The following is a 72,089-nucleotide window of genomic DNA, read 5'->3' on the forward strand; positions in this document are numbered from 1 at the left end:
TGAAGGTTTTATCGATCCAAAGGATGCTAACAAAGTGTGCAAGCTCCAGCAATCCATTTATGGACTGGTGCAAGTATCTCGGAGTTGGAATAAACGTTTTGATAGTGTGATCAAAGCATATGGTTTTATACAGACTTTTGGAGAAGGCTGTATTTACAAGAAAGTGAGTGGGAGCTCTGTAGCATTTCTAATATTATATGTGGATGACATATTGTTGATTGCAAATGATATAGAATTTCTGGATAGCATAAAAGGATACTTGAATAAGAGTTTTTCAATGAAAGACCTCGGTGAAGCTGCTTATATATTGGGCATCAAGACCTATAGAGATAGATCAAGACGCTTAATTGGACTTTCACAAAGCACATACCTTGATAAAGTTTTGAAGAAGTTCAAAATGGATCAAGCAAAGAAAGGGTTCTTGCCTGTGTTACAAGGTGTGAAGTTGAGTCGGACTCAATGCCCGACCACTGCAGAAGATAGAGAGAAAATGAAAGGTGTTCCCTATGCTTCAGCCATAGGCTCTATCATGTATGCAATGCTGTGTACCAGACCTGATGTGTGCCTTGCTATTAGTTTAGCAGGGAGGTACCAAAGTAATCCAGGGGTGGATCACTGGACAGCGGTCAAGAACATCCTGAAATACCTGAAAAGGACTAAGGATATGTTTCTCGTTTATGGAGGTGACAAAGAGCTCGTCGTAAATGGTTACGCCGATGCAAGCTTTGACACTGATCCGGATGACTCTAAGTCACAAACCCGATACGTGTTTATATTGAATGGTGGAGCTGTCAGTTGGTGCAGTTCTAAGCAAAGTGTCGTGGTGGGATCTACATGTGAAGCGGAGTACATAGCTGCTTCAGAAGCAGCAAATGAAGGAGTCTGGATGAAGGAGTTCATATCCGATCTAGGTGTCATACCTAGTGCATCGGGTCCAATGAAAATCTTTTGTGATAATACTGGTGCAATTGCCTGGCAAAGGAATCCAGATTTCACAAGAGAACCAAGCACATCAAGAGACGCTTCAATTCCATCCGCGATCAAGTCAAGGAGGGAGACATAGAGATTTGCAAGATACATACGGATCTGAAAGTTGCACACCCGTTAACTAAGCCTCTCTCACGAGCAAAACATGATCAACACCAAGACTCCATGGGTGTTAGAATCATTACTGTGTAATCTAGATTATTGACTCTAGTGCAAGTGGGAGACTGAAGGGAATATGCCCTAGAGGCAATAATAAAGTTGTTATTTATATTTCCTTATATCATGATAAATGTTTATTATTCATGCTAGAATTGTATTAACCAGAAACTTAGTACATGTGTGAATACATAGACAAACAGAGTGTCACTAGTATGCCTCTACTTGACTAGCTCGTTGAATCAAAGATGGTTATGTTTCCTAGCCATAGACATGAGTTGTCATTTGATTAACTGGATCACATCATTAGAAAATGATGTGATTGACTTGACCCATTCCGTTAGCTTAGCACTTGATCGTTTAGTATATTGCTATTGCTTTCTTCATGACTTATACATGTTCCTATAACTATGAGATTATGCAACTCCCGAATACCGGAGGAACACTTTGTGTGCTAGCAAACGTCACAACGTAACTGGGTGATTATAAGGGTGCTCTACAGGTGCCTCCGATGGTACTTGTTGAGTTGACATAGATCAAGATTAGGATTTGTCACTCCGATTGTCGGAGAGGTATCTCTGGGCCCTCTCGGTAATGCACATCACTATAAGCCTTGCAAGCAATGTAACTAATGAGTTAGTTACGGGATGATGCATTATAGAACGAGTAAAGAGACTTGCCGGTAATGAGATTGAACTAGGTATTGAGATACCGACGATCGGATCTTGGGCAAGTAACATACCGATGACAAAGGGAACAACGTATGTTGTTGTGCGGTTTGACTGATAAAGATCTTCGAAGAATATGTGGGAGCCAATATGAACATCCAGGTTCCGCTATTGGTTATTGACCGGAGACATGTCTCGGACATGTCTACATAGTTCCCGAACCCGTAGGGTCCGCACGCTTAAAGTTCGGTGACGATCGGTATTATGAGTTTATGTGTTTTGATGTACCAAAGATTGTTCGCAGTTCCGGATGTGATCACGGACATGACGAGGAGTCTCGAAATGGTCGAGACATAAAGATTGATATATTGGACGACTATATTCGGACACCGGAAGTGTTCCGAGGGTCACCGGATAATTATCGGAGTGCCGGGGGGTTATCGGAACCCCCGGGGGGACTATTTGGCCTACATGGGCCATAGGGAAGAGGGGAGGCAGCCCACGAGGGGCAGCCGCGCCCCCTCCCTATAGGGAGTCCGAATTGGACTAGGGAAGGGGCGCCCCCCTCCTTTCCCTTCTCCTCTCTCCCTCTCCTTCCTTCCCCCTTCCTCCTCGTAGTTGGACTAGGAAAGGGGGAGTCCTATTCCTACTAGGAGGAGGACTCCTCCCTCTCCTTGGCGCGGCCCAAGGCCGGGCGGCCTCCCCTTTGCTCCTTTATATACGGGGGCAGGGGGCACCCTAGAACACACAAGTTGATTGTTTCCAGCCGTGTGCGGTGCCCCCCTCCACCATAATCCACCTCAGTCATATCGTTGAAGTGTCTAGACGAAGCCATGCACCAGTAGCTTCATCATCACCGTCATCACACCGTCGTGCTGACGAAGCTCTTCCCCGACACTCTGCTGGATCGTGAGTTCGTGGGACGTCACCGAGCCGAACGTGTGCAGATCGCGGAGGTGCCGTACCTTCGGTGCTAGGATCGGTCGATCGTGAAGACGTACGACTACATCAACCGCGTTGTCATAACGCTTCCGCTTACGGTCTACGAGGGTACGTAGACAACACTCTCCCCTCTCGTTGCTATGCATCACTATGATCTTGCGTGTGCGTAGGAATTTTTTTGAAATTACTACGTTCCCCAACAGGACCCAAGCCTGAAAGTGAGTGCTTCTACAGCAAAGGGACTGGTCACTGGAAGCGGAACTGCCCCAAGTATTTGGCGGATAAGAAGGATGGCAAAGTGAACAAAGGTATATTTGATATACATGTTATTGATGTGTACCTTACTAATGCTTGTAGTAGCGCCTGGGTATTTGATACTGGTTCGGTTGCTCATACTTGTAACTCGAAACAGGAGCTACAGATTAAACGAAGGATTAGCTAAGGATGAGGTGACGATGGGCGTCGGGAATGGTTCCAAGGTCGATGTGATTGCCGCCGGCATGCTACCTCTACATCTACCTTCGGGGTTAGCTTTAGACCTGAATAATTGTTATTTGGTGCCAGCGTTGAGCATGAGAATTATATCTGGATCTTGTTTAGTGCCAGACGGTTATTCATTTAAATGAGAGAACAATGGTTGTTCTATTTATATGAGTAATATCTTCTATGGTCATGCACCCTTGAAGAGTGGTCTATTCTTGTTGAATCTCGGTAGTAGTGATACACATATTCATAGTATTGATGCCAAAAGATGCAAAGTTGATAATGATAATGCAACATATTTGTGGCACTGCATTTAGGTCATATTGGTGTAAAGCGCATGAAGAAATTCCATGCAGATGCGCTTTTTGAATCACTTTATTATGAATCATTTGATACTTGCGAACCATGCCTCATGGGCAAGATGACTAAAACTCTGTTTTCTGGAACAATGGAGCGAGCCAATAACTTATTGGAAATAATACATACCGATGTATGCGGTCCGATGAGTGTTGAGGCACGCGGCGGGTATCGTTATTTTCTGACCTTCACAGATGATTTGAGCAGATATGGGTATATCTACTTAATGAAACACAAGTCTGAAACATTTGAAAAGTTCAAAGAAATTCATAGTGAAGTGGAGAATCATTGTACCAAGAAAATAAAGTTTCTACGATCTGATCGCAGAGGCGAATATTTGAGCTACGAGTTTGGCCTTCATTTAAAACAATGTGGAATAGTTACACAACTCACACCACCTGGAACACCACAGCGTAATGGTGTGTCCAAACATCGTAACTGTACTTTATTAGATATGGTGCGATCTATGATGTCTCTTACCGACTTACCACTATCGCTTTGGGGTTATGCATTAGAGACAACTGCATTCACATTAAATACGGCATCGTCTAAATCCGTTGAGACGGCACCGTATGAATTGTGGTTTGGCAAGAAACCTAACCTGTCGTTTCTTAAAGTTTGGGGTTGCGACACTTATGTCAAAAGGCTTCAGCCTGATAAGCTCGAAGCCAAATCAGAGAAGTGTGTCTTCATAGGATACCCTAAGGAAACAATTGGGTACACCTTCTACCATAGATCCGGAGGCAAGATCTTTGTTGCCAAGAATGGAACATTTCTAGAGAAGGAATTTCTCTCGAAAGAAGTGAGTGGGAGGAAAGTAGAACTTGATGAGGTAATTGTACCTTCTCTCAATTTGGAAAGTAGCACATCAGAGAAATCCATTCCCGTGATGCCTACACCAACTAGGGAGGAAGCTAATGATGATGATCATGAAACTTTATATCAAGTAAATACTGGACCTCGTAGGTCGAACAGAGCACGTTCCACACCAGAGTGGTACAGTAATCATGTCCTGGAAATCATGTTACTGAAGGAAATATGCCCTAGAGGCAATAATAAAGTTGTTATTTTATATTTCTTTATTCATGATAAAGGTTTATTATTCATGCTAGAATTGTATTGATCGGAAACCTAAATACATGTGTGAATACATAAACAAACACCGTGTCCCTAGCGAGCCTCTACTTGACTAGCTCGTTGATCAAAGATGGTTAAGATTTCCTAACCATGGACATGAGTTGTCATTTGATAACGGGATCACATCATTAGGAGAATGATGTGATGGACAAGACCCATCCGTTAGCTTAGCATAATGATCGTTCAGTTTTATTGCTATTGCTTTCTTCATGTCAAATACATATTCCTTCGACTATGAGATTATGCAACTCCTGGATACGGGAGGAATGCCTTGTGTGCTATCAAACGTCACAACGTAACTGGGTGATTATAAAGATGCTCTACAGGTATCTCCGAAGGTGTTTGTTGAGTTGGCATAGATCGAGATTAGGATTTGTCACTCCGAGTATTGGAGAGGTATCTCTGGGCCCTCTTGGTAATACACATCATAAGCTTGCAAGCAAACGACTAAGGAGTTAGTCACGAGGTGATGTATTACGGAACGAGTAAAGAGACTTGCAAGTAACGAGATTGAACTAGGTATGAGGATATCGACGATCGAATCTCAGGAAAGTAACATACCGATGAACAAAGAGAATTACGTATGTTGTCATAATGGTTCGACCAATAAAGATCTTTGTAGAATATGTAGGAGCCAATATGGGCATCCAGGTTCCGCTATTGGTTATTGTCTGGAGAGGTATCTCGGTCATGTCTACATAGTTCTCGAACCCGTAGGGTCCACACGCTTAACGTTCGATGACGATATAGTATTATATGAGTTATGTGATTTGGTGACTGAATGTTGTTGGGAGTCCCAGATGAGATCACACACATGACGGGGAGTCTCAAAATGGTCGAGAGGTAAAGATTGATATATAGGACGAGGGTATTCAGACACTGGAAGTGTTTCGGGGGGTACCGGGTACTTATCGGGTCACCGGAAGGGGTTCCGGGCACCCCCAGCAAGATATGGGCCTTAAGGGCCAAGAGGGGAAAGGCACCAGCCACAAGGGGCTGGTGCGCCCCCCATATGGGCCGGCCTAAGGAGGGGAAGGAAAGGGGAGAAGGGAAAGGAAAGTGTGGATTAGGATTCCCACTTCCTTCCCTCCCCCCCCCTCTTTCCTTCTACCTCGGTTAAATATGGCAGGGGGCACCACTTGGGGAGGACCCCAAGTAGGATTCGGCCTACTTGGGGCGCCTCCTGTCAGCCTCCCCTTTCCCTCTCACCCATATATATGTGGGGCGGGGGGGCGTCATCGAGCTGAACGTGTGCAGAACGCGGAGGTGCCGTGCGTTCGGTACTTGATCGGTTGATGTGAGAAGAAGTTTGACTACATCAACCGCGTTGTGAAACGCTTCCGCTTACGGTCTACGAGGAGACACACTCTCCCCCTCGTTGCTATGCATCTCCATGGATAGATCATTGTGTGTGTGTAGAATTTTTTTTATTTTCCATGCAATGATTCCCAGCAGTACTAACATGGAAAAACAATCTAACACGCGGACACAGCAGAACAGAACGAGCATCAGGTGTAGACTGCCTGACCCCGTGCAATGGATAGAATGCTCATTATGTTTATATTGACGAAAAAGGGTAAATTATAAAGCAACCACCACCAAGTTGATAAGTACATCACACTGTTGTAACTTGTAAGTCACTCAGTCACTATACAATGGAGTTGACAAGTCTATAGAATGCAAATGTACTTTAGTTCCACTGGAAGAAAAGAAAGGACACATGTCCTAAGAATCTGCGGACAGCATATCCATATAATAGAGTGCCTCCTGTAATCCCCTTGCCATTGGTATGCCTAATCAGCATTTTCTTGCTCTTCCTCGGGGTGCTGGTAATGATAAAAATTCCTGCAGCGACTGAAAAGAGCCAAACTTGCATCTTCATGGGCATGAACATCTGAAAGGAGTACTCAATTAAACAATATTGCCACATGCTGTCATTGTTGAGTATTTTAGAGTATCAAGTATAAGTGTTTACCTGGACTATCATGACTGTGAGAACCGTGGGGATTGTTGAGACTAAAAACAGGGCCACGTAGGTGAAAGCATAGCCTTTACCAACAGAAAAATATCTGTAAACCCAGTGGCGGAGCTTGAGAAAAATTTAAGAGGGGGCCATGACTAAAGGGGAACAAATTAGTAGGCCGGGATGGGCTAATCACTCGTTGAAATACTAATTAGGCCTAAAAGCTAGCATGCTATTCAATGAATGCCAAAACTAGGGGGGCATGGCCCCCTTGGTTTGCGCTAAGCTTTGCCAGTGTGTAAACGGTCAGGCAAACGAACATCACAGAGAGTTCAATGGAGGAACCCAATAGAGTGTCTCCTGTAAGTTTCAGGCACAAAGAACGCATCAAAACCAAAAACTTTCATCAGAGATATGATAACCAATGAAAGAAAACCCTACCAAAGTCAGTCCAGGTGAAAATCGCGATAAGCAATGAAGTTGAGCCTGCTTGAAGTAGCAGGAGAAAAAGGCTGAAGTTTCTTTCGCTGCGGAACTTCATCAAGAGGCAATACATTGCAATAATCATAATCATATAGTGAACACGATTTAAACAATTTAAAGAGGAAGTATCTTAGTAGGAGCAGTGGAAGTATCTCGCTTTTAACAGGTCATGCCTTTCTAGTGACGGACACATGGGATGATCAGTATGCCAGTACATGATATAAAATACACAGTGTTTCTTACTGAAATAATACGCTGTTGAGTTTGAATATTCAAGCAGTATAGTGTTAAATGATAAGATAACTTCTAGCTATTCCAACAATCCTTGGTTAACAAAATCTTGTTGTATTTGGATGTGTTGCTTTTGCTATCATCTCTTGTTGATTGATCCTGGGACAGAGAAGACAGTGGGGTGGGCGAGAGGCCACCCCACTGTTGCCACCGTTTTGTGATCACTCCCATAAGTGCATTGCATGTGAAAATCATACCAACGACCGCGTAAGCAGTGCGGAGAAACACCCATACTTCCTTCGGCTTGCTGACGATCATAGGTAGCCGGATCCATCACCGGTTAGTTGGCGAGGGCGTGCAAACTCCAACAGGGGACGTTATGCCGTGCATTGACCCCTGGAGGATCTTATGCCGTGCACTGACCCCCAATAAACTTACTCCGTCACCTGACCCCCCCCCCCCCCCCAATTTGTGCCTAGTTGATAGGCGTCCAATTTGCACGTTGCCATGCCGCCTACTAAGGCGCCTTTGACCGGTCACAGTCCACGGTCGTCGGTCATGCTGTCAGCGTGCCACCGGTGTGAAGCGCCGGATGAAACAGCGTGTTTTCTGTTTTCCTGTTATGTCATATAGTTAGACATTTTGCAAAGATGTCAGCCTTTTTTCTAGACGTTTATATTTATGATGCCGGAGAGTCTGACTTTTAATCTGAATGCCTCCATAGTCCCGCTGACCCGCTAGACCGGCTAACGCGTCTTATTTGCCAGAGCGTCTGACTTATTGGACACAAGGCAGACCATCTGATAATTTGTGTAAAGTTGTCGTTTACTAAGGTAGTCTCGCTGTTTGGCGTGTCACGCTCGTCAGATCCTCCAACCTACCTGGTTATTCCCTCGCCAGATTGGTAGGCGCATTTGGTCTCTTTAAATATGTTTCCCTGCATCGACCCATCCCCGTTCGCCTGCAAAACCCCCCATTTCTTCCCGCCTGAGCTTCTTCCCCTCCCAGTCTGCCCGCCTGAGTTTCTTCCTCTACGAATCCAAATCCAACAAGGAAGGATGTCACCATTACCTAGCATCAAGGACGTCGCCAAGCCCTGTGGCCGTAGGAGCTTGTTGCCATCTCCATGGAGGAAGCATGTATTTATCTTCTGTGACGTCGTCAACTCCTTGTGTTACAAGTATCACCGGTGATGGCCACCCTCCGATCTGCCTCAAGGGCAAGTTTTTATTGTGTGATGAGACGAGTCATGAACTCTGTGAGTAGGTACGAGTCCATGGTCTTTATGTTTTAGAATATCTGTTAGGCCCTATTCCAATATGCTACACTGTGAAAGTAAAAACCGAATATTTTTATTAATAGTAATTAATAAAAAGGAAAAACTAGTTGCTCCACATGACTTGTACATAGCTGCACATTTGACATGTTTTGACCAAAAGAGTTGTAGTACAATCTGCAGTGCACCACTACAGGAGTATATGCAGAAGCAACTACTCGTACGTGGACTTGGGTTTACAACCTTTTTACAGACTCTGGTGGCCAAATTCGCTTGACTAGAATTTTAAATCCCCAGGCTTTGCTTGGTTAAAAAAATCCTTGGATTCGAGCAAGGCATCCTGTATCTGAAAAAGATGTTGTGCTGCGTCGTCTGTCGTAGTTGGCACAAAAATGAAAATATATATGCATCCAAGAGGACAGCATCTGCGGTTGATGTGCCGGTATGAGCTGTGAAAACGCTGCCTGAAGCATCCGTGGACGTGCTTCCTCATGCATGGACGTCTCTCTCTCTCTGAAACAAACAACTGGTTTTCGCGAACAGTGGTCCTTGTGCAACAGTGAACAGTGGTCGCACCAGCGTCCGTGTGGCCAGTTGCTTGCTGATGGCACGAGAGGCCCAGCACAGGCAAAACGGCATCAACTGAGGGCGGGCCAGTATTGCACTGTTTTGTGATGGCGTCGTTATGGCAACTGCCAAGGCCAGGACGAAGATGTCGCTCGCGGGAGGCCTACCGCGCGGCCCCTCCAGCCCAATATTCTTGCGCCTTTTTTACCGCAACGGATGCACCGCGGGTAATCCCTATTTGGCGCTGCAGGCGCCGGTTACAGCTGTTTCCGCAAACCGGCGCCTGCAGCGGAGTTAGATGGGCTCGGCCCAACTATCTGTTTGATAGTCAAAAAAGGAGGGCAAAGGAATGTGTGCGTACCCAGGAATCGAACCAGCGATATCTCTGTTGCGAGATCCCTCCACTAACCACTACGCCAGCTTCCCTCTCGCGAATACGAACCTCCTTTCATCCTTCTTATATACATACAGCAAATACCCACTATGTTCTCCATGTTTTTTTCCCTTTCCTTTTTTCTTAAATGCGTGGAATGTTTCGAAATAGACGATATTTTTTTCTAATTCGTGAACTTTTTCTTTAAATCGATGAACTTTTTTTTAATTTCAATGAAATTTTTTCAAGTTTGATGATTTTTTTTCAATTTCAATGAACTTTTTTTTCAAACTTGATTCACTCTCTTTTCAAAATGAATGAACGTTTTAACATTTTGATGAACTTATTTTAAAAATCGATGAACTTTTCTAAATCCGATGAACTTTTTTCAATTCGATGAACTTTTTTTTTCAAATCCAATGAACTATTTTCAATTCGATGAACTTTTTTTCAAATCCAATGAATTATTTTCAATTCAATGAATTTATTTTAAATCTGATGAACTTTTTTCAAATCCGATGAACTTTTTGAAAATTGATGAACTTTTCTTAGATCTGTGAACTTTTTTTTCAAAATCGATGATTTTTTTTCGAAATCCATGAACTTTTTAAATTTTGATGAACTTCTTTGAAAATTGATGAACTTTTTTTCAATTCAATGAACTTTTTTTTCAAAATCCATGCACTTCTTTTTGAAAATTGATGAATTTTTTCGAATTCAATGAACTTTTCTTCGAAAACAGTGAACTTTTTTTCAAATTTGTGAACTTTTTTCAAAATGGATGAAGGTTTTTTCGAAATTGATGATCTTTTTCTATTTTTCACGAACCATTTTTCATATTCGTGGTTTTTTTGTGAATTTCTTTTTCAAATAATTTACTTTGGGTATATAATATATCTGTGGAGGAATGGTCAAATGTACCTCGTTTCTGGTAGTTGACAAGCTTAGCACCTCGGTCTGGTGGTTCGGGCGTTAGGTTGCTATACCTTAGGTGATGGGTTCGAGTTCCAGTTTCTGCATCCTAGTTTTTTGCTGTTTTTTCTCCTCGATTGGGCCGGCCCGCTAGCTCCCGCTGCGAGCGCTGTTTGCGCTAATCGGCGCTTGCAGCGCCGACTAGGAGCTCCCTGCACCGCGTCCGCGAGCATCGTGGTCTGAAAATCCACGAAGCCACAGCCGATCATAGCCACTGCGTGGATTTGATTTTGGTGGCGTGAGCTGGGTCAGTGTCACGGACCCAAGTACCTCTACAGCCCATGACCCTGGAGAAGGCCGGTCCAAGAGGAAGAAGCGGCCCAGCCACAAGTTCGACCCAGCAACCTGGGAACTGGGGGATAAGAGTTGGTGTGCGTTAGGTGGAGAGGCATCGAGAATCATCTGGACTTGTACTCATCTGGACTTGTACTCTCATCCTGATCCCCTTCTTCCTCCTCGAACCCTACCTCCCCTGAACTCCAATTCCTCCTGTACCACTATGAACTAGAGTAAATCGAGTTGAGGGACGTAACATATGGTATCAGATTTGACTGATTATCTCCAGAAGCCCATCTTCTCCACGCGCAATCAACGTCACACCCTCGAAATGGAGCAACGCATCGACGAGCTTGCGGCAACGCTCAAGCGCATCCAGGAGCAGAACGCCTCCATCCAAGAGGCGGTGGTGACATCGACGGCCCTTTTCGAGGAGGTCAAGCCGTCCGTGAAGGGTCTCGCGGAGTGGCGACCGGCGCTCGAGCGCTCGGTCGACGATCTGCGCACCAAGATCGGCAGCGTCCGCCGTGACTTGGACACTGTCATCCGCAACCCCGCCCTCACCCTCAAGCCGACGGATCTGCCACCCTTGATCCCACGATCTGGTGGTGGGACGACTTCGGAGGCGAGCAAGGACACGCACAGGCCCGATGGCAGCCACGACGACAATTCGACTTGGGGGTCTGGATCTGGGGTAGTAACTACCCTCGTTCCGCCTCCGGCCATGGGTACGTACACTCTCGAGGATTCCCGGATTCCCGTTCACGATCGTTAGTCCGTCCTCTCGAGCCGCTACCACTGTCTGGGGAGTTCTCGCGCCAGCGGAATGCCTCCCGTTCGGGCAGCCCACATCGTTTTCGTTCCCCTTCCATTCCCCGTCCCAAACTTGATTTTCCACCATTTTGGGGAGAGAGGCCCCGCAGTTGGAAACGGAATTGCGAGTCCTATTTCCGTGTGTTTCACCTTGATCCGGAGCTTTGGGTAGACACTGCTGCTATGCATTTTTCGGGGCCGGCGATGATTTGGCTCGAAAATGGAGGGTTTACCTTGCGTAACCTGACTTGGGAAGCCTTCTGTTCATTGGTCTGTGACCAATTCGAGCGCAACGAGTTTTCCTCTCTGTTGCGCCAGCTCTTCCACTTACGCCAAACAGATTCAGTTTTAGCTTATGTTACTCAATTTAATGAGCTTATGCACTCCCTTTTGGCACATAGTAGTTCGTGAGATCCAGCCCTTTTTCTCTCTCGCTTCGTAGATGGTCTTAAGGATGAAATTCGTGTTGTTGTTCTTGTGCATAATCCTCACGACCTGGATACTGCTACTTCCTTGGCTTATCTGCAGGAAGAGGCTGGATATTTCTAAATGACGCGAACCGCGTCGCACTGATACTGGATCAGCGGTTCGGTCGCATCTGAGAGGGGCAATGCCATTGCCTCCGCCTCCAGGACGACCACCTCCCGCTCCTGTAGACACAGCTACCGATCGTCGACCAATGCCCAATGCTATGGCGCAACCATCTCCATCAACTGATGAGAGATTGACCACACTGCGTGCTTATCGTCGCGCGCGAGGCCTCTGTTACTTGTGCGGCGAGAAATGGTCTCGAGATCACAAATGTGCCACCGCAGTTCAGTTACACGTTGTCCAGGAATTGTTTGATGTCTTGGGAATTCCAGGTTTGGATGTGCAGTCAGAGCATTCGGATGCAGGCATTGAATGTCATACTATTTCCAGGGCAGCGTTGGACGGTACTGTAACACCGCAAACTGTTCGGCTGCAAGGGCTCATTCAGAATCAGAAGGTGTTGATGTTGATTGATTCAGGGAGTTCTCACAGCTTCATCAGTACCACTTTAGCTGCTCGTTTGACTGGTGTTGTGGCTTCAGGTCACCCTTTGCGAGTGCGCATTGCTGATGGGGGGCATCTCTGTTGTGCCCAGGAAGTGCCTAACTGTGAGTGGTGGGTTCAAGGCAACAAATTTTGCTCTACCCTTAAGGTGTTGCCACTTGGTTGTTATGAAATGATTGTGGGTATGGATTGGTTAGAAGAGCATAGTCCCATGGATATTCATTGGGGACTCAAAAAGCTGCAGTTCTTGTACAATGGCAAGCAAATTTTGTTGGAAGGAGTGCAACCGAGTGTGCAACACTGTTATCAGCTATCATCAGCCCAATTGCATGCTCTGTTTGACTGTAATGATGTGCATCAGGTTATCCAACTCTGTGCTATTGATGTGTCCGAAGGAGAGGACCAGGTTCCTTCGGTGATAGCGACTCTATTGCAAGAATTTGCTCATCTCTTTGATACGCCATCCACTCTACCTCCAGAATGGGATTTTGATCATACCATCCCATTGATACCAGGGGCACGGCCTGTCAACTTGAGGCCTTACCGCTACACTCCAGCTCAAAAAGATGAGATTGAGCGCCAAGTGGCCGAAATGTTCAAACAAGGCATCCTTCAGCATAGTTGTAGTCCATTTGCTGCTCCAGTCCTGTTGGTACAGAAAAAGGACTTGAGTTGGAGATTTTGCATCGATTTCCGCAGGTTAAATGCCATCACAATCAAGAACAGATACCCATTGCCAGTCATTGAGGAGCTGTTGGATGAGCTTGCAGGTTCAGTTTGGTTTACCAGTCTTGATTTGAGAGCGGGTTATCACCAAATCCGGATGAAGGCGGGGGAAGAGTACAAAACTGCTTTCAAGACTCATCACGGGCATTATGAGTTCAAGGTCATGCCCAATGGTGTTACTGGTGGTCCCTCTACCTTTCAAGGCACTATGAACATTGTCTTGTCGCCTCTGTTGCGCAAGGGTGTGCTTGTATTCATTGACGACATCCTGGTACATAGTGCCACCTTGGAGAAACACAAGGAGCTCCTTCGGCAAGTGTTTCAGTTGTTGCGCAAGCATCAGTTCTACCTCAACCAAGCTAAGTGCAAGTTCGCCCAACCACGTCTCACTTATTTGGGCCATGTCATCAGCGCTGATGGAGTCTCAACGGATGACAAGAACATTGCAGCAGTCCGGGATTGGCCAACTCCCACCTCAGCCAGAGAGGTTCGCGGGTTTCTTGGGTTGGCTGGCTACTATAGACGGTTTGTGCGCAATTTTGGTGTGGTCAGTAGAACTCTGACAAACTTGCTTAAAAAGGGGTCAGTCTTTGTTTGGAGTGACGAGGAAGAAGCAGCCTTTTCAGCATCTGAAAAAAGCCCTTATCACTGCGCCGGTGTTGGCTTTGCCACGGTTTGATCGCACCTTTGAAGTGGAAACTGATGCATCTAACACCGGAATTGGCGCGGTGCTAATGCAAGACGGTCACCCGTTGGCCTTCTTCAGTAAAGCTCTCGGACCGCGAAATCAAGGCCTTTCGGCATACGACAAAGAATTCATGGCAGTGTTAATGGCGGTGGATCATTGGCGTCCATATTTGCAGTCAGGAGAGTTCATTATACGTACTGATCAACACAGCCTCGCCCATCTTGATGATCAAAGACTGACAACTCCCTGGCAGCGGCGTGCTCTCACCAAACTCCTTGGATTTCAATACAAGATTGTCTATAAGAAAGGCGTGGAGAACCGAGCGGCAGATGCCTTATCTTGCCGGCATGGAGCGCTATTAGCAATCTCTGTGGCTCTGCCCACTTGGCTGAATGAGATCACAAAAGGGTACCAATCTGACCCCCATGCATGTGAACTGTTGCAGAAATACACCGGGGCAACAGACCCTACGGCTTCGTATACTGTGCATGATGGAGTGATCAAATACAAAGGACGTGTGTGGCTTCGTTCCAACAAAACAGCTCAAGATCTCATGCTGCGTCAGATGCATTCTAGTCCGCCAGGGGGGGGGGCATTCTGGTATCCATGTGACTTATGATCGGCTAAAGAGGCTTTTTGCTTGGCCTGGCATGAAGATGGCCTGGAAGTTCCACCACACCCATGGCACACTGTCACCTTAGACTTTGTGGAAGGGCTGCTAGTCTCGAAGGGCTATTCCTGCATTTTAGTGGTTGTGGACAAGCTGACGAGGTATGCTCATTTCATGCCCTTGGCCCACCCCTTCTCGGCTGTTCAGGTTGCATCTGCTTACATGGCAAATATCTACAAGTGTCATGGTCTCCCTTATGCCTTGGTTTCCGATCGGGATCGTATCTTTACTAGCAAGCTTTGGAGGGAACTTTTCCGGCAAGCGGGCACCGAGTTGCGCATGTCTTCTGCTTATCATCCGCAAACGGATGGCACCACAGAACGAGTCAATCAGTGTTTGGAATCCTACTCGCGTTGCTTTGTTCATGCCTGTCCACACCGTTGGTTTCAATGGCTGCATCAAGCGGAGTTTTGGTACAACACTTCCAAGCATTCAGCACTGGGCACTTCGCCCTTTGAGACGTTATATGGTCATCCTCCGAGGCATTTTGGCATTGTGGATGCCTCAGCCACTGCTCCCTCAGACCTTGTGGATTGGATGCATGAAAGGGCTTTGATGACAACACTACTCAAACAGCAATTGGAACGGGCTCGTCAACGCATGAAGGATTTGGCTGATAAACACATATCTGAACGCTCGTTTGCAGTGGGGGACTGGGTGTTTGTGAAGCTGCAGCCATATGTCCAAGTCTCCGTGGCAAAGCGAGCTAACCATAAGCTTTCTTTCCGTTACTTTGGTCCGTTTCAGGTTTTGGCGCGGGTGGGCGCGGTCGCCTATCGCCTTCAACTGCCTGCATCGAGCAAGATCCACCCCGTCTTCCACGTGTCGCTGCTTCGAGGAGCTCTACCACCGGCTACTGCAGCCGAGCCCGAGCTGCCGAACCCAGCAATGCCACACTCACCGCCAGGGATCCCGGAGCAAGTGCTGGCTAGACGCGTCATCACCAAAGGTGCTGCCAAACTACCGCAAGTGTTGATCAAGTGGACGAACCAGCCGGCGTCGTTAGCGTCGTGGGAGGACTACTTCGAGCTGCGCAGTCGCTTCCCAGCTGCTGCGGCTTGGGGACAAGCCGATTCTGAAGGAGGGGAGAATGTCACGAACCCAAGTACCTCTACAGCCCATGACCCTGGAGAAGGCCGGCCCAAGAGGAAGAAGCGGCCCAGCCACAAGTTCGACCCAGCAACCTGGGAACTGGGGGGATAAGAGTTGGTGTGCGTTAGGTGGAGAGGCATCGAGAATCATCTGGACTTGTACTCTCATCCCGATCCCCTTCTTCCTCCTCGAACCCTACCTCCCCTGAACTCCAATTCCTCCTGTACCACTATGAACTAGAGTAAATCGAGTTGAGGGACGTAACAGTCAGTATGAACGAACACGCCTGCTTGTAGTCTCACAAGAGAGGATAACCAGATGCAGAGTTCATATGTGAAAAAACAACCCAAGGAGTACCAGGAGGATAACTAAAGCTGGTGAGCAGTTGGTGGTTCCACATTAGTGCCTCAGCACCTTACAGTCAAACACATACACGCCAAACCATGCACCAGGTTACACTACAAAGTCAAGCGAAACATCTGCCCCAGCGCTTTGCTTAAACAAATACTGCTACACCTTGATATAACAAAAGTATCCTATCCAATCCAGGGTAGAAGAAGAATGTGCAGGGCCGACAAAAAGGACTCATTAGTCGTGCGTGGCCTTGTCTTGGCCCATGCTGTCATCTTGCGCACCAAAAATGATTCATCCTAGGTTTCATTAATTAATCCTGCTCTTAATCCGTACAGATTGACAAAAGCGATCATGACTGACAGATGCGTATATTCAATCCCTGCCAACATTATATTATATACTTAGGGAGCAGTGCTTTGTTAAGTCAAACACACATGCATGGGTCTTGCAAACTTTTTTCCATTCCTTTAAGGAGAGTTAGAATAATACTGAAACCACATGCCGCTGGAGCTGGTGACAGTAAAATATGCTACTACTGTGACAGTTAAAAAGGAAAAACTAGTTGCCACATGGCTTGTGCAGAGCTGCACAATTGACATGCTTTGACCAAAAGGGCTGTAATACAATCTGTGGTGCGCTACAGGTATATGCAGAAGCAACTACTACGTGCGCTTGGGTTACAAGCTAGTAGTATGAAGATGCTGAAGGTTTCTCTCAGCACAACAAATTTAAGACCACTTCTCCTATGATAACAGCATCACACACAGAGCAGTTGCTTCCTACAGATTTGGCATTGGCATTGCGAGGTCTTGCTGTGGAAAACAAACTGTGAGATCCGCCACGGCTTCTCCGACTAGCTCCACCAACAGACCATCTGCAATCTGTTTTGTGATCTCATCCGCTTCCGACCTCGCTGATTTCATCCAGCCTCCTCCTTCCACCTCCTGGTGCACGATTCTTTCCAGCATCATTGCAGCATCGCCGTACTCGTTTGCCGCCAATCTGTCCACCCCGTAAAGCCAATCCCTCACATGGTTCCATACTTCTTCCCCTAGATCTTGAGACAGTGCCTCGCTCCGTGCTCCGAAGCATGCTTTACCCCACGGGTAGGTTCTTAGCAAGGCTTCCTGGCCAGTCTCAACCAATGCCATGTTTACACAATCGAAGAGAAGCTTTTGGTTCGACCTACGCTCCCTCGATTTAGCAGCCTCCTCCTTGCGGTCCAAGAACTTGTCACACAGTGCAGGATCAAGAGGACAATCAGCTGAATGCCAACCTGTGAAAACCATACTCACTTGTAGGTTGTCTAATCCAGCAGATGATAGTATCTTCTGTACAAGGGCATAACATTCTGATTCATTATCCTCTGCATTTGAGGAATTCAGATGATGCATGTGTAATGGAGAATGTGAGTATGTGTCCTCGCATGATAACGAGCAGGGAACAGACTCAATTGCACGAGATCGTAAGGCAACTCCTGTAACGTAATAAGAACAAATACTTAGTATGTATACCAACAGGAAACGACAGGCTCAACAATTAGAAAAGAAGGAAAAACTTACTCTCATTGCAGGCACTGGTACTTCTTGATGATTCAGGTTCATTAGTGTTGCTAGCTTCAAATGATGCATCCAGAACTGAAGTAGGACTAGGCTGATCGCGCATGCATTTTAGGCCACCGTTTGATGTGGGTTCATCAGTGTATCCACTAGGGCAGTCAGAAGACACAGGTGCTTCCATGGAACCAACATCCACCTGGTACATGTCAACAAGTTAGTAAGCACAACGATAATCTTTGCATCAAAAGCCCCATACTCATGGCCATGGCCGTAGACAACAAGCAAATAGTAAGGCATAAACAAAATAATTTGAGATTAATGCGTACATTTAAAGAACAATTTGTTTGTATGGTGGAATTGTCAGCTTTGTCCTTGCAAAATGCTATTTGCTCATCAAATTGAAGGTCACTATTGGTCTCTGATCGCTTGTCGTCAAGAAAAGTGACTTGAACCTTCTCACCAAAGCTATCAGAAGGAAGGGTGGTTTTCTCTTCTGCCAGCCTTTTACTTCTAGGGAAGAAAAAACTTGATACTTTCCCCTTGAATGATAATTTTCCTTTACCTTGCCTTGTATCCACCTTCGGTGTTTCACAGCCTTCAGAATTTGCAGACACCACCATGTTATCAAACATTGCTGATGACACCGGGAGAGATTTTGATCTCGCTAAATTTCTTGGAGAGCTCTCCTCAGTTTCATCCTCTCTTAATGTAGATACGGAACTAGCTTGCATGGCCAACTCATTTTTTGTGCCACACGACCGGCTACTTGAAGCAGAGTTTATTACAGCATCAGTTTCCTCTCTCTCAGTTTCTCTGATGGAGAGCATGTCACCCAGAGTTCTTGAGGTCCTTGGCAACTTTACTTCTTGACTGATCTCATCACATGCTACCGTTGTCCATCTCTCGGAAAGTCGCCTTTTGGCTTCTTTGATCACAGACGACTCAGCTGAATGTGAATGAGATGCCCTGCTATGAGTTGAAGATGAGTAAGTACTGCTATATCTTTTGATATAATCCCATGAATGCCGCGACACTGGACTGACTACCTCCGAGTCACTTAGGCTACCACCATCTTCATCAATGTTATCACCTTCTGACCTGCTTAAAGAGCTCTCATCTCCATTATACCCATTTGAGTATACAGAAGACAGTAGAGACTCATCCCGCCGCCGCCGATCTTCTGGCAGGTATTGAGCCGAAGCACCCGATACTTCTGTACATCCTAGGGTGGATGTACCATCTTGTAAATCACCAAGAAAGGCTGTCCGCTGAATCAGTTCAAATGGAGATGATCTGGGAGTTAGCCTGGCATGTGCTCTGTTAGGTTTCCCAGGACTTGGCTTTAGGACCACTATCCTGTTTGGCTTCGAGAAGGTATCTTCTGCTGAATGAGATCTCTTGTGTGACTTTCCCATTACAAAGTCATTTTCTTCATCAGCTTGGTGTGTTCTGCTTTCTCTTGCCCCTTTATTCTCAGCAGATTTAAATGGTTTCAAGACAGTAATGCGCTTTGTCTGAGGTGGTGCAGCCATTGTGTGTTGTCCATAGAGCGGGTTCGAGAAAACAGAGCTTGGTTCTTCAAGGAACTTTAGAAACAGATCCTTATTTGAACTTAGAACCTCCAGGGCTTCATGAAACTCCTTTGAATGAAGGAAATTTTCATCTGTGGCGAGGCGTTTTGCTTGTATGAACTTTTGTCGAACAACTTCTATCCTTTCGTCTCTCTTGTTTTGTGAAGACCTCAGTCCTGAAGAAGTTTGGTCCTGAAGATGATGTGTTCTTAATGGTTCTTCGCAGACTGCATACACATCCTTAAATTCTACTGTTTCCTTGGGGCCTGTGTGTTTGCCCCGTGTTGTTTTGCTGTAGAGGTGCTGCTCTTGCTGCTGCAGGGCCCTCTTTGTTGCTGCATACTTATCATGTGAATGACTTCTCCTCAAATTACTTTTGGCAGAATGTAATGCCTGTTCTTGAGCAGGTAGATCATCTTCAAGCCCCATCAACCTGGCAACAACACTTGGTGGTTTCCTCTTTGATTCCACTTCTTTGGCTATCTGGTTTGCTAGTAGCTTCTTCATGGGTGATGCATCTGATTTGCTGCTTAAAGAACTCCTAGTACTTGTCTCCTGCAGGGAAATTTGTATTAGAACAAAGAAGACAGAAAAATCTCACTTGCCAAAAAAAAATAGTAGTTTCTTTGCTGCCGTATATTTACAAGAAATTTTGACCAGGATAAGTTAGGCAGTGCACCTATGACAAACTGAAACATGACATGGCACTCACCAGTTTATCCTCTATACAAACTTTAGCAGGATCAACGGTTCTCTTGATATCTGTCCGGCCTCTACGAACTGGAGAATCTGAAAGGTCAAGCTAAACCAAATAAATAGTTTGACAATGACACAAAAACAACCTACATGCCAGACAAAACAAGCTAACACAAAAAGAACACAGCCAACTTCAATATTTAGACCAGCGTGTTGCGAAGAAATAGAAGCAGCATTCTTTGCTATTTCAAACCTATGGAGCGAAAAACATCCAAAGGAAAAGACAAGCAAAATATGTCATCATCCAAAGGCGAAATGTCTACATTATGCAAAGCAATCATTTTCCATACAATGCCAATGCCATCTAGCGCCCACACAAGAGGGAGACTGGCAACATTTGTGCCAGCAAATGTCCAAAATATTAGAACCTAAGGCAGAAATGTACAAAATGCTACACCGCACCCACCACCAAGTAGTACCACATATATTGTAGAAAAGCAGCATTTATCTCAAGTAAAATGAAGCAGCTGACAACTGAATACGCACTACCGAATAAAAAAACCTTGCAGATCAACAACATTGCAAAAAATAAACATAAAGAGCAATTTACGTACCTTCTCTGTGAGCTCTGTCAGAGAGTGCCTTGGTGCTGGCCATCCCCGTGCTCAGGTCGAACAAGTTGATCATCGCCTTGTTCTGACTAAAACACTACCTCCGAGCACTACAACATCAGCAAAGCTTTGAGATTCCTGGAAAAAAAAAACATAGTTACAGAAAGAAGTTAGGCGAAATGACACAGAGGACATGAAACATCACCAGCCACATGATTGTACCTGAGATCCGCAAGGCCAGCTAATCAATCAAGCTAACTAAATAACAAGAGCGTTTATAAGCCGCCGCCGGTACAAACAGCCAGCAGGGCAGCAATAGCGCAGAGTGGAGCGTCTTGGGAGGCTCTTAAGTAGCATTTGAAGCCTTAAAATTTGAACCTACGGGACATAAAGACTTAAAGAGGAGGCCTGGTGGTGTTACTGTAGCGCGATGCCGTCCTCACAGGAAAACCTGGACACACACATGGCTAAGGCTGGGTTTTTCGCAGGCGTTGGTAGGCCAGACGGGCGCAAGGAGAGCACAGTCGACGGCCCTGTTCTTGTTTAAAACCGAGAGAAGATGGCAAAATGGCGCGTCGAACGAAGCGATGAACGACTGTGCCTGGCGGCAGGAGGGGGCAAGTTGGAAAAGTGGAGATGCAGCAGCAGCCAACAGGGGCAGGGGGTAACATGATGCAGAGTGCATTGGATCGGGTTTAGCAACTCATGGCCATGATTACCATCCAAAGGAATCTTTGCAGGCGGCGAGAGAGGCTTTTTAAGGCTGCGCTTTTGCCGTCGTCAGATGAGAGATGATTTAGCAGGCACGGGCTCACATGAGAGAGAGAAAGGAGATCGGCTTTGCTTGCACACTTCATGGGACGATGAGAAGTTAAAAACTCGAGCTGCTGAGTTCAAAATGTTTCTGATACAAACTGTGGTGGATGAACGAGATGTAACCTTGGCGATGTACTCCAGAAAACTGTGGACCAGAGGAACGAGCCCTGAAGGCACAAAGCAAAAGAAAAAGGGGGAGCTGTCCGAGGAGCGTCTGCACTCTGCAGTCTTCTCCGCGGGGGAGAGGAGGAGAAACACCAAGAACTCGGAGCTTTCCACGCGGAATGCGGCTGAGTTCCCCGGTTTAGTCCGGGAATCGAGAGCTCCGGAGGCCGGGTACGCAGGCGGGGCAGGGAATCTGGCAGAGGCAGGCGCGCGTCGGAGCAATAAATTCTCGGGCGCGGGAGCGGAAAGGGACGGGAGGAACTGGGGGCAAAAGCGGGCGCCTTTACGCCAGCATCGATGGCTAATTTCTGGTCCCGGGGATCATAAATCGAGCTCGGATCTCCACATTCCCTCCCTCCTGCGCACCGGGCCCGAAATTCCCTGGCGAAACCTAATAAAACCGCAAACAAACTCCTCGCCTGAGAAGAACACAACGGCCTGAATCGAATGCCGCCGCGCATCCGGCGCCCCATGGCCGAGTTCCGCGGTGGAGGAAGATGAACCCGAAACCAGATAAGGAGGAAGAAAAAATGCGCTACCAACAGAAAGGCGAGAAATCCTCGGCCAAAAGGATAGAATCCCGCCCATGTCGCGCGTTCCGGGGAAGGGGACGGGGGAGGAGGGAGGGCGCACCTACGGGGGAGCGGCGGCGAGCATTGGCCGGCGGCGGGGGGCGGAACAGCGAGCTGGTGCCACTGCTGCGCAGTGTGCAGTGGGAGCGGCGAATGGGACGGGAGGGAGGTTGGCGGAATTCACCCAGCTCCCTTCTGTCCCGTGAACTGTTGCTTTGTTGTGTTCTTGCTCCTCTCCCTTTCGCGTCTCTCGGATATCCTACCCGCTGCTCGTGTCGTGGGGGTGGATTGCGTGCGTGCGTGCGTGCGTCGCGTGGAATGGAGAAAAGGCGGTGATGATGAGCGAGCGAGGGGCGCGGATCGTGGAGTGGACGTGCAGTGTAGTGACAAGGAACATACGGAGCGTGGCATGGATTCCGGGACTACGCTGCGTGATCCGAATGTGCCGTGCGTAGAAATTTATTATGGTTTCTTGTATCTTCGGCCACCATGGTGGTACGTTGCAATCGTCGTGCCGTAGATGTAGTACGAGTGCATTTACTCGCCGTGGCTGCTGTACTACCTGCATTTCTGTTTGTAGAAGGTGTTGTTTCAACCTTTTGAATTATTAAGGGCATCTCCAACGCTGCCTTCGAAATGGACGCGGTATTCGACCGCGATCGGTCGAGACGAGTCCGCGGACAGTGATGAAAGAATTGGACATCTAATCTTATTATCTTTTTATTAAAAAAGGCTTTCGCCCCGCTTTATAGTTAATAAATTCAACTGCCAGAGCCACACAGGATACAAATGTTCACGCAACACACACACACAGTAACATAAAAGAGCGACAACAAGTACTGAGGTTCTGCTGAGGGCACAGCTCAACAAGCCCAAAAAAGAAGAACACAAAGAGGGAGAGGAGCACGGCACGGCTCCTAATCCGGCTCAGGGGGCGGTGGAGGAACCGGCGGCGATAAGCGGACTGCCATCGAGCAAAGGTCGGCGATGAAGGCAGAGATGGCATCACGGTCCTGGGGGCGGCTAAGCGGCCGCCAAAGCTGCAAGTAACCAGACAGTTTGAAAAGAGCGTCAGCAGCACGTCGAAACGGAATGCGCTGAATCACACGTTTATTGCGGATCGTCCAGAGGGTCCAGGCGAGGACCCCAATCTCCAACCACCTAATGTGGCGAGTATGCAGGGGGAGGCCTGGAGTTCTGCGAACAAGTCGGGGAAATTGGTGTGGCACCAATAGCCGCCAACCACCTCTCTAAAGCAGCTCCAAAAAAATTGGGCGGACACACAGGAGAAGAAAATGTGATTCGAGTCTTCCGAGATGCCACAGAGCGGACAAAGACCGTTACCAGGACCATTGCGCTTTCGGACCTCCACACCGGACGGGGTCCGGCCGCGGATCCATTGCCACATGAAGATCCTAATCTTCAGAGGTAGGCGAATGGACCACACCATCGTAAGAGGAAGGGGGCGGTGGAGACGACAATGGCCCGGTAGAGGGACTTGGTGGAGAATTGGCCCGATGGCTCCAAACGCCACCGAACGTGATCAGGGCCTGCTTCTACATCCGGCTCGTGAAGGGCAATACAGTCAAGCAAATCGTGCTAGGCGACAGTTGAAGGAAATATGCCCTAGAGGCAATAATAAAGTTGTTATATTATATTTCCTTATATCATGATAAATGTTTATTATTCATGATAGAATTGTATTAACCGGAAACTTGATACATGTGTGAATACATAGACAAAACATTGTGTCCCTAGTAAGCCTCTACTAGACTAGCTCGTTAATAAAATAGGTTAAGTTTCCTAACCATAGACATGTGTTGTCATTTGATGAATGGGATCACATCATTAGGAGAATGATGTGATGAACATGACCCATCCGTTAGCTTAGCATATTGATCGTTTAGTTTTATTGCTATAGCTTTCTTCATGTCATATACATATTCCTTTGACTATGAAGATTATGCAACTCCCGGATACCGGAGGAATGCCTTGTGTGCTATCAAACGTCACAACGTAACTGGGTGATTATAAAGATGCTCTACAGGTATCTCTGAATGTGTTTGTTGGGTTGTCATAGATTGAGATTAGGATTTGTCGGAGAGGAATCTCTCGGCCCTCTCGGTAATACACATCATAAGAAGCCTTGCAAGCAAAGTGACTAATGAGTTAGTTGCGGGATGATGTATTACGGAACGAGCAAAGAGAGTTGCCGGTAACGAGATTGAACTAGGTATGAAGATACCGACGATCGAATCTCGGGCAAGTAACATACCGATGACAAAGGGAATAACGTATGTTGTCATTACGGTTTGACCGATAAAGATCTTCGTAGAATATGTAGGAACCATTATGGGCATCCAGGTTCCACTGTTGGTTATTAACCGGAGAGGTGTCTCGGTCATGTCTACATAGTTCTCGAACCCGTAGGGTCCGCACGCTTAACGTTCGATGACGGTTTTGTATTATATGAGTTATATGATTTGGTGACCGAATGTTGTTCGGAGTCCTGGATGAGATCACGGACACGACGAGGAGTCTCGAAATGGCTGAGAGGTAAAGATTCATATATAGGACGATAGTATTCAGACACCGGAAGTGTTTCGGGGATATCGGGTACGTATCGGGTCACCGGAAGGGGTTCCGGGCAACCCCCGACAAACTATATGGGCCTAATGGGACAAGAGAGGGACAGACCAGCCCCTAAGGGGCTGGTGTGCCCCCTATAGGCCGAAATAAGGGGGAAGGGAAAGGAGGGAAGGGAGAAGGAAAGGGGAGGATTCGGCCTCCCCCTTCCTTCTCTCCTCCCTCCTCCTTCCTTCCCCCTCCGGATGAATATGGAAGGGGGAGGCCGAATTGGGAGGCGCCCAAGTAGGATTCCTCCTACTTGGGGCGCCTCCTTGGCTGCCTCTCCTCCCCTCCAACCTATATATATGAGGGGGGCACCACTAGAACACACAACATTGATTCCTAGCCGTGTGCGGCATCCCCCTCCACAGTTTACGCCTCCGATCATATTCACGTAGTGCTTAGGCGAAGCCCTGCGCGGATTACTTCACCATCACCGTCACCACACCGTCCTGCTGACGGAACTCTCCCTCGACACTTTGCTGGACCAAGAGTTCGAGGGACGTTATCGAGCTGAACGTGTGCAGAACTCGGAGGTGCCGTACGTTTGATGCTTGATCGGCCGGAACAAGAAGAAGTTCGACTACATCAACCGCGTTGTCAAACGTTTCCGCTTTCGGTCTACGAGGGTACGTGGACACACTCTTCCCCTCTCGTTGCTATGCACCTATAGATAGATCTTGCATGAGCGTAGGAATATTTTTGAAATTGCATGTTACGTTTCCCATCAAACCCCACATAGGGTGAGGAAGTAGGGTCTGATCTCCCTATTAATGTTAACGGCAGTTCGACCGCAGGACACCATCTGCATCACGCGGGTGACCCAACGGTCATCGAAGCCTTTTCGGAGCAAAACTTCCCAAAGGAATGACCAGCTGATTGTATCGTAGGCCTTATGGAAATCAATCTTCAGGAAGACCGCCTTGAGGTGTTTCGCGCGGATCTCGTGGAGGACTTCATGAAGGACTAGAACCCCGTCCAGGATATAATGGCCTTGGATGAAGGCCGATTGATTGGGGTGGGTAATGCAATCCACAAGCAGGGTCACCCTATTGGCGTACCCTTTCGCCAGAATACGGAAGATCACGTTGATCACCGTGATCGGTCGAAACTGTCGAATGTCGGACGCCCCAGGCACTTTCGGAATCGGCGAGATAATCCCGAAATTGAGGCAGCCGAGGTCAATGGATCCCACATAGAATTCATCGAAGATGGCCATGATCTCGGGTTTGATCACATTCCAAATAGTCTGGAAAATTTTCACCGGAAGGCCGTCGGGCCCGGGGCCGATGTTGGGTTCATGCCTCTAATGGCCCCCCAGACCTCGCCCTCGGAAAAGGGAGCGGTCAGGGCAGCGTTCTCCGCAGGGGAGACTCGTCTTTTTGTAAGTCTGCAAGCTCAAAATAACAACATATTAAACCGTAGATGATTGAAAACATTCGACGACAGTAGTTCTAATTTAAATACTACTCCCTCCGTCCCAAAAATAAGTGTCTTGACCTTACTATAAATTAACACTAGGTTAGTATAAAATTAAGACACTTATTTTGGAATGCAGGGAGTATTACAATCCAATTAAGTTGCCTAGAAAGCCGGTCCAGTTGTGTCTGCACGACGGTGGAAGGCTTCAACTTCCCATTGGTCAGGTAAGCGACTTTCTCCTTCGTCGGCTCCGCGGCGAGGGCCTTGCCGGCGTTTGACAGCTGGTTGGCCTCCTCGGGCGGCGATTTTCGGCCATGGATCTTGCGGTGGTCGAGCTCAACGGTGTGCAACGGAGGAGTGCAAGGGGCGCTTGGTAGCTGAAGCGCGGAGAATAAGTGTTAAAAATCCTAAGAAAAATTGTAAACATTGTTGGATGTTTCATCTGAAGGAAATATGCCCTAGAGGCAATAATAAAGTTGTTATTTATATTTCCTTATATCATGATAAATGTTTATTATTCATGCTACTAGATTGTATTAACCGGAAACTTAGTACATGTGTGAATACATAGACAAACAGAGTGTCACTAGTATGCCTCTACTTGACTAGCTCGTTAATCAAAGATGGTTAAGTTTCCTAGCCATAGACATGAGTTGTCATTTGATGAACGGGATCACATCATTAGAGAATGATGTGATTGACTTGACCCATCCGTTAGCTTAGCACTATGATCGTTTAGTTTATTGCTATTGCTTTCTCCATAACTTATACATGTTCCTATGACTATGAGATTATGCAACTCCCGAATACCGGAGGAACACTTAGTGTGCTATCAAATGTCACAACGTAACTGGGTGATTATAAAGATTCTCTACAGGTGTCTCCGATGGTGTTTGTTGATTGGCATAGATCGAGATTAGGATTTGTCACTCTGATTGTCGGAGAGGTATCTCTGGGCCCTCTCGGTAATGCACATCACTACAAGCCTTGCAAGCAATGTGACTAATGAGTTAGTTGCGGGATGTTGCATTATGGAACGAGTAAAGAGACTTGCTAGTAACGAGATTGAACTAGGTATTATGATACCGATGATTGAATCTCGGGCAAGTAACATACCGATGACAAAGGGAACAACGTATGTTGTTATGCGGTTTGACCAATAAAGATCTTAGTAGAATATGTAGGAACCAATATGAGCATCCAGGTTCCGCTATTGGTTATTGACCGGAGATGAGTCTCGGTCATGTCTACATAGTTCTCGAACCCATAGGGTCCGCACGCTTAACGTTCGATGACGATCGGTATTATGAGTTTATGTGTTTTGATGTACCAAAGGTAGTTCGGAGTCCCAGATGTGATCACAGACATGACGAGGAGTCTCAAAAAGGTCGAGACATGAAGATTGTTATATTGGAAGGTTATGTTTGGACACCAGAATGGTTTCGGATGAGTTCGGGCATATACCGGAGTACCGGGGGGGTTACCGGAACCCCCCGGGGGCTTAATGGGCCTACATGGGCTTTAATGGAAGAGAGAGGAGGCGGCCAAGAGGAGGGGTGCCCCCCCCAAAGCCCAATCCGAATTGGGGAGGGGGGCCGGTCCGCCTTTCCTTCTTCCCCTCTTCCCCTTCCTTCCCCCTCCTAGTTGGACTAGGAAAGGGGGGAAACCTACTCCTAGTAGGAGTAGGAATCCCCCTTGGGGTCTCACCATGAGGCCGGCCGGCCCCTCCTCCCCTCCTTTATATACGGGGGAGGGGGCACCCCATATACACACAAGTTGATTTCTTAGCCGTGTGCGGTGCCCCCCTCCACAGATTTCCACCTCAGTCATATTGTCGTAGTGCTTAGGCGAAGCCCTGCGTCGGCAACTTCATCATCACCGTCAACACACCGTCGTGCTGACGAAACTCTCCCTCGGCCTCAGCTGGATCTAGAGTTCAAGGGACGTCACCGAGCTGAACGTGTGCAGATCGCGGAGGTGCCGTGCGTTCGGTACTTGATCGGTTGGATCGCGTAGATGTTTGACTACATCAACCGCGTTACTTAACGCTTCCGCTTTCGGTCTATGAGGGTACGTAGACACACTCTCCCCTCTTGTTGCTATGCATCCCTAGATAGATCTTGCGTGATCGTAGGAAATTTTTTGAAATACTGCGTTCCCCAACAGTGGCATCCGAGCCAGGTCTATGCGTAGATGTTATATGCACAAGTAGAACACAAAGGAGTTGTGGGCGTGGGTATATACATATTGCTCGCCGGCACTAGTTGTTTCTTGATTCGGCGGTATTGTTGGATGAAGCGACCCGGACCGACATTACATGACCGCGTTCATGAGATTGGTTCTACCGACGTGCTTTACACAAAGGTGGCTGGCGGGTGTCAGTTTCTCCAAGTTTAGTTGAATCGGATTCAATGAACAGGGTTCTTTCTGAAGATCAAAAAGCAATCACTATACCACGTTGTGGTTTTTGATGCGTAGGTAAGAACGGTTCTTGCTAATCCCGTAGCAGCCACGTAAAACTTGCAACAACAAAGTAGAGGACGTCTAACTTGTTTTTGCAGGGCATGTTGTGATGTGATATGGTCAAGACGTGATTATATAAATTGTTGTATGAGATGATCATGTTTTGTAACACAGTTATCGGAAACTGGCAGGAGCCATATGGTTGTCACTTTATTGTATGAAATGCAATCGCCATGTAATTGCTTTATTATCACTAAGCGGTAGCGATAGTCGTAGAAGTAATAGTTGGCGAGACGACAACGATGCTACGATGGAGATTGATACGTCCATTTTGCATCATGCTTTTATATCGATATTTATTGCATTATGGGCTATTATTACACATTATGTCACAATACTTATGCCTATTCTCTCTTATTTTACAAGGTTAACATAAGGAGGGAGAATGCCGGCAGCTGGAATTCTGGGCTGGAAAAGGAGCAAATATTAGAGACCTATTCCGCACAACTTCAAAAGTCCTGAAACTCCATGAAAGTTATTTTTGGAAATAATAAAAAATAGTGAGCGGAAGAAATACGTCAGGGGGGCCTCCACCTGTCCACGAGGGTGGGGGCGCGCCCTACCCCCTGGGCACGCCCCCTGCCTCGTGGCCCCCCTGTTGGCCCTCTGGTGGCCATCTTCTGCTATATGAAGTCTTTCGTCCGAAGAAAAATCACAAGCAAGCTTTTGGGACGAGACTCCGCCGCCACGAGGCGGAACCTTGGCGGAACCAATCTAGGGCTCCGGCAGAGCTGTTCTGCCGGGGACACTTCCCTCCGGGAGGGGGAAATCATCGCCATCGTCATCACCAACGCTCCTCTCATCGGGAGAGGGCAATCTCCATCAACATCTTCACCAGCACCATCTCCTCTCAAACCCTAGTTCATCTCTTGTATCCAGTTCTTGTCTCTAAGTCTAGGATTGGTACCTGTAGGTTGCTAGTAGTGTTGATTACTCCTTGTAGTTGATGCTAGTTGGTTTATTTGGTGGAAGATCATATGTTCAGATCCTATATGCAGATTAATACTCCTCTGATTATGAACATGAACATGCTTTGTGAGTAGTTACGTTTGTTCCCGAGGACATGGGAGAAGTCTTGCTATTAGTAGTCATGTGAATTTGGTATTCGTTTGATATTTTGATGAGATGTATGTTGTCTCTCCTCTAGTGGTGTTATGTGAACGCCGACTACATAACACTTCACCGTTATTTGGGCCTAGAGGAAGGTATTGGGAAGTAATAAGTAGATGATGGGTTGCTAGAGTGACAGAAGCTTAAACCCTAGTTTATGCGTTGCTTCGTAAGGGGCTGATTTGGATCCATATGTTTCATGCTATGGTTAGGTTTACCTTAATACTTTTGTTGTAGTTGCGGATGCTTGCAATAGAGGTTAATCATAAGTGGGATGCTTGTTCAAGTAAGAACAGCACCCAATCACCGGTCCACCCACATATCAAATTATCAAAGTACCGAACGCGAATCATATGAACGTGATGAAAACTAGCTTGAAGATAATTCCCATGTGTCCTCGGGAGCGCTTTTCTCTATATAAGAGTTTGTCCAGGCTTGTCCTTTGCTACAAAAAGGATTGGGACACCTTGCTGCACTTTATTTACTTTTGTTACTTGTTGCTCGTTACCAATTATCCTATCACAAAACTATCTGCTACCTATAATTCCAGTGCTTGCAGAGAATACCTTGCTGAAAACCGCTTATCATTTCCTTCTGCTCCTCGTTGGGTTCGACACTCTTACTTATCGAAAGGAGTACGATAGATCCCCTATACTTGTGGGTCATCAAGACTCTTTTCTGGCGCCGTTGCCGGGGAGTGAAGCGCCTTTGGTAGGTGGAATTTGGTAAGGAAAAATTTATATAGTCTGCTGAAATTTACTATCACTTGTTACTATGGAAAGTAATCCTCTGAGGGGCTTGTTCGGGGTATCTTCACCCCGACCAGTAGAGCAAAGAGTTGCTCCTCAACCTACCGAACCTACTGAAAATGAAAATGTCTACTTTGAAATTCCTTCGGGTATGTTAGAAAAACTGCTAGCTAATCCTTTTGCAGGAGATGGAACAATGCATCCTGATGAGCACCTAATTTATGTGGATGAAGTTTGTGGATTATTTAAGCTTGCAGGTATACCCGATGATGTTGTTAAGAAGAAGGTCTTCCCTTTATCTTTAAAGGGAGATGCATTGACATGGTATAGGCTATGTGATGATACGGGGTCATGGAACTACAAATGATTGAAATTGGAATTTCATCAGAAGTTTTATCCTATGCATCTTGTTCATCGTGATCGCAATTATATATATAATTTTTGGCCTCACGAAGGATAAAGTATCGCTCAAGCTTGGGGGAGGCTTAAATCAATGTTATATTCATGCCCCAATCATGAGCTCCCAAGAGAAATAACTATTCAAAGTTTTTATGCTCGGCTTTCTGATAACAATCGCACCATGCTCGATACTTCTTGTGCTGGCTCTTTTATGATGAAGACTATTGAATTCAAATGGAATTTATTGGAAATAATTAAACGCAACTCTGAAGATTGGGATCTCGACGAAGGTAAGGAGTCAGGTATGACACCTAAGTTTGATTGTGTTAAATCTTTTATGGATACCGATGTTTTCCGTAAATTTAGCACTAAATATGGACTTGACTCTGAGATAGTAGCTTCTTTCTGTGAATCTTTTGCTGCTCACGTTGATCTCCCTAGGGAGAAGTGGTTTAAATATCATCCTCCCATAGAAGTAAAAGTAGCTGTACCTATTAAAGTTGAAGAAAAGACTATCACTTATAATGATCCTATTGTTCCTACTGCTTATGTTGAAAAACCACCTTTCCTGTTAGAATAAAGGATCATGCTAAAGCTTCAACTGTGGTTCGTAAAAGCAATATTAGAACCTATACACCTCCTGAGCAAGTTAAAGTTGAACCTAATATTGCTATTGTTAAAGATCTCTTGTCTGATAATATTGATGCGCATGTTATTCATTTCCGTGATGAAACTGCTAGAATTGCCAAACCTTGTGCTAAAGATAAACATAGACTTGTGGTAGGCATGCCTGTTATTTCTGTTAAAATAGGAGATCATTGTTATCATGGCTTATGTGATATGGGTGCCAGTGCTAGTGCAATACCTATTGACTTATACAAAGAAATTATGCACGATATTGCACCTACTGAGTTAGAAGATATTGATGTCACAATTAAACTTGCCAATAGAGATACTATTTCACCAATGGGAATTGTTAGAGATGTTGAAGTCTTGTGTGGGAAAACTAAATATCCTGCTGATTTTCTTGTTCTTGGTTCCCCACAAGATAGCTTTTGTCGTATTATATTTGGTAGACCCTTCTTGAACACTGTTAATGCTAAGATAGACTGCGAAAAGGATGTTGTTACTATTGGTTTGGGTGATATGTCTCATGAGTTTAATTTCTCTAAATTTAGTAGACAACACCGTGAAGAGGAATTGCCTAGTAAGGATGAAATTATTGGTCTTGCTTCTATTGCCATACCTCCTAGTGATCCTTTAGAACAATATTTGCTAGACCATGAAAATGATATATTTATGAATGAAAGAAGGGAAATAGATGAAGTATTCTTTAAACAGGAACCTATCCTGAAACACAATTTTCCTGTTGAAATCCTAGGGAATCCTCCTGCACCCAAGGGTGATCCCGCGTTTGAGCTTAAACCGCTACCTGATACTCTTAAATATGCTTATCTTGATGAGAAAAAGATATATCGTGTTATTATTAGTGCTAACCTTTCAGAGCATGAAGAAGAGAGATTATTGAAAACTCTGAAGAAGCACCGTGCTGCTATTGGATATACTCTTGATGATCTTAAGGGCATTAGTCCCACTCTATGTCAACACAAAATAAATTTGGAGAAAGATGCCAAACCAGTTCGTGATCACCAACGACGGCTGAATCCTAAGATGAAAGAAGTGGTAAGAAAGGAAACACTAAAGCTCCTTGAGGCAGGTATTATTTATCACGTTGCTGATAGTCAGTGGGTAAGTCCTGTCCATTGTGTTCCTAAGAAAGGAGGTATTACTGTCGTTCCTAATGATAAAGATGAATTGATCCCCCAAAGAATTATTACAGGTTATAGGATGGTAATTGATTTCCGCAAATTAAATAAAGCTACTAAAAAGGATCATTACCCCTTACCCTTTATTGATCAAATGCTAGAAAGATTATCTAAACATACACATTTTTGCTTTCTAGATGGTTATTCTGGTTTCTCTCAAATACCTGTGTCAGCTCATGATCAATCAAAGACCACTTTTACTTGCCCTTTCGGTACTTTTGCTTATAGACGTATGCCTTTTGGTTTATGTAATGCACCTGCTACCTTTCAAAGATGCATGATGGCTATATTCTCTGACTTTTGTGAAAAGATTTGTGAGGTTTTCATGGACGATTTCTCCGTTTATGGATCCTCTTTTGATGATTGCTTGAGCAACCTTGATCAAGTTTTGCAGAGATGTGAAGAAACTAATCTTGTTTTGAATTGGGAAAAGTGCCACTTTATGGTTAATGAAGGTATTGTCTTGGGGCATAAAGTTTCCGAAAGAGGTATTGAAGTTGATAAAGCCAAGGTTGATGCTATTGAAAAGATGCCATGTCCCAAGGACATCAAAGGTATAAGAAGTTTCCTTGGTCACGCCGGCTTTTATAGGAGGTTCATTAAGGACTTCTCAAAAATTTCTCGGCCTCTGACTAATTTACTACAAAAAGATATATCATTTGTCTTTGATGATGATTGTGTCGAAGCATTTGAAATACTTAAGAAAGCATTGATCTCTGCACCTATTGTTCAGCCACCTGATTGGAATTTACCTTTTGAAATTATGTGTGATGCTAGTGATTATGCTGTAGGTGTTGTTCTAGGGCAAATAGTTGATAAGAAATTAAATGTTATCCAATATGCTAGCAAAACTCTAGACAATGCTCAAAGAAATTATGCTACTACTGAAAAAGAATTCTTAGCAGTTGTATTTGCCTGTGATAAGTTCAGACCTTATATTGTTGATTCTAAAGTAACTATTCACACTGATCATGCTGCTATTAAATATCTTATGGAAAAGAAAGATGCTAAACCTAGACTTATTAGATGGGTTCTCCTGCTACAAGAATTTGATTTGCATATTATTGATAGAAAAGGAGCTGAGAACCCCGTTGCGGACAACTTGTCTAGGTTAGAAAATGTTCTTAATGACCCACTACCTATTGATGATAGCTTCCCTAATGAACAATTAAATGTCATAAATACTACCCGTACTGCTCCTTGGTATGCTAATTATGCTAATTACATCGTTGCTAAATTTATACCACCTAGTTTCACATACCAGCAAAAAAAAGTTTTTCTATGACTTGAGACATTACTTTTGGGATGACCCACATCTTTATAAAGAAGGAGTAGATGGTGTTATTAGACGTTGTGTACCTGAGCATGAACAGGAACAGATCCTACGCAAGTGTCACTCCGAGGCTTATGGAGGACACCACGCTGGAGCCAGAACTGCACCTAAGGTATTGCAATCCGGTTTTTATTGGCCTACTCTCTTCAAGGATGCCTGCAAGTTTGTCTTGTATTGTGATGAATGTCACAGAATTGGTAATATTAGTAGACGTCAAGAAATGTCTATGAATTATTCACTTGTTATTGAACCATTTGATGTTTGGGGCTTTGATTATATGGGACCTTTTCCTGCCTCTAATGGATACACACATATTTTAGTTGCTGTTGATTACGTTACTAAGTGGGTAGAAGCTATTCCAACTAGTAGTGTTGATGATAACACTTCTATTTAAATGCTTAAAGAAGTTATTTTTCCGAGGTTTGGAGTCCCTAGATATTTAATGACTGATGGTGGTTCACATTTTATTCATGGTGCTTTCCGAAAAATGCTTGCTAAATATGATGTTAATCATAGAATTGCATCTCCTTATCACCCACAGTCTAGTGGTCAAGTAGAATTGAGCAATAGAGTGCTCAAATTAATTTTGCAAAAGACTGTCAATAGATCTAGAAAGAATTGGTCCAAGAAACTTGATGATGCATTATGGGCCTATAGAACTGCATATAAAAATCCTATGGGTATGTCTCCACATAAAATGGTTTATGGAAAAGCATGTCACTTACCTCTTGAACTAGAACATAAGGCTTATTGGGCTATTAAAGAGCTCAACTATGATTTCAAACTTGCCGGTGAGAAGAGGTTATTTGACATTAGCTCACTTGATGAATGGAGAACCCAAGCTTATGAGAATGCCAAATTGTTTAAAGAAAAAGTTAAAAGATGGCATGACAAAAGGATACAAAAGCGTGAATTTAATGTAGGTGATTATGTATTGCTATACAACTCTCGTTTAAGATTTTTTGCAGGAAAACTTCTCTCTAAATGGGAAGGTCCTTACGTTATCGAGGAGGTCTATCGTTCCGGTGCCATAAAAATCAACAACTTCGAAGGCACAAATCCGAAGGTGGTGAACGGTCAAAGAATCAAACATTATATCTCAGGTAATCCTATGAATGTTGAAACCAATGTTATTGAAACCGTAACCCCGGAGGAATACATAAGGGACACTTTCCGGAACGTTTCAGACTCCGAAAAGGAATAGGTATGTGGTACGGTAAGTAAACCGACTCCAAAACAGTTCTAAAGGCAATTTTCTCCGTTTTGGAATATTTAGAAAAATAGAAAAATAAGAAGCAGTCCGGGAAGGACACGAGGCCTCCACGAGGGTGGAGGGCGCTCCCTACCCCCCTGGGCGCGCCCCCCTACCTCGTGGGCACCTCGTGTGCTCTCCGGACTCCGTTTTGTTGCTCGATACGTAGTTTCGTCGGTAAAAATTCATTATATAATCTCCCAAAGGTTTTGACTCCCGTATCACGCAATTGTCTTCTGTTCTTCCTTGGAGTTGTTGCTGCTGCAGATTAGAGCAAGATATCTTCTCAAGAGTCAGTCGGGGAGAGCCGGGTGTCTCATCCGGCATCGAGACCAAGGACAAACAGCGATGCTGACCACTTTGGGCCAGCAACGGAGGAAGAGATGGAGGCTGATTTGATGAGGATGGATGCCATGGAGGAGGATCAAGAAGTCACTTCTCGCTTCCGGGCTGGATTCACGATGGGGGAACTACAGAGCTCAGCTATTCCAAACTCGGTTATCCCTTCCAATGTTAGATTTCTTTCTTATGAAAATATGAAGAAGAGTGCCACTTGTTCTTCCGCAGCTATGTGACACCCTTGGGTGCAAGGAGCTTTAGCCATTACAGGGAAGCTTCATAAGGAGATAATGGATCTCAAGCAGCAACTCAATAAGCTCGAGGAAGAGAATCGTATCCTGAGGGGCATTATCGCCAAGAATATCACATCACCATCCCGAAGAAGGAGACATAATCACATGGGTATGGGAACTCCCCTTGGCAACTGCCAAGCTTGGGGGAGATGCCCCGGTATCGTATCACCACCACATCTCCTATCTTTACTATTTTTCTTAGTTCGATCCTTTTAGTAGTATCTTGATCTAGTAGAATAAAGTTTTAGTATGATCTAATTTTGAGTTTTGCTTTATGATCCCTCTATGTAATCGAGTCTGTGAGTTATATATAATAAAGATTAGTGTTGAGTCAAGGGCTTGATTATCTAGCTATGATCTTGAGTGAATAAAAGAATAAAAAGGAATAAAAAAGAGATCATATTGATCTTATGGAGAGTAATGACTTCACATAGAAAGAGTATGATGATTAAAAATTGTTGGGAGTTGGCAAACATAGCTTTGGTCATCGTTGCAATTAATAGGAAGTAAGAAAGAAAGAGAGGTTTCACATATAAATATACTATCTTGGACATCTTTTATGATTGGGAGCACTCATTAAAATATGACATGCTAAAGAGTTGATGTTGGACAAGGAAGACAATGTAATGGGTTATGTTTTCTTATATCTGAGATAAAGTATATTGTCATGGATCATCCAGCATGTTGAGCTTGCCTTTCCCCCTCATGCTAGCCAAATTCTTTGCACCAAGTAGAGATACTACTTGTGCTTCCAAAAACCCTTAAACCAGTTTTGCCATGAGAGTCCACCATACCTACCTATGGATTGAGTAAGATCCTTCAAGTAAGTTGTCATCGGTGCAAGCAATAAAAATTGCTCTCTAAATATGTATGATTGATTGGTGTGGAGGAAATAAGCTTTATATGATCTTGTGATGTGGAAGAAATAAAAGCAACGGACTGCATAATAAAGGTCCATATCACAAGTGGCAATATAAAGTGACGTTCTTTCGCATTAAGTTTTTGTGCATCCAACCTTGAAAGCGCATGGCAACCTCTACTTCCCTATGCGAAGGGCCTATCTTTTATTATAACCTTCTACCTAATGCAAGAGTCATGGTGATCTTCACCTTTCCTTTTTACATTTTATCCTTTGGCAAGCACAATGTGTTGGAAAGATCCTGATAGATATATCTAATTGGATGTAAGTTAGCATGAACTATTATTGTTGACATTACGCTTGAGGTAAAAGGTTGGGAGGCGAAACTATAAGCCCCTATCTTTCTCTGTGTCTGGTTAAAACTCTGTAACCACAAGTATTGCGTGAGTGTTAGCAATTATGAAAGACTAAATGATAGTTGAGTATGTGGACTTGCTAGAAAGCTCTGACATAGACTCTTTCTGATGTTATGATAAATTGCAATTGCTTCAATGACTGAGATTATAGTTTGTTAGTTCTCAATAAAGTTTCGGATTCATACTTTGCATTGTGAATAGATTATTACTTGAGCATAAGAAATCATATGACAATATCCATATATGTAGCTGTTATGAGAATAATCATGATGCTCTCATATCCGTATTTTATTTTATCGACACCTCTACCTCTAAACATGTGGACATATTTATCGTTATCGGCTTTCGCTTGAGGACAAGCGAGGTCTAAGCTTGGGGGAGTTGATACGTCCATTTTGCATCATGCTTTTATATCGATATTTATTGCATTATGGGCTGTTATTACACATTATGTCACAATACTTATGCCTATTCTCTCTTTTTTACAAGGTTTACATAAGGAGGGAGAATGCCGGCAGCTGGAATTCTGGGCTGGAAAAGGAGCAAATATTAGAGACCTATTCTGCACAACTCCAAAAGTCCTGAAACTCCACGAAAGTTATTTTTGGAAATAATAAAAAATAATGAGCGGAAGAAATACGTCAGGGGGGGCTCCACCTGTCCACGAGGGTGGGGGCGCGCCCTACCCCCCTGGGCGCGCCCCCTGCCTCGTGGCCCCCCTGTTGGCCCTCTGGTGGCCATCTTCTGCTATATGAAGTCTTTCGTCCGAAGAAAAATCACAAGCAAGCTTTCGGGACGAGACTCCACCGCCACAAGGCGGAACCAATCTAGGGCTCCGGCAGAGCTGTTCTGCCGGGGACACTTCCCTCCGGGAGGGGGAAATCATCGCCATCGTCATCACCAACGCTTCTTGTCTGAAAGTCTGGGATTGGTACCTGTAGGTTGCTAGTAGTGTTGATTACTCCTTGTAGTTGATGCTAGTTGGTTTATTTGGTGGAAGATCATATGTTCAGATCCTATATGCATATTAATACTCCTCTGATTATGAACATGAATATGCTTTGTGAGTAGTTAAGTTTGTTCCTGAGGACATGGGAGAAGTCTTGCTATTAGTAGTCATGTGAATTTGGTATTCGTTTGATATTTTGATGAGATGTATGTTGTCTCTCCTCTAGTGGTGTTATGTGAACGCCGACTACATAACACTTCACCGTTATTTGGGCCTAGAGGAAGGTATTGGGAAGTAATAAGTAGATGATGGGTTGCTAGAGTGACAGAAGCTTAAACCCTAGTTTATGCGTTGCTTCGTAAGGGGCTGGTTTGGATCCATATGTTTCATGCTATGGTTAGGTTTACCTTAATACTTTTGTTGTAGTTGCGGATGCTTGCAATAGAGGTTAATCATAAGTGGGATGCTTGTTCAAGTAAGAACAGCACCCAATCACCGGTCCACCCACATATCAAATTATCAAAGTACCGAACGCGAATCATATGAACGTGATGAAAACTAGCTTGACGATAATTCCCATGTGTCCTCGGGAGCGCTTTTCTCTATATAAGAGTTTGTCCAGACTTGTCCTTTGCTACAAAAAGGATTGGGCCACCTTGCTGCACTTTATTTACTTTTGTTACTTGTTGCTCGTTACCAATTATCTTATCACAAAACTATCTGCTACCTATAATTTCAGTGCTTGCAGAGAATACCTTGCTGAAAACCGCTTATCATTTCCTTCTGCTCCTCGTTGGGTTCGACACTCTTACTTATCTAAAGGACAACGATAGATCCCCTATACTTGCGGGTCATCATAGATCAAGGTGTCGAGCCGGTGACGATGGTGATCATGACGGTGCTTTGGAGATGGAGATCAAAGGCACAAGATGATGATGGCCATATCATATCACTTATATTGATTGCATGTGATGTTTATCCTTTATGCATCTTATTTGCTTAGTATGGCGGTAACATTATAAGATGATCTCTCATTAAATCTCAAGGTATAAGTGTTCTCCCTGAGTATGCATCGTTGCTACAGTTCGTCGTGCCGAGACACCACATGATGATCGGATGTGATAAGCTCTACGTTCACATACAACGGGTGCAAGCCAGTTTTCCACAAGCAGAATACTCGGGTTAAACTTGACGAGCCTAGCATATGCAGATATGGCCTCGGAACACTGAGACAGAAAGGTCGAGCGTGAATCATATAGTAGATATGATCAACATAGTGATGTTCACCATTGAAAACTACTCCATCTCACGTGATGATCAGACATGATTTAGTTGATATGGATCACGTGATCACTTAGATGATTAGAGGGATGTCAATCTAAGTGGGAGTTCTTAAGTAATATGATTAATTGAACTTTAATTTATCATGAACTTAGTACCTTATAGTATTTTGCATGTCTATGTTGTTGTAGATAAATGGCCCATGCTGTTGTTCCGTTGAATTTTAATGCGTTCCTAGCGAAAGCTAAGTTAAAAGATGATGGTAGCAACTACACGAACTGGGTCCGTAACTTGAGGATTATCCTCATTGCTGCACAAAGAATTGCATCCTAAAAGCACCACTAGGTGTACCACCCGTGCCAGCAACTGCAGACATTGTGAATGCCTGGCAGACGCGCGTTGATGACTACTCGATAGTTCAGTGTGCCATGCTTTACGGCTTAGAACCGGGACTTCAACGACGTTTTGAACGTCATGGAGCATATGAGATGTTCCAGGAGTTGAAGTTAATATTTCAAGCAAATGCCCAGATTGAGAGATATGAAGTCTCCAATAAGTTCTATAGCTGCAAGATGGAAGAGAATAGTTCTGTCAGTGAACATATACTCAGAATGTCTGGGTACCACAACCACTTGACTCAAATGGGAGTTAATCTTCCTGATGATAGTGTCATTGACAGAGTTCTTCAATCACTGCCACCAAGCTACAAAAGCTTCGTGATGAACTATGATATGCAAGGGATGGATAAGACAATTCCCGAGCTCTTCGCGATGCTAAAGGCTGAGGAGGTAGAAATCAAGAAGGAGCATCAAGTGTTTATGGTCAAAAAGACCACCAATTTCAAGAAGAAGGGCAAAGGGAAGAAGGGAAACTTCAAGAAGAACAACAAGCAAGTTGTTGCTCAAGTGAAGAAGCCCAAGTCTGGACCTAAGCCTGAGACTGAGTGCTTCTAGTGCAAAGGGACTGGTCACTGGAAGCGGAACTGCCCCAAGTATTTGGCGGATAAGAAGGATGGCAAAGTGAAAGGTATATTTGATATACATGTTATTGATGTGTACCTTACTAATGCTCGCATTAGCGCATGGGTATTTGATACTGGTTCTGTTGCTAATATTTGCAACTCGAAACAGGGGCTACAGATTAAGCGAAGATTGGCTAAGGATGAGGTGACGATGCGCGTGGGAAATGGTTCCAAAGTCGATGTGATTGCCGTGGGCACGCTACCTGTACATCTACCTTCGGGATTAGTTTTAGACCCGAATAATTGTTATTTGGTGCCAGCGTTAAGCATGAACATTATATCTAAATCTTGTTTGATGTGAGACGGTTATTCATTTAAATCAAAGAATAATGGTTGTTCTATTTATATGAGTAATATCTTTTATGGTCATGCACCCTTGATGAGTGGTCTATTTTTACTAAATCTTGATAGTAGTGATACACATATTCATAATATTGAAACCAAAAGATATAAGTTTAATAACGATAGTGCAACTTATTTGTGGCACTGCCGTTTAGGTCATATTGGTGTAAAGCGCATGAAGAAACTTCATGCTGATGGGCTTTTGGAATCACTTAATGCTTGCGAACCATGCCTCATGGGAAAGATGACTAAGACTCCGTTCTCCGGAACAATGGAATGAGCAACAGACTTATTGGAAATAATACATACTGATGTATGCGGTCCGATGAGTGTTGATGCTCGTGGCAGGTATCGTTATTTTCTGACCTTCACAGATGATTTGAGCAGATATGGGTATGTCTACTTGATGAAACATAAGTCTGAAACATTTGAAAAGTTGAAAGAATTTCAGAGTGAAGCGGAAAATCATCGTAACAAGAAAATTAAGTTTCTACGATCTGATCGTCGAGGTGATATTTGAGTTATGAGTTTGGTCTTCATTTTAAACAATGCAGAATAGTTTCACAACTCACGCCACCTGGAAGACCACAGCGTAATGGTGTGTCCGAACATCGTAACCACACTTTATTAGATATGGTGAGATCTATGATGTCTCTTACTGATTTACCGCTATCGTTTTGGGGTTATGCTTTAGAGACGGCTGCATTCACGTTAAATAGGGCACCATCAAAATCCGTTGAGACAACACCATATGAATTGTGGTTTGGCAAGAAACCCAAGTTGTCGTTTCTTAAAGTTTGGGGCTGCGATGCTTATGTGAAAAAGCTTCAACTTGATAAGCTCAAACCCAAATCGGAGAAATGTGTCTTCATAGGATACCCAAAGGAGACTGTTGGGTACACCTTCTATCACAGATCCGAAGGCAAGATATTCATTGCTAAGAATGGATCCTTTCTAGAGAAGGAGTTTCTCTCGAAAGAAGTGAGTGGGACGAAAGTAGAACTTGATGAGATAATTGTACCTGCTCCCTTATTGGAAAGTAGTTTATCACAAAAATTAGTTCCAGTGATTCCTACACCAATTAGTGAAGAAGCTAATGATGATGATCATGAAACTTCTGATCAAGTTACTACCGAACCTTGTAGGTCAACCAGAGTAAGATCCGCACCAGAGTTGTACGGTAATCCTGTTCTGGAGGTCATGTTACTTGACCATGACGAACCTACAAACTATGAGGAAGCGATGATGAGCCCAGATTCCGCAAAATGGCTTGAGGCCATGAAATCTGAGATGGGATCCATGTATGAGAACAAAGTGTGGACTTTGGTTGACTTGCCCGATGATCGGCAAGCCATAGAGAATAAATGGATCTTCAAGAAGAAGACCGACGCTGACGGTAATGTTACTGTCTACAAAGCTCGACTTATTGCGAAAGGTTTTCGACAAGTTCAACGAGTTGACTACGATGAGACCTTCTCACCCGTAGCAATGCTTAAGTCCGTTCGAATCATGTTAGCAATTGCCGCGTTTTATGATAATGAAATTTGGCAAATGGATGTCAAAACTGCATTCCTTAATGGATATATTAAAGAAGAGTTGTATATGATGCAACCAGAAGGTTTTGTCGATCCAAAAGGTGCTAACAAAGTGTGTAAGCTCCAGCGATCCATTTATGGACTGGTGCAAGCATCTCGGAGTTGGAATATACGGTTTGATAGTGTGATCAAAGCATATGGTTTTATACAGACTTTTGGAGAAGCCTGTGTTTACTAGAAAGTGAGTGGGAGCTTTGTAGCATTTCTAATATTATATGTGGATGACATATTGTTGATTGGAAATGATACTGAATTTCTGAATAGCATAAAAGGATACTTGAATAAGAATTTTTCAATGAAAGACCTCGGTGAAGGTGCTTATATATTGGGCATCAAGATCTATAGAGATAGATCAAGACGCTTAATTGGACTTTAACAAAGAAAATACCTTGATAAAGTTTTGAAGAAGTTCAAAATGGATCAAGCAAAGAAAGGGTTCTTGCTTGTGTTACAAGGTGTGAGGTTGAGTCAGACTCAATGCCCGACCACTGCAGAAGATAGAGAGAAAATGAAAGCCATTCCCTATGCTTCAGCCATAGGTTCTATCATGTATGCAATGCTATGTACCGGACCTGATGTGTGCCTTGCTATTAGTTTAGCAGGGAGGTACCAAAGTAATCCAGGAGTGGATCACTGGACAACGGTCAAGAATATCCTGAAATACCTGAAAAGGACTAAGGATATGTTTCTCCTTTATGGAGGTGACAAAGAGCTCGTCGCAAACGGTTATGTCGATGCAAGCTTTGACACTGATCCGGATGACTCTAAGTCACAAACCGGATACGTATTTTTATTGAATGGTGGAGCTGGCAATTGGTGCAGTTCTAAGCAAAGCGTCGTGGCGGGATCTACGTGTGAACCGGAATACATAGCCGCTTCGGAAGCAGCAAATGAAGGAGTCTGGATGAAGGAGATCATATCCGATCTAGGTGTCATACCTAGTGCATCGGGTCCAATGAAAAACTTTTCTGACAATACTGGTGCAATTGCCTTGGCAAAGGAATCCAGATTTCACAAGAGAACCAAGCACATCAAGAGACGCTTCAATTCTATCTGCGATCAAGTCAAGGAGGGAGACATAGAGATTTGCAAGATGCATACGGATCTGAATGTTGCAGACCGGTTGACTAAGCCTCTCTCACGAGCAAAACATGATCAGCACCAAGACTCCATGGGTGTTAGAATCATTACAATGTAATCTAGATTATTGACTCTAGTGCAAGTGGGAGACTAAAGGAAATATGCCCTAGAGGCAATCATAAAGTTTTTATTTATATTTCCTTATATCATGATAAATGTTTATTATTCGTGCTATAATTGTATTAACTGGAAACTTAGTACATGTGTGAATACATAGACAAACAGAGTGTCACTAGTATGCCTCTACTTGACTAGCTCGTTAATCAAAGATTGTTAAGTTTCCTAGCCATAGACATGAGTTGTCATTTGATGAACGGGATCACATCATTAGAGAATGATGTGATTGACTTGACCCATCCGTTAGCTTAGCACCATGATCGTTTAGTTTATTGTTATTGCTTTCTCCATAACTTATACATGTTCATATGACTATGAGATTATGCAACTCCCGAATACCGGAGGAACACTTGGTGTGCTATCAAACGTCACAATGTAACCGGGTGATTATAAAGATGCTCTACACGTGTCTCCGATGGTGTTTGTTGAGTTGGCATAGATCGAGATTAGGATTTGTCACTCCGATTGTCGGAGAGGTATCTCTGGGCCCTCTCGGTAATGCACATCACTACAAGCCTTGCAAGCAATGTGACTAATGAGTTAGTTGCGGGATGTTGCATTATAGAACGAGTAAAGAGACTTGCCGGTAGCGAGATTGAACTAGGTATGATGATACCGACGATCGAATCTCGGGCAAGTAACATACCGATGACAAAGGGAACAACGTATGTTGTTATGCGGTTTGACCGATAAGATCTTCATAGAATATGTAGGAACCAATATGAGCATCCAGGTTCCGCTATTGGTTATTGACCGGAGATGAGTCTCGGTCATGTCTACATAGTTCTCGAACCCGTAGGGTCCGCACGCTTAACGTTCGATGACGATCGGTATTATGAGTTTATGTGTTTTGATGTACCGAAGGTAGTTCGGTGTCCCGGATGTGATTACGTGCATGACGAGGAGTCTTGAAATGGTCGAGACATGAAGATTGATATATTGGAAGGTTATGTTTGGACACCGGAATGGTTTCGGGTGAGTTCGGGCATATACCGAAGTATCAGGGGGTTACCGGAACCCCCCGGTGGCTTAATGGGCCTACATGGGCTTTAGTGGAAGAGAGAGGAGGCGGCCAAGAGGAGGGGCGCCCCCCCAAAGTCCAATCCGAATTGGGGAGGGGACCGGCCCCCCTTTCCTTCTTCCCCTCTTACCCTTCCTTCCCCCTCCTAGTTGGACTAGGAAAGGGGGGAAACCTACTCCTAGTAGGAGTAGGAATCCCCCCTTGGGGGCGCACCTTGAGGCCGGCCGGCCCCCTCCTCCCCTCCTTTATATACGGGGGAGGGGGGCACCCCATATACACACAAGTTGATCTCTTAGCCGTGTGCGGTGCCCCCCTCCACAGATTTCCACCTCGATCATATTGTCGTAGTTCTTAGGCGAAGCCCTGCGTTGGTAACTTCATCATCACCGTCAACACGCCGTCGTGCTGACGAAACTCTCCCTCGGCCTCAGCTGGATCTAGAGTTCGAGGGACGTTAACGAGCTGAACGTGTGCAGATCGCAGAGGTGTGACGTGCGTTCGGTACTTGATCGGTTGGATCGCAAAGATGTTTGACTACATCAACCGCGTTACTTAAAGGCTTCCGCTTTCGGTCTACGAGGGTACGTGGACACACTCTCCCCTCTCGTTACTATGCATCCCTAGATAGATCTTGTGTGATCGTAGGAATTTTTTTGAAATACTGCGTTCACCAACATCATCAGCGTTTAAAATTTTGTGATGAAAAGACATTTGTAATGTTTCGGGCGATAAAACAAATCAATTTTACAAAAAGGCTATTCTCGAAGCATTTTGGAGCACTAGTTTTGTTTCCTCCCATGCCGGCATGAAATGTTATTCTTTCACGAAAATGCACTAGTGGGTAGGAAACTAAGCAATATTTGTTGCCAACATAATTCATTTTGATTTTGAATCACTCAAAAATAATAATTCATTTTGAAATATATTCTTTATTTTTTTAGTTTTACTATTCCTCAAAGGTGCACCTGGATCATATTAACAATTTTGGCTTCACGCTTATTATTTGGGACATGGGTCTTAGAGTTACAAATTACAGGAAAGGGATCGTGGTTCATGAACATCTCTCTCTCAACATGGTTTTGTCTCACTTCATATTTTAAAGCAACATGATCGAACGATACATGATGTTGTGGAAAACCTCATACAAACTGATCAAACAAATATGAAAAACAAACTAAACACACTAATACACACTAGATGTGCAATACTATAAGCCTCAAGTTTGATTCCGAGAAGAAGCAATCGGGATCATCCACATCCATCAACGACACAACCATGAGGGACACGGCGCACCGCGCTGCCACCGCAGCGTCCATCTGAGACATATGAGGATTTTCACTCAGAGTACTGGCAAAACGAGTGTGGAGGGAGGTCAAGGCGGTGCCCCCAAGAGGGACACAATCCCCACATGCATCAACACCGTCGAGGCCATGCTGCTGGGATTTCGCTCGGCACCTCCCACACACCTCGCCAAAGGGATCCAAGCCACCATGGTTTTCGAAGGGGGGCCAACCACGACGAACGAGAGCTCCAGATCTAGATCAAGGAAGGGCCATCGTTGAACACAGTCGTCTTGCTATGATCTCCCGCCACTACGCCCCTCGTGATCCACATGATCCAAGAACGCAGTCAACACAACTGCAACACCGCTTGTCAGAGAGCCAAATGTGTAGCCCGCCACCTAGGGTTGCCACCCTGACATCCAAGACCTCGATACTCTGCCCACTGCCCACATTGCAGCTCACAACCGCTGGAATAAGAGTAAGAAGGCATCTCCTTCCACTCCTGGCCCGACATCAGCAACTGAATCATGACCGATTCACGACGAAGGTGCCCACACTGACATCCCAACCAACCCCGGCTAGACCGGGAAGGGACACGACCTGCTGGATGTCGATGGACCGCCACCAAGCATGCTACGATCATAGTCCTCTAAGGGCATCTCCAACGCTGACCCGCAAACCATACACCGCATCCGTCCGCGGGAAGGAAGGACCAGTCTGCAGACAAAAATGCGGGAACCGGCCATGCAATGCTATTCACATACATTTCAAATGAGCTTTCAACAAACGAGACAAATTACATGCAAACCTAATGATATTCATACAAACCAGACGAAAACATTTACATTTTGGGAATATTTTAACTAAATCGGGTTGCGGTAAAACTAGTCTACGACCGGCCGCGGCGGGTCTCCACTCCCACAACATGTCTTCCCTATGTCCGCCAGCCCGCTTATCTCACTGCCGGTGGCCCCATCAGACTATTGATAGCCCCAGAGGGATATGCTTCAGCGAGAGGGGAAGAATAGCCTCCCTCTGCTTCCGTGAAGCACGAATCAAGGTTGGTTTTTGGGTTGGGGAAGACGGTCGCCATGGTCTACGCCGTGCTCACCGCGCAAGACACCGACTATGTAACCCGGCGACGCGGTGGCGGTGGCCTTCGTGGGACCTAAGTGGCGCCAGTCTTCCATGATATACTTTTCCTCGCTATCCGTGGTGGCCACGGACGTGCCGGCCTACGCCCACATGGCTTTCTTTCCCCACCTGCTAGACTCGTTGCTGTCATTGCTCGTGGAGGATATGCTAGGAGACGGTGTTGTCCAGCCTGAACGGGTGGGGGGGCAATGGGGATGGTGGTGGCGCCAGATCCGAAGAGTTTGCCGACAAGCCAACCTGTATCGGGTTGGCTCGCAGGGCAACCCAGCCAACTGCAATGCCGGAGAACTCCGCCTTCTGTTCGCCGAAGGCCATGGCGGGTGTTGTACAAGGAGGGGATGGAGAGAGCAGAGGTGAGGTGTAGTTCTTGTCCGGCTCCTGGACACATTTATATAGTAGGCAGATGCAAGGAGCCAACAGGGGAGGTGTTTAATACTCGCCGGCACAAGAACGAACTGGTGGCGCTCGGGGCGTAAGATTAGGTTTCTCAGCACACGCGCCGGTTTAATGTAGGTAGGCGGGCAGGCGGATGCCGTTTCAATGCAGAGAGAAGGCGCACACAGCAGGAAACACTCTCGGCCGGCGAGCCGTTTCAATGTCGGCTTAAGTAAGCGGTCATGTCCGCTCAGGACCGGCATGAATCAGACATCAAACTTTGGATGACAAAACACGTATGGATCATCATGTGGTCTGGGTGGTTGGGGATGGTTTGAAAATCGGGTTGAAGATCTACTAGACGAGTGGCCGAGAGGAATCCGAGGCTCACGGACATCTGCTATAGATTGTCTGACTCGGGTACGAGTGTTAACCGAACCCGTCATGGATACGATGTACTATCATATTATTATTTTCCGAGCTTAGGCCAACTCCACCGCGCGACCCCAAATGGACGTTGATGACCCACAAGTATAGGGGATCTATCGTAGTCCTTTCGATAAGTAAGAGTGTCGAACCCAACGAGGAGCAGAAGGAAATGATAAGCGGTTTTCAGCAAGGTATTCTCTGCAAGCACTGAAATTATAGGTAACGGATAGTTTTGTGATAAGATAATTTGTAACGACCAACAAGTAACAAAAGTAAATAAAGTGCAGCAAGGTGGCCCAATCCTTTTTGTAGCAAAGGACAAGCCTGGACAAACTCTTATATAGAGGAAAACGCTCCCGAGGACACATGGGAATTATCGTAAAGCTAGTTTTCATCACATTCATATGATTCGCGTTCGGTACTTTGATAATTTGATATGTGGGTGGACCGGTGCTTGGGTGCTGTCCTTACTTGGACAAGAATCCCACTTATGATTAACTCCTATTGCAAGCATCCGCAACTACAAAAGAAGTATTAAGGTAAACCTAACCCTAGCATGAAACATATGGATCCAAATCAGCCCCTTCCGAAGCAACGCATAAACTAGGGTTTAAGCTTCTGTCACTCTAGCAACCCATCATCTACTTATTACTTCCCAATGCCTTCCACTAGGCCCAAATAATGGTGAAGTGCCATGTAGTCGACGTTCACATAACACCACTAGAGGAGAGACAACATACATCTCATCATAATATCGAACGAACACCAAATTCACATGACTACTAATAGCAAGACTTCTCCCATGTCCTGAGGAACAAACGTAACTACTCACAAAGCATATTCATGTTCATAATCAGAGGAGTATTAACATGCATGAAGGATTTGAACATTTGATATTCCACCAAATAAACCAACTAGCATCAACTACAAGGAGTAATCAACACTACTAGCAACCTACAGGTACCAATCCCAGACTTTGAGACAAGAATTGGATACAAGAGATGAACTAGGGTTTGAGAGGAGATGGTGCTGGTGAAGATGTTGATGGAGATTGGCCCTCTCCCGGTGAGAGGAGCGTTGGTGATGACGATGGCGATGATTTCCCCCTCCCGGAGGGAAGTGTCCCCGGCAGAACAGCTCTGCCGGAGCCCTAGATTGGTTCCGCCAAGGTTCCACCTCGTGGCGGCGGAGTCTCGTCCCGAAAGCTTGCTTATGATTTTTCTTCGCACGGAAGACTTCATATAGCAAAAGATGGGCACCGGAGGGCCAACAGGGGGCCCACGAGGCAGGGGGCGCGCCCCCACCCTCGTGGCCAGGGTGTGGGCCCCCTCTGGTATTTCTTCCACTCAGTATTTTTTATTATTTCCAAAAACAACTTTCGTGGAGTTTCAGGACTTTTGGAGTTGTGCAGAATAAGTCTCTAATATTCGCTCCTTTTCCAGCCCAGAATTCCAGCTGCCGGCATTCTCCCTCCTTATGTAAACCTTGTAAAATAAGATAGAATAGGCATAAGTATTATGACATAATGTGTGATAACAGCCCATAATGCAATAAATATCGATATAAAAGCATGATGGAAAATGGACGTATCAACTCCGGCAAGCTTAGACCTCGCTTGTCCTCAAGTGGAAGCCGATAACGATAAATATGTCCACATGTTTAGAGGTGGAGGTGTCGATAAAATAAAATACGGACATGAGGGCATCATGGTTAATCTTATAACAGCAACATATATGGATATTGTCATATGATTTCTTATGCTCAAGTAATAATCTATCCACAATGCAAAGTATGAATCAGAAACTTTATTGAGAACTAACAAACTATAATCTCAGTCATTGAAGCAATTGCAATTTATCATAACATCAGAAAGAGTCTATGTCAGAGCTGTTTAGCAAGTCCACATACTCAACTATCATTTTGTCTTTCACAATTGCTAACACTCACGCAATACTTGTGGTTACGGAGTTTTAATCGGACACAGAGAAAGATAGGGGCTTATAGTTTCGCCTCCCAACCTCTTACCTCAAGGGTAATGTCGACAATAATAGTTCATGCTAATCTACATCCAATTAGATATATATATATCAGGATCTTTCCAACATCCTGTGCTTGCCAAAGGATAAAATGTAAAAAGGAAAGGTGAAGATCACCATGACTCTTGCATAAGGTAGAAGATAATAATAAAAGACAGGCCCTTCGCAGAGGGAAGCAGAGGTTGCCATGCGCTTTCAGGGTTGGATGCACAAAATCTTAATGTGAAAGAACGTCACTTTATATTGCCACTTGTGATATGGACCTTTATTATGCAGTCCGTCGCTTTTATTTCTTCCACATCACAAGATCGTATAAAGTTTATTTCCTCCACACCAATCAATCATACATATTTAAAGAGCAATTTTTATTGCTTGCACCGATGACAACTTACTTGAAGGATCTTACTCAATCCATAGGTAGATATGGTGGACTCTCATGGCAAAACTGGTTTAAGGGTATTTGGAAGCACAAGTAGTATCTCTACTTGGTGCAAAGAATTTTGCTAGCATGAGGGGGAAAGGCAAGCTAAACATGTTGGATGATCCATGACAATATACTTTATCTCAGATATAAGAAAACATAACCCATTACGTTGTCTTCCTTGTCCAACATCAACTCTTTAGCATGTCATATTTTAATGAGTGCTCCCAATCATAAAAGATGTCCAAGATAGTATATTTATATATGAAACCTCTCTTTCTTTATTACTTCCTATTAATTGCAACGATGACCAAAACTATGTTTGTCAACTCTCAACAACTTTTAATCATCATACTCTTTCTATGTGAAGTCATTACTCTCCATAAGATCAATATGATCTCTTGGTCTCTTTTTATTCTTTTCCTGTTTTCTTTTATTCACTCAAGATCATAGCAAAATAATCAAGCCCTTGACTCAACACTAATCTTTATTATATAGCTCACGAACTCGATTACATAGAGGGATCATAAGGCAAAACTCAAAACTAGATCATACCAAAACTTTATTCTACTAGATCAAGATACTACTAAAAGGATCGAACTAAGAAAAACGGTAAAGATAGAGATGTGATGGTGATACGATACTGGGGCACCTCCCCCAAGCTTGGCATTTGCCAAGGGGAGTGCCCCTATCCATGTGATTATGTCCTTTGTTGGTGAAGAAGATGGTGGAGTTGTTGATGATGGGTAGTCACACATCAAGCGCAAGAGATCCTCCAACTTGCGGATAATGCCCTTGAGTGCGACGATATGCTCCTTCAACAAAATATTTTCACGTGTGAGATACTTGTTTTGTATACGAGCTAACTCAATCATCTTGAAAGCTTCGATCTCAGTTGGGTAAGGAGATTGTGATCAAGTTGAAGGGTGCCTTCTGCTGTCGGAACTTGGTCCTCCATGGCCTTCTTGATCCCTTCATCCTTGTTGATCTCCACGGGTTCTTCCCTCTTCAGCTCTATCTTCATTAGCCAAGCAGCGTTGTCACCATTGTTGGAGAAGGGGGACGACATGATGCCTGGCCTTGACAACCCTGACAGAAAACAGCTCGAAACAAGAACAGAGGACAATTGCGTGATACATGAGTCAAAACCTTCGGGAGATTATATAATGAATTTTTACCGACCAAAATACGTATCGTGCAAGAAAACGGAGTCCGGAGAGCGCACGAGGTGCCCACGAGGCAGGGGCGCGCCATCCACCCTCATGGAGCCCTCGTGTCCTTCCCGGACTGCTTCTTATTTTTCTATTTTTCTAAATATTCCAAAATAGAGAAAAGTTGCCATTAGAACTGTTTTGGAGTCGGTTTACTTACCGTACCACATACCCATTCCTTTTCGGAGTCTGAAACGTTCCGGAAAGTGTCCCTTATGTATTCCTCCGCGGTTACGGTTTCAATAACATTAGTTTCAACATTTATAGGATTACCTGAGATATAATGTTTGATTCTTTGACCGTTGACCACCCTCGGATTTGTGCCTTCGAAGTTGTTGATTTTTATGGCACCGGAACGATAAGCCTCCTCGATAACGTAAGGACCTTCCCATTTAGAGAGAAGTTTTCCTGCAAAAAATCTTAAACGAGAGTTGTATAGCAATACATAATCACCTACATTAAACTCACGCTTTTGTATCCTTTTGTCATGCCATCTTTTAACTTTTTCTTTAAACAACTTGGCATTCTCATAGGCTTGGGTTCTCCATTCATCAAGTGAGCTAATGTCGAATAACCTCTTCTCACCGGCAAGTTTGAAATCATAATTAAGCTCTTTAATAGCCCAATATGCCTTATGTTCTAGTTTGAGAGGTAAGTGACATGGTTTTCCATAAACCATTTTATACGGAGACATACCCATCGGATTTTTACATGCAGTTCTATAGGCCCATAATGCATCATCAAGTTTCTTGGACCAATTCTTTCTAGATCTATTAACAGTCTTTTGCAAAATTAATTCGAGCTCTCTATTACTCAATTCTACTTGACCGCTAGACTGTGGGTGATAAGGAGATGCAATTCTATGATTAACATCATACTTAGCAAGCATTTTACGGAAAGCACCATGAATAAAATGTGAACCACCATCAGTCATTAAATATCTAGGGACTCCAAACCTTAGAAAAATAACTTCTTTAAGCATCTTAATAGAAGTGTTATGATCATCACTACTAGTTGGAATAGCTTCTACCCACTTAGTAACGTAATCAACAACAACTAAAATATGTGTATATCCATTAGAGGCAGGGAACGGTCCCATATAATCAAAGCCCCAAACATCAAATGGTTCAATAACAAGTGAATAATTCATAGGCATTTCTTGACGTCTACTAATATTACCAATTCTTTGACATTCATCACAAGATAGGACAAACTTACGCGCATCCTTGAAGAGAGTAGGCCAATAAAAACCGGATTGCAATACCTTATGTGCAGTTCTATCTCCAGCGTGGTGTCCTCCATAAGCTTCGGAGTGACACTTGCGTAGGATCTGTTCCTGTTCATGCTCAGGTACACAACGTATAATAACACCATCTACTCTTTCTTTATAAAGATGTGGGTCGTCCCAAAAGTAATGTCTCAAATCATAGAAAAACTTTTTCTTTTGCTGGTATGTGAAACTAGGTGGTATAAATTTAGCAACAATGTAATTAGCATAATCAGCATACCAAGGAGTAGTACGAGAAGCATTTATGACATTTAATTGTTCATCAGGAAAGCTATCATCAATAGGTAGTGGGTCATCAAGAACATTTTCTAACCTAGACAAGTTGTCTGCAACGGGGTTCTCAGCTCCCTTTCTATCAATAATATGCAAATCAAATTCTTGTAGCAAGAGAACCCATCTAATAAGTCTAGGTTTAGCATCTTTCTTTTCCATAAGATATTTAATAGCAGCATGATCCGTGTGAATAGTTACTTTAGAATCAACAATATAAGGTCTAAACTTATCACATGCAAATATAACTGCTAAGAATTCTTTTTCAGTAGTAGCATAATTTCTCTGAGCATTGTCTAGAGTTTTACTAGCATATTGGATAACATTTAATTTCTTATGAACTCTTTGCCCTAGAACAACACCTACATCATAATCACTAGCATCACACATAATTTCAAAGGGTAAATTCCAATCAGGTGGCTGAACAATAGGTGCAGAAATCGATGCTTTCTTAAGTATTTCAAATGCTTCTACACAATCATCATCAAAGACAAATGGTATATCTTTTTGTAATAGATTAGTCAAAGGTCGAGAAATTTTTGAGAAGTCCTTAATGAACCTCCTATAAAATCCGGCGTGACCAAGGAAACTTCTTATACCTTCAATGTCCTTGGGACATGGCATCTTTTCAATAGCATCAACTTTAGCTTTGTCAACTTCAATGCCCCTTTCAGAAATTTTATGCCCCAAGACAATGCCTTCATTAACCATAAAGTGGCACTTTTCCCAATTCAAGACAAGATTAGTTTCTTCACATCTCTGCAAAACTCGATCAAGGTTGCTCAAGCAATCATCAAAAGAGGATCCATAAACGGAGAAATCGTCCATGAAAACCTCGCAATTTTTTTCACAAAAGTCAGAGAATATAGCCATCATGCATCTTTGAAAGGTAGCAGGTGCATTACATAAACCAAAAGGCATACGTCTATAAGCAAAAGTGCTGAAAGGGCAAGTAAAAGTGGTCTTAGCTTGATCATCAGCTGACACAGGTATTTGAGAGAAACCAGAATAACCATCTAGAAAGCAAAAATGTGTATGTTTGGATAATCTTTCTAGCATTTGATCAATAAAAGGTAAGGGGTAATGATCCTTTTTAGTAGCTTTATTTAATTTGCGGAAATCAATTACCATCCTATAACGTGTAATAATTCTTTGCGGAATCAATTCATCTTTATCATTAGGAACGACAGTAATACCTCCCTTCTTAGGGACACAATGGACAGGACTTACCCACTGACTATCAGCAACGGGATAAATTATACCTACCTCAAGGAGCTTTAGTATTTTCTTTCTTACCACTTCTTTCATTTTAGGATTCAGCCGTCGTTGATGATCAATAACTGGTTTGGCATCTTTCTCCAAATTTATTTTGTGTTGACATAGAGTGGGACTAATGCCCTTAAGATCATCAAGAGTATATCCAATAGCAGCACGGTGCTTCTTCAGAGTTTTCAATAATTTTTCTTCCTCCTTCTCTGAAAGGTTAGCACTAATAATAACAGGATATATCTTCTTTTCATCAAGGTAAGCATATTTAAGAGTATTAGGCAATGGTTTAAGCTCAAACACGGGATCACCCTTGGGTGGAGGAGGATCCCCTAAGATTTCAACAGGTAAGTTGTGTTTCAGAATAGGACCCTGTTTAAAGAACACTTCATCTATTTCCCTTCTTTCATTCATAAACATATCATTTTCATGGTCTAGCAAATATTGTTCTAAAGGATCACTAGGAGGCACGGCAATAGAAGCAAGACCAATAATTTCATCTTTACTAGGCAATTCCTCTTCACGGTGTTGTCTACGAAATTTAGAGAAATTAAACTCATGAGACATATCACCTAGACCAATAGTAACAACATCCTTTTCACAGTCTATCTTAGCATTAACAGTGTTTAAGAAGGGTCTACCAAATATAATGGGACAAAAGCTATCTTGTGGAGAACCAAGAACAAGAAAATCAGCAGGATATTTAGTTTTCCCACACAAGACTTCAACATCTCTAACAATCCCAAATGGTGAAATAGTATTTCTATTGGCAAGTTTAATTGTGACATCAATATCTTCTAACTCAGCAGGTGCAATATCATACATGATTTCTTTATATAAGTCAATAGGTATTGCACTAGCACTAGCACCCATGTCACATAAGCCATGATAACAATGATCTCCTATTTTACAGAAATAAAAGGCATGCCTACCACAGGTCTATGTTTAGCACAAGGTTTAGCAATTCTAGCAGTCTCATTACAGAAATAAATAACATGCCCATCAATATTATCAGCCAAGAGATCTTTAACCATAGCAATATTAGGTTCAACTTTAACTTGCTCAGGAGGTGTATAAGTTCTAATTTTGCTTTTATGAACCACAGTTGAAGCTTTAGCATGATCCTTTAACCTAACAGGAAAAGGTGGTTTCACAACATAAGCAGTAGGAATAATAGGATCATTATAAGTGATAGTCTTTTCTTCAACTTTAATAGGTGCAGCTACTTTTACTTCTATGGGAGGATGATATTTAAACCACTTCTCCTTAGGGAGATCAACATGAGTAGCAAAAGATTCACAGAAAGAAGCTACTATCTCAGAGTCAAGTCCATATTTAGTGCTAAATTTACGGAAAACATCGGTATCCATAAAAGATTTAACACAATCAAATTTAGGTGTCATGCCTAACGCCTTACCTTCGTCGAGATCCCAATCTTCAGAGTTGCATTTAATTCTTTCCAATACATCCCATTTGAATTCAATAGTCTTCATCATAAAAGAGCCAACACAAGAAGTATCGAGCATGGTGCGATTGTTATCAGAAAGCCGAGCATAAAAATTTCGAATAATCATTTCTCTTGAGAGCTCATGATTGGGCCATGAATATAACATTGATTTAAGCCTCCCCCAAGCTTGAGCAATGCTTTCTCCTTCGCGAGGCCAACAATTATATATATAATTGCGATCACGATGAACAAGATGCATAGGATAAAACTTCTGATGAAATTCCAATTTCAATCGTTTGTAGTTCCATGACCCCATATCATCACATGGCCTATACCATGTCAATGCATCTACCTTCAAAGATAAAGGGAAGACCTTCTTCTTGATAACATCATCGGGCATACCTGCAAGCTTAAATAATCCACAAACTTCATCCACATATATTAGGTGCTCATCGGGATGTAATGTTCCATCTCCTGCAAAAGGATTAGCTAGCAGTTTTTCTACCATACCCGAAGGAATTTCAAAGTAGACATTTTCATTTTCAGTAGGTTCAGTAGGTTGAGGAGCAACTCTTTGCTCTACTGGTCGGGGTGAAGATACGCCGAACAAGCCCCTCAGAGGATTACTTTCCATAGTAACAAGTGACAATAAATTTCAGCACACTATATAAATTTTTCCTTACCAAATTCCACCTACCAAAGGCGCTTCACTCCCCGGCAACGGCGCCAGAAAAGAGTCTTGATGACCCACAAGTATAGGGGATCTATCGTAGTCCTTTCGATAAGTAAGAGTGTCGAACCCAACGAGGAGCAGAAGGAAATGATAAGCGGTTTTCAGCAAGGTATTCTCTGCAAGCACTGAAATTATAGGTAACGGATAGTTTTGTGATAAGATAATTTGTAACGAGCAATAAGTAACAAAAGTAAATAAATTGCAGCAAGGTGGCCCAATCCTTTTTGTAGCAAAGGACAAGCCTGGACAAACTCTTATATAGAGGGAAACGCTCCCGAGGACACATGGGAATTATCGTCAAGCTAGTTTTCATCACGTTCAAATGATTCGCGTTCGGTACTTTGATAATTTGATATGTGGGTGGACCGGTGATTGGGTGCTGTCCTTACTTGGACAAGCATCCCACTTATGATTAACTCCTATTGCAAGCATCCGCAACTACAAAAGAAGTATTAAGGTAAACCTAACCATAGCATGAAACATATGGATCCAAATCAGCCCCTTGCGAAGCAACGCATAAACTAGGGTTTAAGCTTTTGTCACTCTAGCAACCCATCATCTACTTATTACTTCCCAATGCCTTCCTCTAGGCCCAAATAATGGTGAAGTGTCGTGTAGTCGACGTTCACATAACACCACTAGAGGAGAGACAACATACATCTCATCAAAATATCGAACGAACACCAAATTCACATGACTACTAATAGCAAGACTTCTCCCATGTCCTCAGGAACAAACGTAACTACTCACAAAGCATATTCATGTTCATAATCAGAGGAGTATTAATATGCATAAAGGATCTGAACATATGATCTTCCACCAAATAAACCAACTAGCATCAACTACAAGGAGTAATCAACACTACTAGCAACCTACAGGTACCAATCCCAGACTTTGAGACAAGAATTGGATACAAGAGATGAACTAGGGTTTGAGAGGAGATGGTGCTGGTGAAGATGTTGATGGAGATTGGCCCTCTCCCGGTGAGAGGAGCGTTGGTGATGACGATGGCGATGATTTTCCCCTCCCGAAGGGAAGTGTCCCCGGCAAAACAGCTCTGCGGGAGCCCTAGATTGGTTCCGCCTCGTGGCGGCGGAGTCTCGTCCCGAAAGCTTGCTTATGATTTTTCTTCGGACGAAATTCTTCATATAGCAGAAGATGGGCACCGGAGGGCCAACAGGGGGCCCATGAGGCAGGGGGGCGCACCCATGGGGGTAGGGCGCGCCCCCACCCTCGTGGCCAGGGTGTGGGCCCCCTATGGTATTTCTTCCGCTCAGTATTTTTTATTATTTCCAAAAACAACTTTCGTGGAGTTTCAGGACTTTTGGAGTTGTGCAAAATAAGTCTCTAATATTTGCTCCTTTTCCAGCCCAGAATTCCAGCTGCCGGCATTCTCCCTCCTTATGTAAACCTTGTAAAATAAGATAGAATATGCTTAATTATTATGACATAATGTGTGATAATAGCCCATAATGCAATAAATATCGATATAAAAGCATGATGCAAAATGGACGTATCAAACGTTCGCTTTGCCCGGAATTGGTCCGTTTGGGTAGGGCAATGGGTCGTGTCCGGGCCTGTCCTGGGATGCGGTGGCCGTGCGCCCAGCGCGCGGCCGCATCCGTTTGCCCCATCCTGTCTGCCAGGGCCAAAATGCCATATTTTGACATGAAAACAAGTTTGCACGGCCAAATATTAATTGTCTAAAAATAAAAGTAGTTTTACAACCCAATCGAAATTGTCTCTAATAAAATAGTTTTACAACCAAATCGAATTGTCTTGACTGAACATAAAATGAACCAATACATCTATTGGTTGCCCATGTGATCCCACACGTGCTCAACCAAGTCATTTTAAAGATCCAAATGAGTGTGCCAATCACGCAGGTCACGATGGAATTGGACAAACTGTTCAAACATGGCCGGTTCTTGGTGTAGGGGCTCAACATTTTCACCTTGATAATCAAGTCCTTGGTCGAAGATACTATCATCACGCTCGTCCTCGACGATCATGTTGTGCATGATCACACAAGCAGTCATCACCTCCCAAAGCTTCCCTTCATCCCATGTCAGTGCAGGGTTTCAAACGATACCCCGTCGGGATTGAAGCACACCAAAAGCACGTTCCACATCCTTTCTAGCACTCTCTTGCATTTGGGAAAATCTCTTTCTCTTCTCACCTTGGGGGTTCGAGATTGTCTTCACAAAAGTTGTCCACTGAGGATATATACCATCAGCTAGATAGTATCCCTTGTTGTACTGGTGGCCCTTGATCTCAAAGTTGACAGGTGGGGAGTGGCCTTCTGCAAGCCTTGCGAAAACTGGAGAACGTTGCAGCACGTTGATATCATTGTGAGAACCTGCCATGCCGAAGAAAGAATGTCATATCCAAAGATCATGCGAAGCCACCGCTTTTAATATGACAGTGCACGCTTTGACATGCCCCTTGTACTGGCCCTGCCAAGCAAATGAACAGTTCTTCCACTCCCAGTGCATACAATCTATGCTGCCAAGCATGCCTGGAAAGCCTCTAGCTGCGTTGGTCGCCAACAATCTCTCTGTATCAGCGGCAGTTGGCTGCCTCAAGTACTCCGGACCAAACACCTCGATCACAGCTTGGCAGAACTTGTACATTGACATCAGACATGTTGTCTACTCCACTCATATGCACATACTCATCCACCAGATCGCCTGGAATTCCATATGCAAGAATGCGGATGGCTGCGGTGCATTTTTGGTAAGAGGAGAATCCAAGCTTGCCAAGGGCATCCATCTTGCACTCGAAGTATGGGTCATGAGCAACCACTCCCTCTCGGATACAATTGAACACATGCCTTGCCATTCAAAAACGGCAATGGAATTTATTCGGCTTGAAGAGCGGGGTGTTCGCAAAGTAATCGGCATAGAGCAGGGCGTGGCCTCTCTCCCTGTTGCGGTTCAGGTTGGGAGCACGGCCAGGGAGCGACCCCCTGTACCGAGGAAGCTGCCGTAGAATGTGGTCGTGAACGACCAGTGCAGCCACCACAAGATCTTCATCATCCGACGACGAATCATCCAATGAACAAATAAAGTGGTGGAAGAAAAACTCATCTCCACTGTCCATACCTTTGCGGGCAAAGTGTCAAACACCTTGCGGTCGTGGTGGCAAAGAGGCCGCGATGATCACCTCGATGCAGCAGGGGTGGTTGGTGAAGGAAATATGCTCTAGAGGCAATAATAAAGTTATTATTTATTTCCTTATTTCATGATAAATGTTTATTATTCATGTTATAATTGTATTAACCAGAAACATGATACATGTGTGAATACATAGACAAACAGAGTGTCACTAGTATGCCTCTACTTGACTAGCTCATTGATCAAAGATGGTTATGTTTCCTAGCCATAGACATGAGTTGTCATTTGATTAACGGGATCACATCATTAGGAGAATGATGTGATTGACTTGACCCATTCCGTTAGCTTAGCACTTGATCGTTTAGTATGTTGCTATTGCTTTCTTCATGGCTTATACATGTTCCTATGACTATGAGATTATGCAACTCCCGTTTACCGGAGGAACACGTTGTGTGCTACCAAACGTCACAACGTAACTGGGTGATTATAAAGGTGCTCTACAGGTGTCTCCGAAGGTACTTGTTGAGTTGGCGTATTTCGAGATTAGGATTTGTCACTCTGATTGTCGGAGAGGTATCTCTGGGCCCACTCGGTAATACACATCACTATAAGCCTTGCAAGCATTGTAACTAATGAGTTAGTTGCGGGATGATGTATTACAGAACGAGTAAAGAGACTTGCCGGTAACGAGATTGAACTAGGTATTGAGATACCGACGATCGAATCTCGGGCAAGTAACATACCGATGACAAAGGGAACAACGTATGTTGTTATGCGGTTTGACCGATAAATATCTTCGTAGAATATGTAGGAGCCAATATGAGCATCCAGGTTCCGCTATTGGTTATTGACCGGAGACGTGTCTCGGTCATGTCTACATAGTTCTCGAATCCGCACGCTTAACGTTCGGTGACGATTTGTATTATGAGTTGTGTTTTGATGTACCGAAGGTAGTTTGGAGTCTTGGATGAGATCGGGGACATGACGAGGAGTCTCGAAATGGTCGAGACGTAAAGATCGATATATTGGACGACTATATTCGGACATCGGAAAGGTTCCGAGTGATTCGGGTATTTTTCGGAGTACCGAAGAGTTACGGGAATTCGTGGGGGAGTATATGGGCCTTATTGGGCTTTAGGGGAAAGAGAGAGAGGAGGTTGCGCCCCCCCAAGGCTTAGTCCGAATTGGACTAGGGGGAGGGGCGGCGCCCCCTCCTTCCTTCTCTTCTCTTTTCCCTTTCCTTCTCTCCTACTCCTACTACTTGGAAGGGCTCCTAGTTCTACTAGGAAAGGGGGAATCCTACTCCCGGTGGGAGTAGGACTCCCCTAGGGCGTGCCATAGAGAGGGCCGGCCCTCCCCCTCCTCCACTCCTTTATATACGGGGGAGGGGGCACCCCATAGACACAACAATTGATCTCTTGATCTCTTAGCCGTGTGCGGTGCCCCCCTCCACCATATACCACCTCGATCATATCGTAGCAGTGCTTAGGAGAAGCCCTGCGTCGGTAGCAACATCATCACCATCATCACGCCGTCATGCTGACGGAACTCTCCCGTGAAGCTCTGCTGGATCGGAGTTCGCGGGACGTCATCGAGCTGAACGTGTGCTGAACTCGGGGGTGCCATGCGTTCGGTACTTGGACCGGTCGGATCGTGAAGACGTACGACTACATCAACCGCGTTGTTCTAACGCTTCCGCTTTCGGTCTACAAGGGTACGTGGACACACTCTCCCCTCTCGTTGCTATGCATCACCATGATCTTGCGTGTTCGTAGGATTTTTTTTGAAATTACTACGTTTCCCAACAGTGGCATCCGAGCCAGGTTTTATGCGTAGATATTATATGCACGATTAGAACACAAGTGAGTTGTGGGCGATACAAGTCATACTGCTTGCCAGCATGTCATACTTTGGTTCGGCGGTATTGTTGGATGAAGCGGCCTGGACCGACATTACGCGTACGCTTACGCGAGACTGGTTCTACCGACGTGCTTTGCACACAGGTGGCTGGCGGGTGTCAGTTTCTCCAACTTTAGTTGAACCGAGTGTGACTACGCCCGGTCCTTGAGAAGGTTAAAACAGCACTAACTTGACGAACTATCATTGTGGTTTTGATGCGTAGGTAAGAAACGGTTCTTGCTCAGCCCGTAGCAGCCACGTAAAACTTGCAACAACAAAGTAGAGGACGCCTAACTTGTTTTTGCAGGGCTTGTTGTGATGTGATATGGTCAAGACGTGATGAGATATAAGTTGTTGTATGAGATGATCATGTTTTGTTGAAGTTATCGTCCACTGGCAGAAGCCTTATGGTTGTCTGTTTATTGCATAAGATGCAAGCGCCAAATAATTGCTTTACTTTATCGCTATCCGATAGCAATAGTTGCAAGAGCAATAGTTGGCGAGACGACCATGTGATGACACATTGATATAGATCAAGATGATGGAGATCATGGTGTCATGCCGGTGACGATGGAGATCATGACGAGGCTTTGGAGATGGAGATCAAAGGCACAAGATGATGATGGCCATATCATGTCACATATATTGATTGCATGTGATGTTTATCCTTTATGCATCTTATTTTGCTTAGATCGACGGTAGCATTATAAGATGATCTCTCACTAAATTTCAAGGTATAAGTGTTCTCCCTGAGTATGCACCGTTGCGAAAGTTCTTCGTGCTGAGACACCACGTGATGATCGGGTGTGATAAGCTCTACGTTCAAATACAACGGGTGCAAGACAGTTTTGCACACGCAGAATACTCAGGTTAAACTTGACAAGCCTAGCATATGCCCTCGGAACACTGAGACCGAAAGGTCGAGCGTGAATCATATAGAAGATATGATCAACATAGTGATGTTCACCATTGAAAACTACTCCATCTCACGTGATGATCGGACATGGTTTAGTTGATATGGATCACGTGATCACTTAGATGATTAGAGGGGTGTCTATCTAAGTGGGAGTTCTTTAATAATTTGATTAATTGAACTTTAATTTATCATGAACTTAGTCTGATAGTATTTGCATATCTATTTTGTAGATGAATAGCTCGCGATGTAGTTCCCCGTTTATTTTTGATATGTGCCTAGAGAAAATAAGTTGAAAGATGTTAGTAGCAAAGATGCGGACTAGCTCCGTGATCTGAGGATTATCCTCATTGCTGCACAGAAGTATTATGTCCTTCATGCACCGCTAGGTGATAGAACTATTGCAGGAGCAGATGCAGACGTTATGAACGTTTTGACAAAAGCTCGGTATGATGACTACTTGATAGTTTAGTGCACCATGCTTTACGGCTTAGAACCGGGACTTCAAAAATGTTTTGAACGCCAAGGAACATATAAGATGTTCCAAGAGTTGAAATTGGTATTTCATACTCATGCCCATGTCGAGAGGTATGAGACCTCTGACGGTACTTCGCCTACAAGATGGAGGAGAATAGCTCAACCAGTGAGCATGTGCTCAGGATGTCTGAGTACTACAATCACTTGAATCAAGTGGGAGTTAATCTTTCAGATAAGATAGTGATTGACAGAGTTCTCTAGTCACTATCACCAAGTTACTAGAACTTCGTGATGAACTATAATATGCAAGGGATAACGAAAACAATTCCCAAGCTCTTCGTGATGCAGAAATCGATGAAGGTAGAAATCAAGAAAACATCAAATGTTGATGGTTGACAAGACCATTGGTTTCAAGAAAAGTGCAAAGGGAAGACGGGGAACTTCAAAAAGAACGGCAAGCAAGTTGCTGCTCGAGTGAAGAAGCCCAAGTCTGGACCTAAGCCTGAGACTAAGTGCTTCTACTGCAAAGGGACTGGTCACTGAAAGTGGAACTACCCTAGATACTTGGCGGATAAGAAGGATGGCAAAAGTGAACAAAGGTATATTGGATATACATGATATTGATGTGTACTTTACTAGTGTTTATAGCAACCCCTCGACATTTGATACTGGTTCAGTTGCTAAGATTAGTAACTCGAAATGGGAGTTGCAGAATAAACACAGACTAGTTATGGGCGAGGTGACGATGTGTGTTGGAAGTAGTTCCAAGATTGATATGATCATCATCGCACACTCCCTATACTTTCGGGATTAGTGTTGAACCTAAATAAGTGTTATTTGGTGTTTGCGTTGAGCATGAATATGATTTGATCATGTTTATTGCAATACGGTTATTCATTTAAGTTAGAGAATAATTGTTTTTCTGTTTACATGAATAAAACCTTCTATGGTCATACACCCAACGAAAATGGTTTGTTGGATCTCGATCGTAGTGATACACATATTCATAATATTGAAGCCAAAAGATGCAAAGTTAATCATGATAGTGCAACTTATTTGTGGCACTGCCGTTTAGTTCATATTGGTGTAAAGTGCATGAAGAAACACCATGCTGATGGGCTTTTGGAATCACATGATGCTTGCGAACCATGCCTCATGGGCAAGATGACTAAGACTCCGTTCTCCGGAACAATGGAGCGAGCAACTGACTTATTGGAAATAATACATACTTGTGTATACGATCCGATGAGTGTTGAGGCTCGCGGCGGGTATCGTTATTTTCTGACCTTCACAGATGATTTGAGCAGATATGGGTATATCTACTTGATGAAACATAAGTCTGAAACATTTGAAAAGTTCAAAGAATTTCAGAGTGAAGTAGAGAATCATCGTAACAAGAAAATAAAGTTTCTACTATCTGATCGTAGAGACAAATATTTGAGTTACGAGTTTGGCCTTCAATTAAAACAATGTGGAATAGTTTCACAAACTCATGCCACCTGGAACACCACAGCATAATGGTGTGTCCGAACGTCATAACCATACTTTATTGGATATAGTGCAATCTATGATGTTTCTTACAGATTTACCACTATCGTTTTGGGGTTATGCATTAGAGACAGTTGTATTCACGTTAAAAAGGGCACCATCTAAATCTGTTGAGACGACACCGTATGAACTGTGATTTGGCAAGAAACCAAAGTTGTCGTTTCTTAAAGTTTGGGGTTGCGATGCTTATGTGAAAAAGTTTCATCCTGATAAGCTCAAACCCAAATCGGAGAAATGTGTCTTCATAGGATACCCAAAGGAGACAGTTGGGTACACCTTCTATCACAGATCTGAAGGCAATACATTCGTTGCTAAGAATGGATCATTCCTAGAGAAGGAGTTTCTCTCGAAAGAAGTGAGTGGGAGGAAAGTAGAACTTGATGAGGTAACTGTACCTGCTCCCTTATTGGAAAGTAGTTCATCACAGAAATTTGTTCCTGTGACTCCTACACCAATTAGTGAGGAAGCTAATGATGATGATCATGTAACTTCAGATCAAGTTACTACCGAACCTCGTAGGTCAACCAGAGTGATATCCGCACCAGAGTGGTACGGTAATCCTGTTCTGGAAGTCATGTTACTGGACCATTATGAACCTACGAACTATGAGGAAGCGATGATGAGCCCAGATTCCGCAAAATGGCTTGAGCCCATGAAATCTGAGATGGGATCCATGTATGAGAACAAAGTATGGACTTTGGTTGACTTGCCCGATGATCGGCAAGCCATAGAAAATAAATGGATCTTCAAGAGGAAGACGGACGCTGATAGTAGTGTTACTATCTACAAAGCTAGACTTGTCGAAAAAGGTTTTTGACAAAGTTCAAGGTGTTGACTACGATGAGATTTTCTCACTCATATCGATGCCTAAAGTCTGTCCGAATCATGTTAGCAATTGCCGCATTTTATGAAATCTGGCAAATGGATAACAAAACTGCAATCCTTAATGGATTTATTAAAGAAGAGTTGTATATGATGCAACCAGAAGGTTTTGTCGATCCTAAAGGTGCTAACAAAATGTGCAAGCTCGAGCGATCCATCTATGGACTGGTGCAAGCATCTCTGAGTTGGAATATACGCTTTGATGAGTTGATCAAAGCATATAGTTTTATACACACTTGCGGTGAAGCCTGTATTTACAAGAAAGTGAGTGGGAGCACTACAACATTTCTGATAAGTATATGTGAATGACATATTGTTGATCGGAAATGATGTAGAATTTTCTGTAAAGCATAAAGGAGTGTTTGAAAGGAGTTTTTCAAAGAAAGACCTCGGTGAAGCTGCTTACATATTGAGCATCAAGATCTATAGAGATAGATCAAGACGCTTGATAAATTTTTTCAATGAGTACATACCTTGACAAGTTTTTGAAGTAGTTCAAAATGGAACAGTCAAAGAAAGAGTTCTTGCCTGTGTTGCAAGGTGTGAAGTTGAGTAAGACTCAAAACCCGACCACGGCAGAAGTTAGAGAGAGAATGAAAGTCATTCCCTATGCCTCAGCTATAGGTTCTATAAAGTATACCATGCTGTGTACCAGACCTATTGTATACCCTGCCCTGAGTTTGGCAAAGGAGTACAATAGTGATCTAGGAGTAGATCACTGGACATTGGTCAAAATTATCCTTAGTGGAATAAAGATATGTTTCTCGATTATGGAGGTGACAAAAGGTTCGTCGTAAAGGGTTACGTCGATGCAAGTTTTGACAATGATCTAGATGATTCTAAGTCTCAATCTGGATATATATTGAAAGTGGGAGCAATTAGCTAGAGTAGCTCCGTGTAGAGCATTGTTGACATAGAAATTTGCAAAATACATACGGATCTGAATGTTGCAGACCCGTTGACTAAACTTCTCTCACAAGCAAAACATGATCACACCTTAGTACTCTTTGGGTTTTAATCACATGGCGATGTGAACTAGATTACTGACTCTAGTAAATCCTTTGAGTGTTCGTCACATGATGATGTGAACTATGGGTGTTAATCACATGGTGATGTGAACTATTGATGTTGAATCACATGGGGATGTGATCTAGATTATTGACTCTAGTGCAAGTGGGAGACTGAAGGAAATATGCCCTAGAGGCAATAATAAAGTTATTATTTATTTCCTTATTTCATAATAAATGTTTATTATGTTGGTAATCGTAGCATAATTCTAAAATTTTCCTACGCTCACCAAGATGCATCTATGGAGTGTACTAGCAATGAGGGGAAAGGAGTGCATCTACATACCCTTGTAGATCGCGAGCGGAAGCGTTCCAATGAACGTGGATGACGGAGTCGTACTCGCCGTGATCCAAATCACCGATGACCGAGTGCCGAACGGACGGCACCTCCGCGTTCAACACACGTACGGTGCAGCGACGTCTCCTCCTTCTTGATCCAGCAAGGGGGAAGGAGAGGTTGATGGAGATCCAACAGCACGACGGCGTGGTGGTGGATGTAGCGGGTCTCGGCAGGGCTTTGCTAAGCTTCTGCGAGAGAGAGAGAGAGGTGTTGCAGGGGAGGAGGGAGGCGCCCAAGGCTGTCGTGTGCTGCCCTCCCTCCCCCCCCCTATATATAGCCCCCCTGGGGGGGGCGCCGGCCCCAAGAGATGAGATCTCAAGGGGGGGCGGCGGCCACAAGGGGGGAAGGGGTTGCCTTGCCCCCCAAGGCAAGGGGGAACTCCCCCCCCTAGGGTTCCCAACCCTAGGCGCATGGGGGGAGGCCCAAGGGGGGCGCCCCAGCCCACTAAGGGCTGGTTCCCTTCCACTTTCAGCCCACGGGGCCCTCCGGGATAGGTGGCCCCACCCGGTGGACCCCCGGGACCCTTCCGGTGGTCCCGGTACAATACCGGTAACCCCCGAAACTTTCCCGGTGGCCGAAACTGGACTTCCTATATATAATTCTTCACCTCCGGACCATTCCGGAACCTCTCGTGACGTCCGGGATCTCATACGGGACTCCGAACAACTTTCAGGTTTCCGCATACATATATCTCTACAACCCTAGCGTCACCGAACCTTAAGTGTGTAGACCCTACGGGTTCGGGAGACAAGCAGACATGACCGAGACGCCTCTCCGGTCAATAACCAACAGCGGGATCTGGATGCCCATGTTGGCTCCCACATGTTCCACGATGATCTCATCGGATGAACCACGGTGTCGAGGATTCAATCAATCCCGTATACAATTCCCTTTGTCAATCGGTATGTTACTTGCCCGAGATTCGATCGTCGGTATCCCAATACCTTGTTCAATCTCGTTACCGGCAAGTCTCTTTACTCATACCGCAATGCATGATCCCGTGACTAACGCCTTAGTCACATTGAGCTCATTATGATGATGCATTACCGAGTGGGCCCAGAGATACCTCTCCGTCACACGGAGTGACAAATCCCAGTCTCGATCCGTGCCAACCCAACAGACACTTTCGGAGATACCCGTAGTGCACCTTTATAGTCACCCAGTTACGTTGTGACGTTTGGCACACCCAAAGCACTCTTACGGTATCCGGGAGTTGCACGATCTCATGGTCTAAGGAAAAGATACTTGACATTGGAAAAGCTCTAGCAAACGAAACTACACGATCTATTATGCTATGCTTAGGATTGGGTCTTGTCCATCACATCATTCTCCTAATGATGTGATCCCGTTATCAATGACATCCAATGTCCATAGCCAGGAAACCATGACTATCTGTTGATCAACGAGCTAGTCAACTAGAGGCTTACTAGGGACACTTTGTGGTCTATGTATTCACACATGTATTACGATTTCCGGACAATACAATTATAGCATGAATAATAGACAATTATCATGAACAAAGAAATATAATAATAACCATTTATTATTGCCTCTAGGGCATATTTCCAACAGTCTCCCACTTGCACTAGAGTCAATAATCTAGTTACATTGTGATGAATCGAACACCCATTGCGTCCTGGTGTTGATCATGTTTTGCCCTAGGGAGAGGTTTAGTCAACGGATCTGCTACATTCAGGTCCGTGTGTACTTTACAAATATCTATGTCTCCATTTTGAACACTTTCACGAATGGAGTTGAAGCGACGCTTGATATGCCTGGTCTTCCTGTGAAACCTGGGCTCCTTCGCAAGGGCAATAGCTCCAGTGTTGTCACAGAAGAGAGTCATTGGGCCCGACGCATTGGGAATCACCCCTAGGTCGGTAATGAACTCCTTCATCCAGACTGCTTCCTGTGCTGCCTCCGAGGCTGCCATGTACTCCGCTTCACATGTAGATCCCGCCACGACGCTTTGCTTGCAACTGCACCAGCTTACTGCTCCTCCATTCAAAATATACACGTATCCGGTCTGTGACTTCGAGTCATCCAGATCTGTGTCGAAGCTAGCGTCGACGTAACCCTTTACGACGAGCTCTTCGTCACCTCCATAAACGAGAAACATATCCTTAGTCCTCTTCAGGTACTTCAGGATATTCTTGACCGCTGTCCAGTGTTCCTTGCCGGGATTACTTTGGTACCTTCCTACCAAACTTACGGCAAGGTTTACATCAGGTCTGGTACACAGCATGGCATACATAATAGACCCTATGGCCGAGGCATAGGGGATGACACTCATCTCTTCTATATCTTCTGCCGTGGTTGGGCATTGAGCCGTGCTCAATTGCACACCTTGCAATACAGGCAAGAACCCCTTCTTGGACTGATCCATATTGAACTTCTTCAATATCTTGTCAAGGTATGTACTTTGTGAAAGACCAATGAGGCGTCTTGATCTATCTCTATAGATCTTGATGCCTAATATATAAGCAGGTTCTCCAAGGTCCTTCATTGAAAAACACTTATTCAAATAGGCCTTTATACTTTCCAAGAATTCTATATCATTTCCCATCAATAGTATGTCATCCACATATAATATGAGAAATGCTACAGAGCTCCCACTCACTTTCTTGTAAACACAGGCTTCTACATAAGTCTGTGTGAACCCAAACGCTTTGATCATCTCATCAAAGCGAATGTTCCAACTCCGAGATGCTTGCACCAGCCCATAGATTGAGCGTTGGAGCTTGCATACCTTGTTAGCATTCTTAGGATCGACAAAACCTTCCGGCTGCATCATATACAACTCTTCCTTAAGGAAGCCGTTAAGGAATGCCGTTTTGACGTCCATCTGCCATATCTCATATCATAGTATGCGGCAATTGCTAACATGATTCGGACGGACTTCAGCTTCGCTACGGGTGAGAAAGTCTCATCGTAGTCAACCCCTTGAACTTGTCGATAACCCTTAGCGACAAGTCGAGCTTTGTAGATGGTCACATTACCATCTGCGTCCGTCTTCTTCTTAAAGATCCATTTGTTTTCTATGGCTCGCCGCTCATCGGGCAAGTCAGTCAAAGTCCATACTTTGTTTTCATACATGGATTCTATCTCGGATTTCATGGCTTCTAGCCATTTGTCGGAATCCGGGCCCGCCATCGCTTCTTCATAGTTCGAAGGTTCACCGTTGTTTAACAACATGATTTCCAGGACAGGGTTGTCGTACCACTCTGGTGCGGAACGTGTCCTTGTGGACCTACGAAGTTCAGTAACTTGATCTGAAGTTTCATGATCATCATCATTAACTTCCTCCCTAGTCGGTGTAGGCACCACAGGAGCATTTTCCCGCGCTGCGCTACTTTCCGGTTCGGAAGGGGTGACTATCACCTCATCAAGTTCCACTTTCCTCCCACTCAATTCTTTCGAGAGAAACTCCTTCTCTAGAAAGGACCCGTTCTTGGCAACGAAGATCTTGCCTTCGGATCTGAGGTAGAAGGTATACCCAATAGTTTCCTTAGGGTATCCTATGAAGACGCATTTTTCCGATTTGGGTTCGAGCTTTTCAGTTGAAGTTTCTTGACATAAGCATCGCATCCCCAAACTTTTAGAAACGACAGCTTAGGTTTCTTCCCAAACCATAATTCATACGGTGTCGTCTCAACGGATTTAGACGGTGCCCTATTTAAAGTGAATGCGGCAGTCTCTAAAGCATAACCCCAAAATGAGAGCGGTAAATCGGTAAGAGACATCATAGATCGCACCATATCCAATAGAGTGCGATTACGACGTTCGGACACACCATTTCTCTGAGGTGTTCCAGGCGGCGTGAGTTGTGAAACTATTCCACATTTCCTTAAGTGTGCACCAAACTCGTGACTTCAATATTCTCCACCACGATCTGATCGTAAGAATTTTATTTTCCTGTCACGTTGATTCTCAACTTCACTCTGAAATTCCTTGAACTTTTCAAAGGTTTCAGACTTGTGTTTCATTAGGTAGACATACCCATATCTACTTAAATCATCAGTGAGAGTGAGAACATAACGATATCCTCCGCGAGCCTCAACACTCATTGGACCGCACACATCGGTATGTATGATTTCCAATAAGTTGGTTGCTCGCTCCATTGTTCCGGAGAACGGAGTCTTGGTCATCTTACCCATGAGGCATGGTTCGCACGTGTCAAATGATTCGTAATCAAGAGACTCCAAAAGTCCATCTGCATGGAGCTTCTTCATGCGCTTGACACCAATGTGACCAAGGCGGCAGTGCCACAAGTATGTGGGACTATCGTTGTCAACTTTACATCTTTTGGTATTCACACTATGAACATGTGTAACATCACGTTCGAGATTCATCAAAAATAAACCATTGACCAGCGGGGCATGACCATAAAACATATCTCTCAAATAAATAGAACAACCATTATTCTCAGATTTAAATGAGTAGCCATCTCGAATTAAACGAGATCCAGATACAATGTTCATGCTCAAAGCTGGCACTAAATAACAATTATTGAGGTTTAAAACTAATCCCGTGGGTAGATGCAGAGGTAGCGTGCCAACGGCGATCACATCGACCTTGGAACCATTCCGACGCGCATCGTCACCTCTTCCTTTGCCAGTCTCCGTTTATTCCGTAGTTCCTGTTTTGAGTTACAAATATGAGCAACCGCACCGGTATCAAATACCCAGGAGCTACTACGAGTACTGGTAAGGTACACATCAATTACATGTATATCACATATACCTTTGGCGTTGCCGGCCTTCTTGTCCGCTAAGTATTTGGGGCAGTTCCGCTTCCAGTGACCACTTCCCTTGCAATAAAAGCACTCAGTCTCGGGCTTGGGTCCATGCTTTGACTTCTTCCCAGTAACTGGTTTACCGGGCGCGGCAACTCCCTTGCCGTCCTTCTTGAAGTTCTTCTTACCCTTGCCCTTCTTGAACTTAGTGGTTTTATTCACCATCAACACTTGATGTTCTTTTCTGATCTCCCCTTCCGCTGATTTCAGCATTGAATATACCTCGGGAATGGTCTTTTCCATCCCCTGCATATTGTAGTTCATCACAAAGCTCTTGTAGCTTG

General features: G+C 44.3%; 2 protein-coding genes across 4 annotated transcripts; both read right to left on the minus strand.

Annotated features, from left to right (window-relative positions):
* Nucleotides 1–16,690: 16,690 nt before the first annotated feature.
* On the minus strand, nt 16,691–22,595 carry LOC109770774 (uncharacterized). 3 transcript variants are annotated; one of them, XM_040399428.3, is made up of 6 exons: nt 22,305–22,595; nt 20,690–20,824; nt 20,092–20,168; nt 18,135–19,934; nt 17,812–18,004; nt 16,691–17,726 (listed from the first exon to the last, which is right to left on the minus strand). In XM_040399428.3, exons 2-6 carry the CDS (start codon nt 20,760–20,762, stop codon nt 17,029–17,031), a joined length of 2,841 nt encoding a protein of 946 aa, XP_040255362.1. In that variant the 5' UTR covers nt 20,763–20,824; nt 22,305–22,595; the 3' UTR covers nt 16,691–17,028. The 3 variants fall into 3 exon arrangements, with proteins under 3 accessions (XP_040255362.1, XP_020185072.1, XP_020185073.1); XM_020329483.4 differs by having other exon boundaries at nt 22,301–22,595; XM_020329484.4 differs by lacking the exon at nt 22,305–22,595 and adding an exon at nt 20,909–22,238.
* A 36,026-nt stretch (nt 22,596–58,621) lies between these two features.
* On the minus strand, nt 58,622–59,401 carry LOC109770777 (uncharacterized). Its single transcript, XM_020329490.1, has 3 exons — nt 59,266–59,401; nt 58,948–59,127; nt 58,622–58,824 (listed from the first exon to the last, which is right to left on the minus strand). The coding sequence occupies exons 1-3, from the start codon at nt 59,399–59,401 to the stop codon at nt 58,622–58,624; spliced, it is 519 nt and encodes a 172-aa protein (XP_020185079.1).
* Between the last annotated feature and the right edge of the window lie 12,688 nt (nt 59,402–72,089).

The sequence above is a fragment of the Aegilops tauschii genome, chromosome 2 (genome assembly GCF_002575655.3).
Source record: "Aegilops tauschii subsp. strangulata cultivar AL8/78 chromosome 2, Aet v6.0, whole genome shotgun sequence".
In the NCBI taxonomy this organism is placed as follows: domain Eukaryota; kingdom Viridiplantae; phylum Streptophyta; class Magnoliopsida; order Poales; family Poaceae; genus Aegilops; species Aegilops tauschii.

Excerpts from the sequence above, each read along its gene's own strand:
- LOC109770777 (XM_020329490.1), bottom strand. The coding sequence starts at position 59,401 with ATGTACAAGTTCTGCCAAGCTGTGATCGAGGTGTTTGGTCCGGAGTAC. Across the intron at positions 59,128-59,265 it reads CATGCTTGGCAGCATAGATT|GTTCTCACAATGATATCAAC; the intron begins GTATGCACTGGG and ends TCGGCATGGCAG. Across the intron at positions 58,825-58,947 it reads GACAATCTCGAACCCCCAAG|GGAAGCTTTGGGAGGTGATG; the intron begins GTGAGAAGAGAA and ends CATGGGATGAAG.
- LOC109770774 (XM_040399428.3), bottom strand. The coding sequence starts at position 20,762 with ATGATCAACTTGTTCGACCTGAGCACGGGGATGGCCAGCACCAAGGCA. Across the intron at positions 19,935-20,091 it reads TTTGTATAGAGGATAAACTG|GAGACAAGTACTAGGAGTTC; the intron begins GTGAGTGCCATG and ends ATTTCCCTGCAG. Across the intron at positions 17,727-17,811 it reads TACCAGTGCCTGCAATGAGA|GAGTTGCCTTACGATCTCGT; the intron begins GTAAGTTTTTCC and ends ATTACGTTACAG.